General features: G+C 45.2%; 1 long non-coding RNA gene across 1 annotated transcript; it reads left to right on the top strand.

Moving 5' to 3' along the window:
* Positions 1-18912: 18912 nt before the first annotated feature.
* Positions 18913-57688, top strand: LOC120316462. Its single transcript, XR_005558968.1, has 2 exons — positions 18913-19041; positions 57100-57688. It is a non-coding gene; the product is annotated as an uncharacterized LOC120316462 (long non-coding RNA).
* The last annotated feature ends 6458 nt before the right edge of the window (positions 57689-64146 follow it).

Here is a 64146-nt window from a genome sequence, read left to right as displayed (position 1 = left end):
GTAAGGAAGAAAGTTACTGCTCCCTCCTTAAGTGTAAGAGTAGAAAATATCACTCTAGATTATGTTTTATTATTTAATTGAGAAATATCACAATATTAGGATTGATGTGAATTGTATCACTAATAGGATCCGGTCCGGTTGAAGTGATGACTGCTGCATTGTCTTGAGTTGTTTATGGTCTGAAATTTTAAGGTGCAAAATTGTTCTTCCAATGGATAGAATGTTTGTATAGGTTTAACTTCTTTTTTTCTTTTTTGTAAGGAAAAGAGAAAGGTATAAGGTGTTAAAACCACGTAGAAGGGTCTGCAAAACAGGGTACTTGAGGACAGCCCTTACCTCCAGTGTGAGCATTGAACTTAATGGGATGTACTTCAAAAAGCAGGGTTTTCCCCTCTATAGCCCTGTGGCCTTTTGAACCAGCCTGGCAAATTTTCTGCTTGGTTAGGCCTCTAGTTCTAATATCACACACCCCACCCCGCCTGATCCCTTCCTTCCCTTCTGATCCAATGTCCTTTAAGAGCTTGCTCTCTCTTTTTCTTTTTTCTTTTTCCATATTGTTGTGGTGGATGGCATTTCTTTGTGTGTGAATCTGAAGGGGGGCAGCTGGTGAACTCAGCCTCTTTTTCTAAGACCCTCCCCTTCTAAAAGATTTGCTGTTTTGGAGAAAGATTGGGGCTACTTTGGTGGTGTTTAGTAAAGGGAGCTGGTGCTTAGCATCATTTTCAGAAGCTAGGCTTTGTTGATGATCCGTGATGATCTGGTGCCCGTTTTTTTTGTTTTCTCGCCCATCTCCCCATGCAAAGTCCTCTTCTTGGCCTTCTTTAATTGAAGAAGGGAGAAGATCCCCCTGGACTTGGGGGGGGGCAACCCCACACAAAGGGTTCTCTTTCCCCCCCCCTCCCTTCCTTGTCTCCAAAGGCCTGCGAAGTAGCCTTGGAGGTTATAGATCCCCTGGGCATCACCTCTCCAAGGTCAGTTTTAAGGCCAGCTATTGGACTGAAAGTAGGGCCATGGCAGGCCAAATCTCTTCTCCAATTAGAACATCTCTTCTGCCTTCCGCTCCTGCCAATAAGAAGCTTCTAAGGTGGATCCACCTCTCTTTTGACCCACTCTGGAGAAAGGGCAGGCGGATAGGGCAGTTGAAGGAAAGTTTTCCTTAGCTTGCTGGCTGGCTTTGGGGCAAAAGCCAGGCACCCCCACCCCACCCCAGTGCCCACCCCCAAGAACTGACCCCGAACCCTGGAGAGTTGGGCAGAGATTCCTAAGGAGCTAGGGGTGGGGTGGGGGTTGAAATTGAGGGAAGCTTTTTTAAAAGGCTGACAAATAGGGGCAACCCTTTCTCTCCCCCAACCCATCCCTCAGGGCTCCTTTTGAACCGACCTTTGACGCCAAGGGGGAAATGAAGGCAGCAATTCTCCACTTGGGAAAGGAGGGAGACCAGAAGCAAAGGGTTAGAAGCAGCTTTAAACGGGATGCTTTAAAGCACTTCTATCCTCCTCCTCCTCCTCCTCCTCCTCCTCCTCCTCCATAGCATTGCTCAGGAAAAAGACCCCCTAATTTCTCACTCGTTCTTCCTCCCCAGACCCCCCCCCCATTCGGCTTCCCCCCTTCCCTTTGCCCCCCCCCAATAGTTCCCAGCATAAAGGAGGGGAGGGGGACGAGTCAAGAGACAGCTCGGCATCCCCTCCCGCTAAAGCGGAAGGGTCAGGGGAAGGGAGAAACCGGCTTAGCCGCCCACCCACCCACCCTCTCTCCCTGCGCGCCGCCTGGCGCTGAAGCGTTTCGAAGGCGCCTTCGCGGGCCACTTGACCCCCGTCAGCGTCCCTTCAGGAGCCGGCCTTGTGGGAGTCCCGAAGTGGAAAGCGATGGTGTGAACGCTCGGCCGGGGAAAGCGCCCCAACATGGCGTCTCCCGTCCCCCAAGGGCCTCGCCGAGAAAGAACCGACCGGAGGTCTGCTAAGGAAGCCGGCGGGAGAGCCGCTGCTCTGGCGAGGCCAAAAGCAAAGGTCAGCCTTCTCCCCCCACCCTTGCCCAACGGAGGCCGGGATCTTCCCCTTCCCCCGCGGGGGTGGGCAACACAGCAGGCCGTCTGCAGCCAACTCGGAGGCCAGGCCAGGCCCGGGCCAGGCCAGGCCAGTGAAGGCGGGATAGCGAGGCCTGGAAGCAGCTAAGGCGGCGGCGGCTGTTGCACGTTCGTTCGCTCGCTCGCTCGCCCCGGGTGGGAAAGGGGCCGGGGGCGTCCTTCTTCCCACCCTTCGGAGGGCTCACCCCGCGGCCAGAGAGCCGGCCTTTCCCCGTTTGGGAAGGCGCGCATAGCCCAAGCCACCAGCAACCCCACCCCGGGGGCCGAGCGGGTCGGTGGGGATGGTGGGAGGGAGGAAAGGGGGCTTAGGCTTTGGAGATGCCCTTCGCTCTTGGCTGGGACTTACTCTCCTGTATTGCTTCGGTTGTGTCGGGTATCTCCCCCCCCCGGGAAAGAAATTCCGGGCGAGGCTTTCTTTGCTCTGCTGAATCTCCAAAATCCAGGCTGAATTTGATGCGGTTTGGAGACCCTAAAACGTTCGGGATCTTGGTTTTTCTTACTACGGGCGGGCAGCGGGAGGAAAGAGGAAGCATCTGGCCGATAATTGGAAGGAAAGGGGTCTTTCTCTCCCTCCCCCCCCCACCCATCCACCGTTTCCAAATATTTAGCATCTTCTCTCTTTTAGGTTTCTGCGGGACGTGGGTGCCACCGCTGAAGCCTCTGGGCAGGCTTCGGCTTTTCGTAGCTTTCGATGGGAGGGCAAGAAGGATTGCCTTCAAGAGAGAGGGGGGCGAGAAGCTGGACCCTGGGCCTTGGGTGGTGGCTTTTTTAGGAGGGGAGGGTCAGGAACCCCGTTGCAAAGAAAGGGAGTTTTAGCTCAAGGCAGTGGTGTGCTTTAAAAAAAAAAAAAGCAGATGCCCAGACCAGGGTGGGGGGGGGATGATGGGTGGGTGGGGGATGATATCCCCGTCTCTGAAGGAAAGAGGCTCATTAGAAGGGTGTGAGACCTGTGTAGTCTCTTCAGAGAGAAGAATGAGGCTGGTCTCTCTCCCTCTTCCCCCTCTCACCCACCCACCCATACAATCCGCATTGTATCTTGTCTTGGTAGAATTGAACCCTTAGCAGCTCTTGGCGAAGTTGGTGGCCTCTTATTTAGGCTGAGATTTTGGACCAACTTACCTTACTTCCTCAGGGGCTGGGCTGCCCCCCCTCCTGCCCCACAAGATTACCCAAAACTGGGCAGCAGAACCAGCCCCCCCTCCATTTAAACCAGACAGTTCTCCTCAATTTTTTGTCTGTCCTCCCGCACCCCCCACCCCAACCGGGTCTCTTAAACCTCTCCCTGTGCAGATGTCCAGTGCAAGGCAGAAAAAACTCTGAGGCCTGATTTTTCCTCTCCCCCCCCCCTCCCCAAGAATCTTCTGCCCTGCAAACTTAAGGGTTGATCAAGTCGGCTGTTTTCTTTGGGGAGGGGGCTGGGGGGAAAAAGGTGATCACACCTTTTTTTCCCTTAGAGTTATTCTAGCAGAAGGCAGGCCGAGGGTGATCCGCCTAGACACCTTTGCCGTTGGAGGGAGAGATTTATTTAGAGATTTTCAAGCGGACAGGCTTGCTGGAAAGGGCGAGACCCTTAGCGGAAGATCTGTGTGACATTGGGGGGGAAGAGATAGCAAGTTGGGGGGGGATGCTCTTCCCTTCCCCATTTCCCCAAATACATGGAATAATGTGTGTGGGGGGGAAGCAGTTTTGAGATGGAGCGCTCTTGAATAAACAGCTTGCATCCTGATTGTAAATAACTTTCTGCTTAAGGAGGTGGCAAAGTCTGGACTGGCCCGCAACTTTCAGCCAAGGCCGGAGAGGCAGGCAGGCAGGCCTTGGGAACTTTGCAGGGGGACGGGTGTGTGTGTGTATGGGGGGGGGGAGCTTGGCTACGGAATGAGGCACGACCCAGTCTCTTCTTTAGAAGATCTCCCCTTAATACAAAACAGGTTTTTTTTTCTCCGTTGTCTATCATCCCGGCTCCTGGGGGGGGGGCGTTATAAATCCTTTGGCCCTTTTGATAAGGCGGTTGTCACAGTCCAGCCCAATTGTAAAACGGCCCCATTTAATACACCAGATGTGCCATTAAAATGTTATATATTTATATAGTGAGGGCGTGAAAGAACAGAATTCTCCCTCTTTTTGCCCCTTCTCCCCAGAATAATAATAATAATAATAATAATAAGTTTATAGTATTAATACAATGGAGAAATAGACTGCAGTACAAGGAACAATCTTCTTTAAGAAGATCCGGATTGAAGGAGGTTGAGTTCAGAGCAGGTATTTCAGAATTTGGGATGTAAAAAAGGGTATATGTGTGTGTTTCTGTGCTTGTGTACACACACACACACACACACACACCCACACACACACACACATATGAGTGTGATTGCCTGTGTGTATGTATGTGAATATATGTATGTTGGAGAAGTCACATATTTTCCGTCAAGGAAAGACGTTTTCAGCTGTAGTTACTTGAATATTATTATAGTAATATTATCTAATATTATATTACAGTATGAGTCTTAGGATTAAGCCTGTAAACCTATCAGTTTTTGTTCTGGGGCACAGATAATTATCCAAACAATGCTACTTAAATATCCCTTTAAGAGAAAAAAAATGTGCGTGGAGAAACAAGGTGATTTTAAGGTAACATCCAGCATTCAGAGGGAAGATCTCCAGCGGATTTACTGCGCAGGAGATACAACCTTGGGCAACCATGGTGGATCAAGTTAGCACCAATTTGGATCAAACTTGCCCCCCCCCATTCATTTTGGTTTACAGGGCAGGTGGGAAGGGTGGCTGAACTCCAATGAAGTGTCCTCCTCAGCTTTATTAGGCTTGGGCAGTGTACTAATGAGCCTCCCCCCCAAAAGACTGTCAGTCCTATTAATTTTATTTTATTTCTCTTCCCCTTCTTCTCTTACACAAACTTTGAAGGAGCAGATAGAAAGGCCTCTTTTAACAGAATGACATGGCAGGGGGTGGCCCTACAACCACAGGGGAAAAATCACCATCACCCACCCTCGTGTTTCTTTTAGGAATTAGAAACTTTGAACTGGAATCCCAAAGGTGCTTTTTCCAAAGGGCAACTGGACTTTCTTGTTTTTGTTTTAAAACGTCTCCCTTCTCATCCAAGAAGCTCTTTCAGTTTCTTCAGGACTTTCTTGGATTTACCAAGAGAGTCCAGTTGCCTTTTGGAAAAAGCGCCTTTGGGGCAACCAGGACTGGGATGACTGAGAATAATCTCCATAGACATTTTGAACTGGGATATTAGTTTCCTTGGCCTATATCTTCTTAAGTTAGGAGACATCCTAAGTAACCCTATTTTTGTTGTTGTTAATTGCGAAGTCGTTCCTCCGGGTCTTCCTGTCCTCTACCATCTTCTGGAGTCCATTTAAGTACACACCTCCTGCTTCAGTGACTCCATCCAGCCATCTCATTCTCTGTGGTCCCCTTCTTCTATTGCCCTCCATCTTTCCCAGCATCAGGCCCTTCTCCAGTGAGTCCTTCCTTCTCATTAGGTGGCCAAAGTATTTGAGTTTCAACTTCAGGATCTGGCCTTCTAAAGAGCAGTCGGGGTTGATCTCTTCTAGGACTGACCGGTCGCCTTGCAGTCCAAGTAACCCTATTAGTCTAAGACTTATTATCAATCGTTTCTGGCTCCTGATTCTGCCATCTCAATTAGATCCCTTCAGCCCTTTCCAAAACCAAAAAAAAAACGCCAGCCCCAGTGAAGAGAGGCAAAGAGGGGGATGTAGGATCGGATCTCTGGGGATTTTTTCTTCTTCCCTTGTGGACTGGAAGGATTTCCTGTGGATTGGGGCCCTGCCTATCTGACTCTGAAGCCACTTTCAACAGCATCTCAAGGCAAAATGGAAAGAGAATAAAACCAGTTGAACCAAAAGGCTTATTCCTCCCCCCCAACACCGCCCTATAACCCCACATAATAAACCCTGGGGGGAAATTGTGCTGCTCGTTTCTCCTTAGCTGTTTATTTTCTTGGGGAGGGGAAGTCTGAAATACGGGAATGAGGAAGGAAGGAAGGAAGAAAGAAGGAAAGAAAAAGAAAGAAAGAAAGAAAGAAAGAAAGAAAGAAAGAAAGAAAGAAAGAATCCCAGTTGCAGATTTCTGGAGTTCACTTTTGTATTGAATTCCTCCCTTGACTTCAGGCCGATCCCTGCGGTCCAAGCACCTTCCTGTTTACCTGTTTTCACATAACTTTGCTGCTGACCCTTAGGATTTTTATTTTTATTTTTTACTTGGAGGAGGAGGAGGCTAGAATTGGAGCTTAACAGCTGGGGGGGAGGGAGCTCCGCTGAGGCAGATCGAAGCCTCATCAGAGAAATAATCAAGATAAATGGAATTTCTCTGCAAAGGACTCACTTGCCGCTTTATAAAGGAGGCACCCAAGACTGCTGTCGGACTTGTGCAAAGGGGTCGCTGTGCAGTTCTTCCCTAATGTTGGGTCTCCTTTCTGGTCTCCCCAGAGCGGAGAAGAGTGTGGTTAACTGCTTCAACCAGGTCTGGTGAGGAGTGTAGGTCTGCTTCAACCAGGCCGGCTGGGGTTCTGCTTTTGGGGGGACCTCAAGCTTTAAAGGAGGGTTCCTACTTCTCTGTCTCAGCTCCTTCGCCTTTTCTGCGCACTAGTTGAACTTGTAACCCTGGAGAAGTCCGTCTCGCTCTCCTCACCTCCCTCTTTCCCCCCCCCTTTAATAAATGTCCATTAAAAACGCTTCAAAGGAAAGTGAGTATTTACTACCTCCGGTTTCTAAATGTTGCTACGGACCCACACAACACCCCGAGTCGCTTCCAAACAAGGGAAGGACCGAAGGGGAAGACACTTGGTCTACAAATAACCAACACTGCTTTGTCTGTGTTTCTACAGCAGAACCAAACTAAAATAGAATAATTAGAGTGAGACTGGAGGGGTTTAGTGTGAAATGAAATCAGCGGACCCCCACCTCTCCTTTTTTTGTTTTGTTTTAAGTACGCCTGAGAGTAAAGGTTTGAGCGTAAAGCTTTTCCTTTCAGATCTGCTGTTTCTAACATCGAATTAAGACTTGATAGAGCTTGGGATGTTTTCTACCTTGTCTGGCTGTCTCTTTCTCTCTCCCCCCACCCCCTTTTTTTTCTGGATCCGTCTTGTGATGCTTTTCCTTCACTTCCCAGGCTGCGGATTAACTAACCCCCTTCTTCACCGTTATTTTCCTTGTTGGATCTAAAAGAAGTCTTTTGCCCTTCCCCAAATCCTCAATTAAATCCTTTTGGGAATCCAGGTTGGAGATTGGCCTGATCCCGCTTTGATGTTCTTCAGCGCTGGATTTTTTACCACCCCTGAGGAACAACAGAGCCAAGAGATGCCGTAAGAGAGAGGTAAATCTCTTGCTGGAGTAGGACCGGCTGTTTCCTTGGGAAGAGGGTCTGGGAGGAGGATCACTCCTGTAGTGATCACTCCTGTAGTGGAGGACCCCAGAGGATCACTCCTCTGGGGTCCTCCACTACAAGCAAGGATCTTAGATCTTAGATTGGAGCCTTCCGCCTTAAGAGGGGGGATTGTAAAGCCCACTAGATCCCCTCCCGCAGCTTGGATCCTTCCTGTAAACCGTGGATAGTAGTGTCTGTCTATGAATGTTTGTGTGCCTGTATGTGTGTGTGATGGGCTGAGTATATAAAATATATTTATCCTCATCGTCATCTTTGTCAGGCCGCATAACTCTCCCCTCTTTTATATATCTCTACATTAATAATTCTTTTTCTCCAGAAATATCTCTACATTAATAATTCTTTTTCTCCAGAAATCTCTGCTCTTAAACTGAGAGTGTATCTCCACTCTTTAAAGTTCCCTACTGGACTGTTTGTGGGTTTCAAGCTTTTTTGAACTCAATCTTAAAAAAAAATAAATGCTTCCCTTGCTACTACTTTATCATGAGGTATTAAGCAAAATATCCTTTGCTTTGTATCATTTCTCTCCTCTGGAAGATTCCAAAATACTGTATCCACACACACCGCTTTTTAAATGGTAGATATTAGAAAGCCAGTTGGTGTAGTAGTTGAAGCACCCAGTTTGAGCCAGTCCTACTGTCCTAGTCCTAGGAAGAAGGCAATGTCAAATCACTTTCGGGAAATCTTGTCAACAAAACTGCAAGGTCTTGTCCAAACAGTCACCAAGAGTCAATGTTGACTGCAAAGTGGAAGGAAGGAATAAAGAAAAAGAAAGAAAGAAAGAAAGGGAGAGAAGAAAGAAAGAAAGAAAGAAAGAAAGAAAGAAAGAAAGAAAGAAAGAAAGAAAGAAAGAAGGGGGAAGCTTTGAACTTATCTTGCACTGGTTTGATATGGTCTCTCTTTCTCCTTTTAATTATAAAAGTAAGGCCTTGGATTCACAGTGGCTGCCTTTTACAATGCCCCCCTTCTCCTGGAGAAATTTCATTGAGTTGTCTCCTGTACTGTGGTTGTCAGTGATCTTTGTTCCTTGAAATAAAAGGCTTTTTAAATGGACTTCAGGCTCCCAGCTTGTTCGCTTCTTCCCAAAGGTTAGAAAATTCTGCCATCTACCAGCTATTCTAAGTACTGTCGCTCTCCGAGACCTCCGAAGACCTTGGAACCCACCCACCCCCCAGCTTCAATATATAGGCACTTCAAGGGACAGGGCAAGGGGGAGCTGAGAAAAGTGGATTGGGGGGGTGGGTGGGATCAGAGAGACTGGTTTGGATTAAAGGGGGGGGGAAATCAGATTTGTGTTATTCTGGTTTCAATAAAGGAGAAAGAGAGAGACCAAATAAAGGGGAAAAGGCTGGGGAGGTAGAAGAAAATCAATTGTTTCTAACAAAATATCCAGGTTGCTTCTAGCCACCACCTATCCACCATCTTTCTAACCAAATTTAGCTTTTTGAAGGGAGGGGGCAGGAGAGGAGAGAGAAAGTAATGTTAAGGGAGGAAGCTGGTTGACGTCAAGAGGACTAACCTCTTTGATTTGAGCGTGGCTGGTATTCTATTTGCGAGACCTTTACCTGCAAAGAGAAGGAGATTACTCACAGGTGCCAATTAATCACCTTAAATAAATGCTTCCCCTATGAAAGGTCACAGTTTGAAGGGGTGGTGCCCAGTGGCATCCCTGCCAATTCTGGTGCCTAGAACAAACTGACTTAGGATTGTTGCTACAGTGCTGAATTCTGCAAGAGATCTGGACGGAGCTTCTGTCTAGAGGTTCCCCAGATATCTCAGAGAAAGTCCTACAACTTCCTGCCTCTCCTCCTAATGAAACAACGGGGGGGGGGGGGATGTTAATCTAGGATGGGGTAAATAGTATGGACTCTTTTCCATGTTAATGGTCCAAACACATTCCTGGGCTTCTATTTAATTTTTCCTTTTTAAGTCTAAAGTAGACCTTCTGCTCTGCATTCCATTGAAGTTCTGGGACAACCACCAAATAGATCTCTCAGATTTGAAATCTGGCCATTCCTGATCTGGAACAGCATTTTGAAACAAGGCCATCTTTCTAACCTAGAGTTTATTTCTCCTTTCCCTTCTCATCTCCTAGCTGGGGTAGATGGCCTTCTCCTCAGCTGGTGGGGTTGGGTTAAATGCTGAAGCCTTGTGCCTCCAGAGACAAAAGCAGAACCACTTCAAAAAAACACACACACAAACAAGCTACGGTTGCCTTGCTTTTATCACCCGTGGACTTGGCTATACAGAAAGCAATTCTGTTATGCACACTGAACTGGATGCCACGTCCATCACTGAAGCTCATGGGAAGGACACGTATGCGAGAACAGTAGAAGGCGATGTCCTCCAGACAAAGATAAATGGATAGACAGACAGATCGATTTTCCTGGCCCTCAAGGATTGGATTTCAAGTAATTCAGGACCCACAATACCTACGCACTTGACTTAAGCATAATGTTGCTTTACTCTTCACAGGGGAAAAAAAAGATGAATATGCAGATACATTTCCAGTGGGCCAATGCCATTTATAAATGCTTGATTTTAGGGGAATTTAGGGCTGGGATATCCTGGAAATTTCCCACGGAATAGATCTTGGGTTATCTGACCTGCTTTCTTAGGTAGCAAGGTCTGAGGGAAGAGAAAGCTGAAGAATCAATCGATCCAACTGCAGGTCAGTGGGAAGAGAAAGATCTACCAGGGCTCATTGGCTTCTTTCGGATCCCTTTTCCAATGGGTCGACACTGACCAATGCAATTGCTTCTCAGGCTGCCCGCTCACCCTCCAGAGTTTAGCTACTCTACCTTATTTAATAGTTATGATCAGAACTTCACATTTAGGGTTCCTAAGAGTTCTCCCTTTCAGCTCCCTTGAAACCCCAGGTGTCCATCTGTCCAAAATAGGAACGCTTGTCTCTAGAATAAATTTGAGCTCCAGGAATTAAAAAATATATTTTTAAAACAAAAAACGGACTGAGTTGCTTGGTTTCAAAAGCCCCGTTTTGCAGCAGCTTCTGAGATCGCCTACGTAGGAAAATTCGGGCAAAATGGTTGTGGACCAGGGGATGCAGCTGGGCCTGGGTCATCGATTCCTGATGTTCGAGAAACGGGGCGAAAACCCAGGACTTTGGAAGAAGCAGGTTTTTAAGCTAGCCCACAACGGTTTCAGTTCTTTTTTTTTTTTTCTGCGGGTTTAACCCCAAGAAATTCCACCGTCCCTTTTCCTACAGCTTGGAAAAAAAACTGTGACCCAAATAAACTCCCGAGTCCTACCAAATCCTCAGCAACAAAACCATAACAAAAGAAAAGAAAAAGAAAAAAGGAAGGAACCCACGCTAGAGGAAACGGCGCGGGTGGGGCGGGGCAGGTGAGCTTTCCCTACAGAGTTCCTAGTTTTAAACCTCTTTCCTTCTGATTAAGAGGTAATGGATCCTAAAGGCATTTATTTAAGAAGAGCGAGAGGCGCGCGGCTCCATTTTTTATTGCCTTAATGCCGCTTAATAGGCCGCTGAACAGGGCCGGGATGCTTCGGAAATCTCTGCAGGGGGAGAAAAATAGACCTTGTAACACGATCGGGGTATGTATATGTATATATGTATATGCATCTTCTCGTTTGCTCCCACGCGTATTTATCTTTATATTTATTTTTATATGTTACTCACTGCTCCTTCTATCCTCGGGGCCTTGACGAGCCGAAGGATCTTGTGTGGGTAAATAATCGTGCGCTAAGTGGTCGGACACGCATATGTCCAGAAGGGTCTCTCAAGGCGGACAACAGGCCACGATCGATACCCCAGACTATAACACCGATCACGCCTCCCAACCAGCGTGGCAGACTATGGTTTATTCCTCCCCTCCTGCCTTCCACGTTACCCACTTAAAAACACACACACACACACAGCGAGGGAGGCGCACAAGGCTAGACGGGGTTATCGCGGGCGTTCCAGCGGACAGAAGGCGCGTACTCAGGTCGGATCCCGACGTTCCCTCGCCGACTTCCTCTTTGTGGCGCGTGTCCATCTCGCCCCTAGAATCGCGCGCAGCGGAGAGAATCTGCTCAGGAAACACACACACACATCCCACTACTCCACAGAGCTTGCATGTTCGCGGACCATCGTGATATCTCCCCCCCACACACACACTCTCTCTTTCCCAAACAGAAAAAAAGAAAGAAAAGAAACGACGATTCCTAGGTTACGACTTTCCAGGAAAGATTATGCCTTTATTTTATTCGGAAAGGGAGGACGTGCAGATGGGTTAGGGGCTCCGGTTGGACAGGGGCAAAGCTTCCAACCGACGGGGATCTGGAACTGGGGGGGGGACGGAATTGGCCGTCTCCAGCCCCGCCAGCAGGACCACCGGAGGGAGAAGCACCGGAGGGTGCGGGGGGGGGGCTGAGCGTCGCCTGCGCTTATTGATCCTCGAAATTAACCCCCCCCCTCTTTTTTTTTTACTCGTTCGCTTCTGCGCCTGACAGAGGCTTGGACCCCCCCCCCTCCCTCCGTCCCTCCGTCCCCCTCTCTCTCTCTCACACACACACACACACACAAACACACTCACACAGAGGCTCACGGGCGCGCGCCCGTTTTTCCCTCTCCCCTTTCTCCTCCCCTCTGGCGAACGCCCCCTCCCGCCTTGCATTAATTGTTCCACTGATATTTATTTATTTGGTCCCACTACCCGGCCGGCTAGCAGGATACGTTCCCCTCCTTTCCCCCCCTTCCCTTCCCCTTTCTTGACGTCTCACTTCGAAGACAAGCAGGCCCACGACCCCCCCCCTCCTCCTCAAACACGCGGCACGGGCGCGCGCGCGCACAGACCTACGCAAGGCGTCTCCTCTCTTCCATCACCCCCCCGCCCCCCCCGCCCGGAAGTGATATCCTAGCGATCTCAATTGCCCCGCCGAAAGACACATTTTCTCCGCTTTGCTTAACCCGGGTTCAAAAAAAAACAAAAAAAAAAAAACCAACCCACCCCACCCTCTCATTCCCTCCCCCCCCTTTCTCCATCCGCCGACCTCTCTCGAGACAAAAGGGAGAGGCGGCGCAGCGTTTTCACACGCTCCTCTCTGTGATGGTCCCCTCCGAGTGGGAGGCTGGGCAGAGAAGAGAGTCGGAAGAACAGCCTCGTGGGTGGGTGGGCGCCGGTGCTCAAGCCCGCGAGAGCGCCCGAGCATGCACGAGCTTGGGCTTGACAAGGGGGGGGGGACCCAGAAAGTGATAAGAAGCAGAGAGTTTAAGAAAAGCCTGGGACTTTGATATTTCGTTGTTTTCAAAAGATGTGGAGTCTCTCTCTCCCTCTCTCTCTCTCCCCTCCCCCCACTCCAGTGAAAATATAGGAAGCTGGGATTGTGGGTGAAGGGAGAGAAGATGATGTGTGTGGGGGGGGAGGGGTGTCGGTCGCAGAACAGTCACTTTCGTCCACTGCCATCCTTGAACTGGGCCTTCCTGTCGGAAGACGGAAAGGGCACCACCGGGAGCTCCTCTTGTCTGTGCGCTTCTCTCTTGCGGGTCCTGCTTCGTGTGATTTCCCATTCCGATCCCCCTCCAGGCTCTGACTGCGCCCTCCCACCTAACAAGCAGAAGGGTTAATGTTTGGTCCTTAGCGTTTCTACAAGAAGGTGCCACCCGCCTCTGCCCTTGCACACATAACTTGGGCTGCTAGACCTACAACTTTTTAAGGCACACACAGACAGAAACACACACCGCCGTTGCTGGCATTTTCGCCCCCGCCCCCCCCGCAGGGCTGCGTTCTTCAGTCGGCCCAGTATTACCAAATAAATAAACGCATTCAAAGCCGGGCCTTGCTTTCTCCTTTCCTGCTCCTTTTTTAATATTTAAAACTTCATCCCTTTCCTGAAGGAGTTTGCTTTCTCTCAGAGGCTGCCTCCCACGTCGTTTTCTCTCCTGGCTTTTCTTCCACGGGGGAACTTTCTCTGCCTTACCTGTCCCTTTCTCCACCCCCCCTCACTCCCACAGTGGCTTGATTAATCAATCTTTCCATTCACTGGTTCTAAAAACTGGAGTGGGGGGAGGGGAGGGGCGAGAGCACAGAGCTTGGTCAACACCAAAATGGCAAAGTTCAACTGGCGGGGGGGGGGAGAGAGAGCAGGAGGGGGAGGCAAAGGAGGGGGGGAGAAAGACCCTTGCAACCACTTACACCCCAGCCGGAGAGAGCTTTGTAGAAAGAAACAAAAGTGAAAAGAAGAAAAGAAGCAGTTGAGCTTCAAGTGTGAGAGTATGTTTGTGTGCGTGCGCGCGCGCGCGCGCGCGTGCGCGCGTGTGTCTGTCTGACCGTGAATCTGTGTGTGTGTCTCTTTCTCTCTCTCTCTGTGTGTGTGTGTGTGTGTGTGTGTGTGTGTGTGTTTTAAAGGCTCTTTTGAACTGCCTTTGTGCTGAGCTAGCAAAAAAAAAAAAGCCCTTTTGCTAATGCCAGTCACGGTTTAAGGAACTTTGAATTAACCTCTTATATCAAACGGATCTTTTCATTTGGAGACTAATAAATCTCAATCTGAGGGAACTACCTTTTGTAGAGCCGAGACGGGGGTTTTACGGAGGCAAAGCTCCGGGCCGGTTTATAAGAAAGAAGAGATAAAGTTTGCCTCTGTCCCTCAGGCCTCACCTCCCCCCCCCCCGCCTCCTCCTCCTCCTCCTCCACCAACTCAGCCAGCCACCACCAAGCTTTTGGAGAATAAGGGATACAGCACATACACACACACACACATATATGTATATATGCATATCCCTTCCCAATTGTATCTGGGGAGGGGGGAATGGGAGCGGTGCTTGGCCTCATTTTGGAAGTGGGGTTGTTTTTTTTTTGTTTTGTTTTTGAAAGAGATTGGAAAGGAATCCGGAGAAGTTGGACCTTTGCTCAAAAAGTAAGCAGATTTATTTTCCTCCTGTCTAGAAAGTTCAAAGCATGATTTATAGCTTTGTGCAACGGCAGTCACAACTAGGCATGTTTGGGGCTCCACTAGAGGGGTGGGGCTTAGCGAAGGTTTTGTGTGTGTGTGTGTGTGTCTGTGTGTCTGTGAAAAAAGGAAAGGAGGGAAGGGTGCAGAGATAAAAGCGCATTTCTCTCCAGTAACTCCAGAAAGCAGCTGATTCCTCTTCCGAACCAGAGACCAGACTATGGGGGGGGGGGGGGCGGGCGGGGCAGAGGAAGAGAATAAAGGAAGATGGAGATAGACATTTTTTTTTTTAAGAGAACTGAATTCTACATAAAACGAGGATTGTTGGGAGCAATATGTTGACATTGCAAACCGCTTGAAGGAGGCTGTAAAGCACTGGGGAGCCAGATCTGAGTCTAAGGGCTATTGCCATTTTCTGCCAAGGGTCTATCCCCCTCTCCCTCAAAATGCATATATAGAAATAAGTGCAGATTTTGATTTAAATGTGCATATATGCCCGCACAGCCACACACCCAGTGCATCAACGGCCTGTGTGACATGGGTGTACTGTTTGTGTATTGATAGAGCAGACACAGACTTACAGTTATGCCAAAAGGACAAACGTTGTTTACTTCTGGTTTATACACAAGAGCGTGTATATCCCTCTTTGGTTTCCCACGTGAGTGACACGCACACAAATAATTTCGGACCACATGCAGACGTCTGTGTGTTCAAGCAGGCACAGACATCCTGCACGCTCTGGATAACTTCCCCAAACAGCCATCCATCTTCTTTCTCTTTTGAAGACGGGATAGGATGTCTTCTTTCTTCCGCTAACCCTCCATTCACTCCTTTCTGCTCCCGTCTTTCTTGTTCTTTCAAGAGTTTTGTCCTCCCCCCCCCAATGCCTTGAGCGTGTCGCCTTGCGAGAGAGTTATTAATTACTCTTACAAGGAGAGCGGTTCTTAACTAATAACAAAGTTGTAAATTGTCACCTTCTCGCCAATATTTCTCATTTGTCAGTCTTGATTGACTTGATTAATATTCTACCGGTGGAACTGATTTTCCGAAGCCCGGGTTACGTAACCAAGCTGACTTGGAGTTTTGGTTTATTTATTTTTTTGGTTTTTTTTTTTTTTTGTCTCCATCTTGTTGGATTTCATTTGTAACCGAAGCTTCGGCCCGGAGCGGTTCGGGGTCGGTCGAACCAAACTTGATCTGGACTTTTGGCGTCCTAAAAAGCTCATATAGGCAACTGGGGGAATACAAGCCACAGCTTTTCCAAAGCCCCCTTCAATGGTCCGAATCTAATAAAGGAGAATATCTGTAGCTCAGGGTTGATTGACAGGGGGGCTCTTGGGTGCTCTCCGAGCTGGCTTGTTTTCTTGCAGACATTTCATGACCCAAACTAGGTAACATCATCAGGGCTGGTGAAGAGTGCGGTTTGCTGTCAGTTTATCCTCTAGCTGTCTAGCGTGTAGCATTGGTGTTTTACCTACTTTGGGTCATGAAACGTCTGCAAGAAAACAGGCCAGCTCAGAGAGCACCAAGGACCCACCTCATAATTCCTACCCTTTGTCCCTCTTTCAGGTTGGGAATTTGAACCGTTGAGCCTCTCAGCTTGGCGAACGGAACCGCAGGTAGTTTGAGTCGATCGGGCTTCCTTCTGCATAAGAAAAGCCGAAACTGCTTGAATTCACGATTTTTACTTACTTATTTATTTATTTAAAAAAGGAAGCTTCGGCTGAGTGGGGGACTCTGAGTGCGGAAGTGGGGTTCAAAGGGAAAGTGTCAGGCGGGGTGATGTCTCTAATTAATGGAGGTGGTGGAGGAGGAGGAGGAGGTGGAGGAGGAGGGAGAAAAGGAAGCGGCACGAGCAAACCAGAGCGATTTCTCGGCTTGCGCCTTTGCAAGCGCGTCGCCTCCTTTCCTTCCCCAAGGCGCTTGGCTAGCCCCGCAGGCAGGGCAGCGACAGAGGCCCTGGGGAGGGGAGGGGAGGGGGAGGAGGGGAGCTGCCCAGAGACACGCCTCCCCTCGGCCAAATGGCTCGGACAGCCTGGCGACCCCGCCGCCACCGGGGCAGGTGCCAAGGTTCGCGCCTGTCGCCGCCGCCTCTCCCCGCCCCAGGTCGCGCGCCGGTGCGAGGCTCTGCGCGCCGGGTTGCCTGGGGGAAGCGCTCCGCTACCGCCCTCGCCCCCGCGGCCGCCCCCGCATGCTCTCCCTTGCAACCCATTAATATCTGTTTCCTTCCAACGCCACTTGAGTTTTCTCATCTTAATTATATTAAGTGGAGCAGCAGGCAGGAGCGGGGAGGGCCGAGCGCGCCGCGCGGCAGTGGCCGCCTCGCCAGCCCCTCGGTGGCTGATGTCTCTCGCGGCGCCTCTGTTGATGCGCCCAGGTTCAGCCTGGGCTTCCCCCGAGGAATCGGGAGACCGAAGAGGAGCGAGAGGGTGGGGGGTGGGGGGCGAGGGGCGGCGGAGGGGAGACTTGGAAAGCTTCTCCTTCCTGCGGTTAAAAATGTCACTCTTAAAATTCTGCAATGGGTTTCGAACTTTTTTTCCTTCCTCGCCGTCTGTTTGCTTTCAATGAAATGTAATTCTTCCACTCCCTCAATCTATCTTCCTTTTATACTTATTTCTCTAGTAAATCAATATTCCTTCCTTCCTTCCTTCCTTCCTTCCTTCCTTCCTTCCTTCCTTCCTTCCTTCCTTCCTTCCTCTCCCTCACCCGCTCAGCCCCCCATTCTCTCTTTCACGGAAACAAGCCACAAAACCACCATTAAGCCTGCATATACTATTGGCTCTTATCAGTCCAGCTTTGGTTCAGGGGTGCTTTTAAAATAGGAGAGAAAATAAAGACATTCGGGGCTTGCAAACGTTTAGAACTGCTACAGACGAAGAGCTGGCCATAGTAAGATAGTTTTAAGCTCCTGGATTTAAAGCGCAAGATTAAACAGGAGTTCTTGAATCCCGTTGGAATCAGTAAAGCTTTCAAGTGCTTCTCGCGGTTGGTTGGTGCTAATATGGATCATCGTGCTAAGAAGGGCCTGTCATAAAATCTACCAAGGATGGAAAGTAAGGTAATGATTCTCCCCAGCTCAGGCCAGGCCAGGTGTCTGAAGTTGTCAGAAAAGAAAAAGAAAGAAAGAAAGAAAGAAAGAAAGAAAGAAAGAAAGAAAGAAAGAAAGAAAGAAAGAAAGAAAGAAAGAAAGAAAGAAAGAAAGAAAGAAAGAAAGAGAAAGAGGGAAAGAAAAAAAGAAAAAGAGAAAGAAAGAAAAGAGGGAAGGAAAAAAAGAAAGAAGAGAAAAAGAAAAAAGGGAAAGAAAAAAAGAAAAAAGAAAAAGAGAGAAAGAAAGAAAAGAGGGAAGGAAAGAAAAAAGAAAAGAGAGAAAGAGAAAAGAAAAGAAAGAGGGAAAGAAAGAAAGAAAGAAAAGAGAAAAAAGAAAGAAAAGAAAGAGGGAAAGAAAAAAGAAAAAAGAAAAAGAGAGAGAAAGAAAAGAGGGAAAGAAAGAAAGAAAAGAGAGGAAAAGAAAAAAGAAAGGGAAAGAAAGAAAAAAGAGAGAGAAAGAAAAGAAAAAGGGAAAGAAAGAAAGAAAAGAGGAAAAGAAAAAAAGAAAAGAGAGCGAGAAAGAAAGAAAGAAAGAAAGAAAGAAAGAAAGAAAGAAAGAAAGAAAGAAAGAAAGAAAGAAAGAAAGAAAGAAAGACAATCTCTTTGGACAAATGTTTCACTTTTCGGTAATCGCCCCTTTCCATCTCTCATTCCCCCAAAATACCGGCCACAGGCTGAGAAGTGGAGCCAGACCAGGTCGGGCCACATCCTCCCAGCCCTTCGGGTCAAGCAAAGAGTAAAAGCCCCAGCCTTTTGGAAAACCGGCTGCTGGACGTCCCCTCAGTGAGCGCCTGGGAAATACTCAGGAATATGACGTCGGTGGGGTAATTAATCTTTGACAAGAAAGCGGGGGGGGGGAGAAGAGAAGGAAGGAAGGAAGGAGGGAGGGAAGAAGGAAGGCAGGAGAAAACAGGGGAGGCAAGAAGAGGAGAAAAGAGAAAGAAAAAATTGTGACCTAAGCCGGCCTTGCTGAGGGTTTGATTCACTCGATGCTGAGCCGGACAGAGTTCAAGGGAGCCAGCCAGAGGCAGAGCCTCCCCCAAGGCTTTAAACAGTCTAGATTTTTGGGGGGAGGGGGGATCCTGGATCTCTAGGGTGAGCAGATCTTTATTTGGAGAAATCCTTAGATTATTAGGGGATCTTCGGGGTCCTGGCTGCGGGATGGAAGAGGCGGCGCGCCCCTGCGACCCACTCCCTCCCCTTTACGGCTCTTGAACCCCACGCGTGTGGAATGGAGGCCCCCCAGCCTGACTGCCACGCCTTCTTTCCGTAATCTGGACCCCCCCCACTCCCCAGTCCCCCCGCCTGCCCCCCCCCGGCACCTTCCCAGCTTTCCTGACGCGGCGCTTTCCCCTCCAAACGCCCCGCGCATCTCCTCGGCTGGAAATGCATGACGTCAGGGCGGAGTGGTCCGGCGGAACTTCCGCCCACGAGACTGTTCTCTCTTCTGCAACCCTCCCCGGCTCTCCGTGCGCCCTCGGCCGACCGCCTCCCTCAAGGGGGCTCTGGTGCCCGGTAGGAGTGGGAGAAAATGCCCGGTGAGTGGAAAAAGGTCGGGGGGAGGGGAGAGAGAATTGCTCTACCCCGCTCCCCCCGCCCCGCCATTGCCCCATTGCGGCCCTCAAAGAGGGGGGGAAAAAAAACCGTGTTAAAAATCTTTCTGCAGTTTGGCGCCACGGAAGGCGGGTTGGGACTACAGCACCCATCACACCCAGCCCGCAACCGTTAGGTTGTGAGGGTTGTAGTCCAGGACCGGTTGGGCCCACGCTCGCTTCTCCTTTCTGGTGGCCAGGGCGAGGCCTGTTGCGTTTTCTCGCGTCCCCGGAAGCGTTGGGGGTCGCCTTAAAGGCCATTCGGGAGGCGCACGTGTCCGAGAGGATTAGAACGTCGTTACAGACGTTACCTTTTTGCCCCCCTCCCCAAGTCGTTGGGAGCTTTCTTATCACACGCGCCCCTTCGCTGGAACGCGACAGCCTTTAGAATCAATCCCACGGAACTCATGGAGACTTATTTTTGAGATGAATATGGTAGAGAGAGAGGGAGGGAGGGAGAGAGAGAGACTTTCAGCCCCATGAATTGGCAGTACTAACTGCAGTTCATGGCAAAATGTGGTTCCGCATTGCCCAGTGTTGCTGTTCACTTGTATGGACCTTGTGCCTAACATGGCCAGCAGCTCCAGTTCCATTTGGAGAGGAGAGGGAATGGATGATTCCTGAGAAATATTGTCCCGGAAAGCTTTCATTTATAGATCAAATACAGAGTGGATAGGCTGGAGGCCATTAAGAGGCCATATATGTTGAAATATACGTGTGTGTGTGTGTGTGTGTGTGTGTGTGTGTATGCGCGCACACGCTCGCGTGCCCGTGCATGTGTAATCCTTCTCCCCCCCCCCCAATCTATTATCCTGCTAGTTTTGGTACACTGCAGAATTGTAAACCCATTTACAAGTCGCTGGGCTGGCTAAGGATGATGCACTGAATCTATCACCCCTGTGCGGTGACTGACAGCAGGGCTGTGTCCAAGGCCAAGGGTCGGAGAAGACACCAGGAGATGAGAAGCTGTCTATTTCTGAAGGACAGAGAAAGGCTACCTGCTTCCAGGCCTACTGTTGTGTGGCCATAGAAATAGGAGGGGTGTGTTAAATGAAGAGCTGAGCAAAGAATCAAATAGTAAAATGATTATAGCAGCACTAACAAGAGACCCAACTGTGGTGCAAGCAAGCAAAGAGAGCACCAGTAATGATAGGCGCCTTGGGTGCACTCCCAAAACATCTGGAACACCACTGGAAGCCCAGTGGCACGGACAAAAAAAAATCCCCATTTTCTTGGAACAGCTGACACCTTGTGAGAATGGTACCCTTTGACACCATCAGACAAGAATATCTGCCCAGCTCAGATCTTTGGGAAGGACTTGAGAGGTGGATAAAAATGAGTAGCCAGCCTAAACATCTCACCATTTGGGTGTGACCAACCGTAATAATATATTCCAACACGGAATACAATTATTCCAATCCAGAAAGATGCAGGAACTGGGATTCTCCTTTAAATTGGAGCACAATTCATTTCTCCCAGACTCTTTGCTGAAGGACCCTTAGTCTCTGCTTTAGCTTTCCTGGCCAGCTTCACTTAACAGCTTGCCCCCCCCCATACACACACACACTCACCTCCTTCCCCAGTGGCATTGCTTAAGTTTTTTTTGGTGGGGGGGATCCGGTGAGAATGTCTTTGGTCTTGGGGTGGATGAAGGAGCAGGATTAGATAGACCACCTTCTCTCAATTCCACACTCACGCTTGCTGCTTTTCACACCCATGCTCTTGTAGTGGATGAGCCCTGGCAAACAATGTGCCCCCCCATTTTACCTTTCCAACCAAATGAATGGTCCCTTTGCTTGCTTGCTTGCTTATTTGTTTGTGTATTAAATTTCTACAGCACTTATCTGACTTAAATGACTCTGGGCAGTTTACAACCTGGGCTTCAGATGGCCACCTGTATGGCCTCATGAAAAGGAATGTGTGTATCGGTTTGTGTGGGTCTATTCTCCATGTCCCCCTCCAGTGCCATTTCCCCCCCCTTCCGCTGCTCCCTAATGAAGGGGGGATTACCTTTTAGTTCCTTACATTATTATTATTTAAGATTTAATCTTCAGTTCGATCCACAGTCTGGAACTGGTAAAAACTTAACAGTTCAAATCCTAACCAAGGATCTAAGAGCTCTGTTGTTGTTGTTGTTGTTGTTGTTGTTGTTGTTGTTGAATTTGATTCACAGTCTGGGACTGGTAGAAATTTAACAGTTCAAGTCCTAACCAAGGATCTAAGAGCTCTATTGTTGTTGTTGTTGTTGTTGTTGTTCTTGTTATTCAATTTGATTCACAGTCTGGGACTGGTAAAAACTTAACAGTTCAAGTCCTAACTATCCAAGGACCTAAGAGCTGTTAAAGTAATGTCTGAGTATATAGGCAGTTCTGAGTAGGGTGGTTTTTTTTTTTTTTTTGCAAAGTCAGGATACTCAGGTCTAATAAGTTCAAAATTTCCATGTATCTAGGCAGCCCTTTGGGTATTGCTCCAAGGGTCCTATTATCATTGGTACAGCCATTGATTTCTTCCTCCATAATCGCTCAACTTCAATTTGCAAATTATTATTACTGCTTCCATTTCATCCAGAACTCCAAGAAAGCATTATGAGTTGGTTGGAAATAATAATAATAATAATAATAATAATAATAATAATAATAATAATAATAATATAACTGTCTGCTATGAATTGTGTGTGTGAATATTTGAGTGAGTGAGGTGTCACGCTAATGGTCGATTTTTTTTCTGCCTCTCCCCCTGCCTCTGTGATCTGAGGGATGGCTTGATATATTCCGGATTAATGGTTAAATTTCAGGCTGCCTTTTGATGCAATCCTTCTCCCTTTCTCTCTCTCTCTCTCTCTCTCTCCCCCCCTTCCGCTTCTTCTTCTCTATCTTTCTCTCTAATCCAAGAATCATTAGCAACACCCTCTGGCTACATGTTTACCATCACTGAAACATTATGATTGGGTTGTAATACAAATTCCGCCCGGTTATTTTGCATCTTTGCGGCAAGAGACATAATCCTGATATTTCATATTTCTGGAAAGAGAAAGGGGAAGGGCAGGAAAGGAGACTAGGAAGAAAAAAGAAAAAAGGGGAGGATAAAAATTCCATTCTCTCCCTTCCTTTCTCTTCCTTTTTTATAAAATTGGGAAAATATTTAGGGAGGAAGGAAGGGCACCCCCTTTTCAGTTGATGTGATCAAAGCTTGTCTCTTCAATCCAGACTGTGTATTGAATCCTTTGTTATTAAGAAAAGTGGATCCTACACATTATCTAACACTCAAACTGACAAGGCAGAATCTTCCTTGCTCCACCCCCACCCTTTATCAAGGGGATCCACCTGTCACAGCTGTTCGGCTATATTGTTTTCAAATCAGATTCTGTTTATGCTGAGTCTCTCTTTTTCCCTTTCTTATACACCAACTCTTCCCATGGTTGGTAAATTAAAGATGGATAGCAATATAACATAACAAGGAAAGAAGAAGAAGAAGAAGAAGAAGAAGAAGAAGAAGAAGAAGAAGAAGAAGAAGAAGAAGAAGAAGAAGAAGAAGAAGAAGAAGAAGAAGAAGAAGAAGAAGAAGAAGAAGAAGAAGAATTGAAACACACAACAACAACAACAAGAACATCTATTGGACGTGGTGTACAAGGAATAATATTTCCTTGGTTCCCCAGATCCAAAATATAGTGTCCTGGCCTTGAATCAACAGCCTCCCAATTTATTTTAAGGACACCCTTCTAGTCACTTTATTGTATTGACTGGGGGGAGAAATCAATCCGAGAAATCAATAATCTCTTTGGCTAAACAAGGGAATAAATGTAGAAATATGTAAGGTTTGAGCTGGAGCTAACCAGAACCATGGTCCCCAAATTAGACCTTTAAAATATAGCCTCGGAAAACCTCTCCCCATTATACCTGGGACAAAATTCATATTATTTCTGGAAAGTCTGCTCTTTCATATTGGCCCCTTGTTCTTTACTACGACTCTTCCCTCCTACAAATGGTGTTTTCTGAATATTAAAAACAAACCCAGAGAAGCGACTCTGAATACTTTTTTCTATTTTATCCCACTAGCTTAAAAAAAAAAATTGTGGTCCTTAAATCTTTGAGGAGAGAAAATACTATTTAATTCGAGTGGATTTCAAAATGAAAAAAAAAAAGAGGGGAGGGAACGATAACACGACTCAGCCATGCCCTAAAACGCCTGGCTGGATTCTAGAGGCAGGATCCCCAAGACTTGGTGTAAAAAAATGGCAGGTTTTAGACGTTTTCCTCGCCCGGGGAGAGCTGAGACCACCTTGGGGGGCTTCAACTTTCAGAATTTAAAGCTGAGAGCGACTTCCTTTCCTCTTCTTTCTTTTCCTGGTTACGATTCGTCGCTGAGCCTTTTTTTCCCCCCTCCCTGGACGTAACTGGAGACTTTTCCTTTCGCTAAGGCTCCGCAGGGCGAGTTTAGTTACCTTCCATCTTGGAATTAAATACAAACGGCCAAGGAAACAAGCGAACGAAAGCTTGGGGAGGCTTTTAAATCCTAGGCGAGGTGTGAAAAGCGAGCTGTTACTGTAGAACTTGCATTCAAACCTCGCAGCTTAGGTTACCGCTGGCCCCTCTCGGCGAAACACGACACCCGGGCTGGGTGTCGCCTTTCCTGCCCACCCCTCCCTCTGGCTTGCCCACCCCTTCCTTTCCACTTTCTTCAAACGCCCACCCACCCGAACTGATACTACGGGAGATACCGAGGATGCTACAATGTCTCTTCAACTCCTAGTGAAAAGGGGCACTTTCAAGTGTCCCATTCTATTAACTCGCTTTGATTATGAAGAGAGCGAGGGAGCGGGCGGGCGGAGGGGGGGGAGGAGGAGAGGAGGGGAGGGAGGAGGAGAAAGGAGTGAGAGAAAGTGGGGAAATCCAAGCGCTGCTTTCCGCAGCCCCGTTTTTCGGGTTCCTGCAGGGGCGCTGCAGTTCGCTTTTCAGCGGCGAGGTGGCGCTCCAAGGTGACAGGTCTGGGCGAGAGCTGGTTAGCAACGGCTCGGGCGAGGGAAGTGTCAGGAGAGAGAGAGAGAGAGAGAGAGAGAGAGAGAGAGAGAGGCAATTGCACTGGGTAAAAAAAAAGAGGGGAGGGGAGAGCCTCCTTCTCCCTTGGCTTGGGAGGAATGGAGGGAAGGAAGGAAGGAAGGACGACAAGGAAATGAGAGGAAGGAAAGAGGAAGGAAAAGAGGAAGAAAGAAAAGAAAAGAGAGGGGAAGGAAGGAAGGAAATGAAGAAGAAAGAGAAGAAGAAAAAGAGGAAGGCAGAAAGGAAAAAGAGGAAGGGAGGAAGGGAAAGATAAGAATTGGTCTATGAGAGTTGGATAGTCTGTAAATTATACGTCTGTCTGTCCGTCCGTCTATCCATCTATCTAGTGGTGAAGAGAAAATATGGAAGGGTAAATACTGCAGCGCAGGGACAGGGAGAATTAGGTACCGGTAGAAGACCGAAAACAAGCTTTATTCACGAACACTTGGCGATTTTTTAGTATTCGAGCAACTTCACCCCAATCAATGTTCAGCCTTTGAAGAACGGGCACGGGCAGATTTTCTTTTTTAAAAAAATGAATAGATAAATCTGAACACCACGTGCGAATGTGACGGTTCTTTTATTCTTTAATTTTCATTATATTCTTTTAAAAATCGGAAGGATTTCTGGAATAAAGACAAGGCGCGCGCACGCGCACACACACACACACACACACACACACACACACGAAAGGAAAAACCCGTGGCATTACAGTTTTCCTTTAAAAAAAAGGAAAGGAAAAAGGAAAAAAAAAAAAAAAACAACGGCTGGTTTCATTTGTTATAATTCACCAGGCCTGGCCGAGCCGAGCCGGCGTAGATGCGCAGGGCGACTTCCTTCATTTCATTGCCTTGCTTCCCGCGAAGGCCTGTTTAAAATGGCTGATTCAACAAGCCGGCACCCAAAGCCGGTTTAACGCCAGACTTCCTTCCCCAATCTTTGCGCCCACCTATTTCTATTATTTTTTTATTTTTTAAAGGCAAGGAATGAGGATTTAGAAGCCAAAGGCTCTGTTCCGTTTGTTTCCCCGTCCCCCGGTGAGTTTTCTTATTAAAAATGATCAACCTTCCCCCTCCCCAAATGATTCCTAATCACCCCACAGCGACACCTCGCTCCCGACGGCCGTCTGGGGGGGGGGGGGTCGGCGCCTGCCTGCATTGAAGTCGGTGGGCAAGGGGTGTCCTGAGATCGGATCCTGCGCTTGGCTCTGGCTCAGGGTCGTCCTCCGAGAGCCGGAGCGCCTATTCGGCATTCGCCTCGGAGCCCCCCCCCCGGGGGGGGAGTTGAGCTGCAGGATGGATGGGGTTCCCTTTTGCCGGAGCCAGCCAGACGGCCGGCCGGCCGAGCCGGGCCTTGCCAAGGAGAAGAACTCAAAGAGAAACAGTTTCCCAATTTTTTTTTTCCCCCTCCTCAAGGCCCAACCGCGGCGTTTTATTGGTCCTCCGGGATGAAAAGCGAGAAACGCAAAAGAGGCTGTATCCCCAAAGGTGCGGCTGGAAAACTTCGGCGGGTGCAAATGAGCGAGGAGTGGGCCCTGCTAGCTTAACGGGTGCTAAACTACAAAGTTCGTATTCCTCCTCCTCCTCTTCCTCCTCTCCTCCATTCACTCCCTCCCCCGGGAAAGGTTCTGACAGACTCCGTAATCTCCGCCGCCCTGGGTGAGATTCGCCTTTTACCCCTTTTCCCTCGAATCCTAGTAATGAATCTAGGCCAGCAGCCACCACAACACTCCACGCGGGGCCTTTAAACCATATTTGCATCCTTCGATTCTTCATCAAAGGGGAGAAAGAGTTTTCGATTGGAAAGGTGGGGAAGGGGGTCTGGGAAGGGGCGAGGAATCCGCCTCCTGGACGGCGGCGACTCTGCAAAGGGATAATTGCAACAGGAAGGGACGATCGACCGCGTTCATGGAGAATAAAATATTATTTTGTGAATAATATGCAGCTTCGCCAAGGCCGCATTGGAGTCGAAGAGTGGCGTTGAAGCTGCACAAACTCCTTTCTGCGGTTCTTTGTAAGAGAGTAAACCATATATACATATATTCGACATGAGACGTCCAGTTTTTTAAAAAAGAAAATTAGCTTTCCCCCCCCTGCCCCTTCCTTATTTCCTGTCCAAACATCCCCTTTTTTTCCTACCTGCAAAGTTTATCTAATTAGAGAGGCATCGTCAGGAAACAGAATAATATTAAACGTTCAGGCCCTTCATTTAAGATCTTTAAAGATATAGAAGACTATTTGAATTCAGAGAATTAAAAATTGCTGCAAATTGAATCCTTTCTGAATATATATAGATATAGATATAAATATAGTGGGACTTTCTTTTGAGTAAATATGCAAAAGGAGGCTATCTTACATATTTCGCATCTACCCAACCAAATAGGCAGGCGGCTAGTCCAACTTCACGTTTTCAAATCCTCAATATAAAATCGGTATTTGTTTGTAGACAAAGAAGTAGGAAAAACTGTTGTTAACCGTTTGCCCACAAAGAAATTTTTGGGGTTCCCCCAGTAGTGCATTTATGTGCACCCCTTTCCCTCATGGATAAACATAAGTATATAGACCGGATCCCATCATCACCTCCATTTCTCTTAATTAACTGGATGCCCATTGTCGGTTGGTGCTTTCAATGCTTGCATTTCTCTTCTGCTTCAGATAAGTTTTGGTTTAGAGGCAGCAGCACCAGCCTGCTTGAAAAATCCAATTTGCCACTTATGTGTGTGTGTGTGTGTGTGTGTGTGTAATTCCTCTAAAATAGCGTTTTTCTATCATTTGCAACTGAATTCCTGTTGCAAGAAGTTTGGGTGAGACCGGAAACCAAACAGCTCATAAAACTGGTCCAAAATTGGGAAAATTCTCCATTTGCTAGTCCTTTTCTCCATAACGGTTGGACTAGAAAAGTGAGGTATACAGCTAATCCGGGTGCCTTTCTAGGACGTGCCATTACAAACCCCATCATCCCCAGCCGGAATAAATGGAGGTCTGTCATTTTTTAAGAAGATAGCCGTCTGGGGCCAGAGTGGCATTTTTTAGTTTCTAACTAAAGGAACTTGGAGAGGACCAAAAGCCTGTCCTGAAGTTAGTCTTTGATCTTCTTTTCCGGCTTTAGTTCCGGGTGGTTTAAATCTTAAGTAAAACTAGGCAACTGCTACAACGCTTCCCCCCACCCCCGAAAAAAAACAAAACCCGGAGGTAGGGTAAAGAAAAGAAAACATTAAAACAACCAGGAAAACAGAAACAATTAAGGAAATATAGGTAAAAATTATAGGAGAGCCCCCCCCCAAGGAAAAAGAAATGAAAAGAGAGGCAGTTTGTCTAGTGGGGAAAGCTAGGAACCAGGAGGTCGTGAGTTCTAGTCCCCCCCCCCTTAAGTAGGAAGCCAGCTGGGTGACTTTGGACCAATTAATTTCCCTCAGCCCAGCCCACTTTTTACAGAGTTGTTTGTTGTGGGAAAAATAAGAAGGGGAGGGGAATTAAGTATGTTCAGCACCTTGAGTTGTTTATAAAAAAGAATATAGGTGAAAGAAAAAAAAATTAAAAAAGAAGACAGACAGAACTATGTAGGGAAGAAGGGGGGGGGGGAGAATACTTGGCTGCTTAGAGAATATATGGGACGGGACCTGCGGGAGGGGGGACTGATCTCCTCCCTCCCTTTGCTGTAAATCCCCGACCCTAAGACGTCTCTTCTTCCCCGCCAGACGCTTCCGCCTTACAATATTCCTGCAGCCCCTTTTTGAGGGGTTTCAAATGCCCCACAGCTGCCCAGATTTTTCAGTTGACCCGTGACTTAGATTATCCCCCCCACACACACACACACCGCCCCCCCCAAAAGCTATTCTTGGCTGGGAGGGAATAGGTTTACCTGTCCGGGAACCGTAAAACCGGGGGTATAAGCCGGAACTCAAGGCGAGGTTATTCGCCCGGCGACCTGCGTCTCTTTGCTGAAAATGTGGAATCTTTTCAGCTGCACCCAAGAGTTCACCCCGGCTGCAGGAAAACGAACGAGAATTCTCTTAAATCGAAGCCAGCGCCAGCGCCAGGATTACTCTTTCAAGGGCCGGTTAGTCAAGAACGCTTTGGGTTGACTGATCTGCCGACTGAAGCTGGCTTTCCTAAAGTGTTAAAACGGTTTGACTTTTTCCCGAAAGAATTTGGGAAAGGCAACTTGTTAATTCAGCCTTAGTTTGGTGGCTTTCAAATTAGGCGGAAAGATTCTATCTGAAGGGGGAATCTCTGTGTGCGGTTCTCCTGTTTTATGGAAGAAACGCCGAATACGATTTTTTTTCCCCCTCCCCTACGTAGGACGCTTCGGTTTCACCAGGATCCTGCGGACTAGCCGCCGAAAATGTTAAAAACCATGGACGCTTTTTAGGGAGGAAAAACAAAAACTGAGGATCGCACTTTTCAAAAGCGAGTCCTTTTCCTGCACAATATACAGCCCGGGCATCTCCACCTGTCCCCACTCCGAGATATCTCGGAAGAGCGACTGCCCGACTTCAGAGGGACTTGGAGGTTTTGTTTTTTGTTTTTTGTCAGTTCAACACAAAATTGGAGGGAGGCAAATTGGGGCGTTTTTGAATAGCCGGTTTATAGAACAGGGCAGCCAAACGGCCACGCGCGGGGAATAAAGTCGCCGACTTTTGGGGGGGGGGAGAAAAGTGATGGAAAGTGGCGTCCCCGTGGCGCGTCCACAATTAAGGAAGTAACATTTTAGGGCCTGGAGGAGGAGAAGAAGAAGGAATGCGTGAAAAGGGGAAGAAAAAACAGGAGGAGAAGTGATGGAGAATGGAAAGGGAAGGAGTGGAAGGGAAAGGAAAAAGAACAAGAAGGAAGGAGAACAAGAAGAAGGGAGAAAGAGAAGGAAAAGGGGAAAGGAGAAGAACAAAGGAGAAAGAAAGAAGGAGAAGAAAGAATACAAGAAAAAGGGAAGAAAAAAGAGAAGGAGAAGTGATGGCGAATGGAAGGAGAAGGAGTGGGAGGGAAAGAAGAAAGAACAAGAAGGAAGGAGAACAAGAAGAGAAGGGAGAAAGAGAAGGAAAAGAAGAAAGAAGAAGAACAAAGGAGAAAGAAAGGAAGAGGAGGAGGAGGAGGAGAAAGAATACACGAAAAAGGGAAGAAAAAAGAGAAGGAGAAGTGATGGAGAATGGAAGGGGAAGGAGGAGAAGGGGAAGGAGAAGGGAGAAAGAGAAAGAAAAGGAGAAAAACAAAGGAGAAAGAGAAGGAGAAGAAGGAAGGAGAATAAAAAAAAAGGAGAAAGAAGGAGAAGGAGGAGAAAGAAACAGAAGAGTCTTCACACTCCACTCCCAAACGCTGAAAAAGGCTTTTGGCTGATCTTCTGGAACTAATAGGCCGTCAAGTATCATCAAAGGGACCCGGAGTTCTAAGGAGAAGGAGGGAACGTGTGTATGTTTTTGCGTATCATCAAAGGGACCCGGAGTTCTAAGGAGAAGGAGGGAACGTGTGTATGTTTTTGCGTGCGCGCACGCCACCTCTGTCCCCCCCAAAAAAGGGGAGGGGGGAAAGCCCATAGCCCTGCGCGAGGCTTATTCTGAATTCTTGTCGCAGAGCGTCCCTCGCTCCCTCCCCCCCTCCCCTCCCCTCCCCCCCCAAGACTTGATAGAGAAAACTTTCCCAAAGTGGGCGACCGATCGATCCCCTCTTTCTTCCCTCTCCCCGCCAGTACGGCGGGTTCTTTGAGACGCTGTCAAACTGCATTAGAAGAGACCCCCTCAGCCTGGCCGTCCCGAGGTGCTTTGAAAAGCTTCAGTGGGGGCCGGGGGGGCGGCAAGAGAAAGGGAAAACTGATTAGGGACGCACACGCACACACACCCCGGTTAAAATGCCCTGCAAGCAGAATGTGGACGGAGGGTGGCGATTCCACGAGGCCGCGGAAGGGCAAAAAAGTTGCTTGTTCCCGGTAGCCCGGCGGGACTTGCGTGGCTCTCCTGAATGGGCTCTTTGGCGGGTTAATTCCTAAAAAAGAGGGTTTACGTTTGGGCCAGCAGGGTTGTGGGCCAGAGAAGAGGCAAGGACTGTGGCTTTATTTATTTTGACTTATCCACCATATTAATAATAGCTTGGATCAGGAGCAATATGTCTTCTTGCTTGCTTGCTTTTTCTCTTGCTTTTTCTTCTTCTCTTTCTTTCTTGCTTTTTCTTGCTTTTTCTCTTTCTTTTTTCTTCCTTTCTTTCTCTTTTTCTTTCTTTCCTTCATCATTGCTGAATAATAGGTAGCACTGAACTCTCAATGCGACCCTCATCATTTCCAAGTTTCAAGAGCTCCAAAACAGACCGGGGCCTTGGAGAGCCTTAAGAAATAAAACTAAATTAGAGGCTGCCTCTCAGAAACCTGGTTTGGCACGCCAGCCCTAGCCTTTGGTAGTAAAGCGGTACATAAAACCCTTTTCTAAATCAAACCAATCAATCAGTCTGTCAATCAATCAATCAATCAGATAAATACATTCATGTTGGTCTTTCAAATGGTTCAGAACAAAATTCTGGTAAGGGGGAATCCTTCAAGGTTTCTGGACAATGCCTGGGCTGGCATCCCCCTAAGCCCTTGGTCTTGTTAGGAATTTGGATGCAAGATACATCTACAACTCTTCTGTCAATCAGGAGCTGGTTCCAGTGAAAGCAGGGGACTTGCTCCGAGCACTGTGTTTCTGCTGAACCAAAACCAGTGACTTTCCACCAGAGGTTCAGCCAACACAGCATTTTAGGCACACAAATGAAGGTGCTTAGATAACATCTCCATTGCCCCAAAATTAAATGGGTACCTGGTTTGCTAGGCGGGATGAATGAATGTGCAGAATGTGACTCCTGCTGGACCCATGTGGTCCACACTTTCCCACTGGCCAGCTGGTGGGGTTGGTGGAGCTGAAAGGCAGGGACTGGCCCAAATTCACCCAGAGGCTTCCTCACTGCAGCACCTTCCAGCCTTACCCAACCAGGTTGTCTGAAACATTCGTTATGAAGGTGGATGAACTCTGGTCAATGGGGGGCAGGTGCGGCAAAACTCTCAGGTACAATAACTTCTCAGTGAAGAAATGGCCCCCTGTGGACTTTTTTTTACAAGAATGGAGACCAAGCAGAAAGAACCCATCTGAATTCCGAAGGAAGCCTGCAACCTGGTGAAGATTCCACCTGTTCCATTGATGGGAAGTGATGGTGGAGGGAACGGACTTTATCCCGGGACTTTTAAAAACTTTTATTCAGACTTTCTGGAGCTCAGAGCTCTCATCATCATCATCATCATCATCATCATCTAAAATTCCATTGAACTGAACTCTTGGCAGATTAATGGACATATATCCATGGCAGGATTACAGAAATAGCTTGCTAGTGTCTTCCTCCCTCCCTCCCTCTTTTTCAGCACCAAGGGGTAGAAGAGCCTAATCCATCAAGGCTTTCACGGAACATTTCTCCTACCCCACCTTAAGAGAAGTGTTCCTAGCAGGACATCACTACTAGTTTTCGACAGAGAAACTACCTTTGGTGGTTCACAGTTGTGGGGGGGAGAGAGGGGAGAGAGGGAGGGAGGGAGGAGGAAGAAAGGGAGAGATGGAGGAAAGGAGGGAGGGAGGAGAGAGATGGAGGGAGGGCGAGAAAGAGAGAGATTGAGGGAGGGAGGGAGGGAGGGAGGGGGAGAAAAAGGGAGGAAGGGAGGAGAGAGGGAGGGAAGGGGGAGAGAGATGGAGGAAGGAGAAAGAGAGATGGAGAAAGAGAGGGATAGATAGAGAGATGGCGAGAGGGAAAGGGGAAAGAGAGAGAGATGGAGGGAGGGAGGGAGGGAGACCGCCCTCCTAAGACACCCCAGGAAGACTCCTGGGGGCTTTTTGACATTTCCCTCCGTGCGCAGCAGATGCTTCCACCGAGGCTGTTTTAAGAGATAATTAGATTATAGGAAGAGAAAAGTCTGATTGATTCGCGAGGAACCCTCCGGGAAGACGGCGGCGAGGGGAGCAGAGGGGCCGGGGTGGGGAGGTGGGGGGGGGAACACCTTTCATCTCTAGCATTCCGCTGCCTCATTGTCTCGCGAGGCATTCCGAGATGTCCCCCCCCCCTCGGCAGCAAAGCAGGAGCCGCGACAAACGGGGCTGCCTGGATTCCCGGGGGTCGGGGGGGGGCCGAGGGTTACCTGTCGCCCTCTCCCCCTCCGCACACCCGATCTGTTTGATCCTGGGGGAAGAACCTTCGAGGCAGAATTGCTCCTTTTCCTCCCGAGTAGCCACGCCTGCTTCTCCAGATGGGTGGGACTTCAATTCCCGAAAGCCCCAGGCACGCCGGGGCCAATGGCAAGGGCTTGTGGGAGATGTAGTCCGCTACATCTGGAGAACGGCAGGCTGCCCATCTCTTCCTTAGCTCAACTCCAGAGATTTCAGCCATTTTCTTTAGGCTCCAGGATCACCATCGGCAATTGGAAGCCTTGAATAATCCACTCTCCCAAGAGGGTCCCAGGAGTAGAAAATGCTTTTCCGTCGGAACTTCAGCAACTCCAGAGGTTGGTGCTTTGAGTTCCACAGTCACCCAAGTCTGCTGTAGAGTTTCCAGTCAGGTACATTTCCTCAAGCCTGAAATGTGGCGGCTTCTTCTTCTTCTTCTTCTTCTTCTTCTTCTTCTTCTTCTTCTTCTTCTTCTTCTTCTTCTTCTTCTTCTTCTTCTTCTTCTTCTTCTTCTTATTCTTCTTCTTCTTCTTCTTCTTCGTCTTCTTCTTCTTCTTCTTCTTCTTCTTCTTCTTCTTCTTCTTCTTCTTCTTCTTCTTCTTCTTCTTCTTCTTCTTCTTCTTCTTCTTCTTCTTCTTCTTCTTCTTCTTCTTCTTCTTCTTCTTCTTCTGAAAATAAACATATACACACAATCCACGGATTATATACAAAACGTCTATGGGGGTACAAGCAGTGGCATCATAACCGGATGTCCGGTTCAGCTATCCAAGAGATGGTCTCTGGCAAGTTGCTTCTTGCAGGTCTCCTGGAGAACCATTGCGAGCAATTGTGGGCCACACTGCACAACATCTCTTCTTGTTGTTGTTAGTTGCGAAGTCGTGTCCGACCCATTGTGACCCCATGGACAACGTTCCTCCAGGCCTTCCTGTCCTCTACCATCTTCTGGAGTCCATTGAAGCTCACGCCTGCTGCTTCAGTGACTCCCTCCAGCCACCTCCTTCTCTGTCATCCCCTTCTATTGCCCTCAATCTTTCCCAGCATCAGGCTCTTCTCCAGTGAGTCCTTCCTTCTCATTAGGTGGCTAAAGTATTTGAGTTTCAACTTCAGGATCTGGCCTTCTCAAGAGCAGTCGGGGTTGATCTCCTCTAGAACTGACTGGTTTGATCTCCTTGCAGTCCAGGGGACTTGCAGGAATCTTCTCCAGCACCATAGTTCAAAGGCCTCCATTCTTTGGCGCTCAGCCTTTCTTAGGGTCCAACTTTCACAGCCATACATTGCAACTGGGGAAACCATGGCCTTGACTATACATACTTTTGTTGGCAGGGTGACATCTGTGCTTTTTAGTATGCTGTCTAGGGGAAGCTAGCACAAAGTATATGTCTTTCATGATACACAGCAGATAAGGTCTCAGGTTTAATCTACAGGCTTGTGACTTCTTATGGAAATCTCGAAGGCCTGAAATTCAGTTCTGTCATCTCAACATATGTCCCCTTTTATCAATCATCAAACCAACAATCAAACTTACCCATGCCACCCCTTCTGTGTAAAAGTATTCCCACCCCATTTGGAAAAGAAGGCCCGGAAATGGGGGTCCCTTCGTGCCCAAAGAGCAGATAAGGCTAAAACGAAAAACTAACCTTTTCTTTCTTTCATTCTGAGATTAAAAACAGCAAACTCACGTTAGACAGCGGTCAAGATAAAAGCACCGCATGGCAGCAAAGTGAGATGGAGAACTCAGGAAATGCACCTCTCTATTAATTAATATTCAGTGCAACAGTGACATGTACTTGCCAGTGATCTGTGCTATTATTTCCCCTCTGCTACTCTTTCTCCTCCTTTAAAGAGTTCCTTCCTCCACCCCACCTCACCCCCTTTTAAAAGAAGATGGCTCAGGCCATCTTGCCTGTCTGCAGGCGGAGTGGACCTAGCGAAAAAGAGAGCCAGCTGTGGATGGATTTAGGCAAGGATGGGATAATGGGACCAGGCTGACTTCAAAGATTGGGCTGCTGCACCAGGGCTGCAGTATCCTGGGTGACCAACAGGTGGCAGCGAAGGTTCTTTTCATCTCTTGCCTGCCATCTGGTGGCTGCCCAGGGTACCGCAGCCCAGATCTGATAAAGCTTTTTTTTCAGAGCTCACTGGCTGGAATCTGTCTTACCAAAGAGAAACATCTTAATTACAGAATAGTAACGCTTGGGGTAAAGCAGTGGGGGAAAGGGTGATGAAAGGGGGGAGTGAAAGCTTTCACTTTTCTTTTCTTCTTCTTTTTTGTTAAGGCCCCTCTGTGCATCTTAATCACATTTTGCTGGTGGCAGCCTTTCCCCTCCCCTTCTCTCCCCCACCCCCGGGGGGCCCACACCAATCCTCTGAACTTTATATCTATATGTAAACACCCTGTCAGTTGGGCAGTAATCTCTTCTGGGATTTCTTATTTTGGGGTGGGAGAGACTCATTCTCCTTGAGTTCTAGATTAAGCAGAATAGTTTTCTCTATCGCTGAATGGACTGAGGCTTCTTGGAATATAATGTGTCAATTGTGGATGGTTTCTGACCCATAAAATGTGAGGGTGACTATCCTGGCTTTGGTATGTAATTATGCAAAACACACTCCATAAAGCCTTGCCATCCGATCTAATGACAATCCCTGAGGTCTATTGCCTTTTTTTCCTTCTTAAAAAAAAGTTGTATGTATATAAATATATATATATATATATATGTATGTGTGTGTTTGTGTGTGTGTGTATGTATATATATGTGTGTGTGTGTGTATACACACACACACACACACACACACACACACACACAGGGCTGGAAGGGGTAGAAAAGGCAGCTTCGGAGGGAGACTTAACATTTGTGGAAGGTTGATTTTTTAAAACATTCTGTTCCAGAAGGATAAAACAATGTAAACTATATATATATATATATATATATATATATATATATATATATATATATACACATACCTACATGAAAATACTGTTGGAGAATCTGGAGAAAATTATGAGGCTGTTTGCTTATTGATTAGCTGGAAGGGGAAAGTGAAAGAGAGGGAAGGATAACAGGAAGCAAAGAAGAGAGAGGGAGGGAAAGAGGGAGGGAGGGAGGGAGAGAATGTGATGTCAAGAAGAGAAAATTATGAAAAATGGACTCACGGCTGTCTGTGAAACACACATTCAGCAAGTGTGGGGAGATGATGTTATAGAAATGTGTGGGGAAAAGGGAGGAAAGCAGAAATGTTAAAGATGAATACTAATTGATAGAAGTTAGGGCATCATTAATACCTTTATACAGTAATGCCTTGCTGATGGACGGGTTCTCCTTTGATGTAGATACATTTTATGAACCACATCTTTGTTACTTTCCCTCAAGAGTTTTACCTGAGAGGTTAGGATCAAAGTGACAGCAAAGGCGTCAGTTCTTCAGGTCTGATAGCCAGTGATTTTTTTTTTAAATCCATTTGAGGAAGAAGAAAGCCATTTAATAATAATGATGATTTTAAAAAAGAGAGGAAGAACGAACCGGCTTGGGAACCATCTCCATTGGATCGAGAAAGCCAGTTTGTTTGATGAAATAGAATGAAAGAATTGGAATAAAAATTTTAAAAGCTAAGAAAATAAGAGGGTTGGACTGTTGGGGTAGGGAGAAGGAAGGGAATTGGTGGCATCATCCAAACAAATGTAAACACTACAGCCTACAGAGGTGGCCGGGCACTCTTCCTGCTCCCTCGTTTGTTTCCAAAGCAAACAGTCTTTTTAAGAAATGAAAGACTCTCGCAAGGAGAGAATTTACACGGCTTTCCTTGGGATTGTCACACTAGCAGAAGAGGCATCTACAAAGGCCAGCCTGATTTTTAGAAAGCTATTTTGTTATACAGCCCGGCCTCAAATAAAAGGTAAAATAATTTTTTAAAACTCAACATGAAATAAAGGAAGAAAGAACGGATAAATAGAGCAAGCTTCCCCCCCTCCCTCTCTCCCTCCCTCTCTCCCTCCCTCCCTCCCTCCCTTCCTTCCTTCCTTCCTTCCTTCCTTCCTTCCTTCCTTCCTTCCTTCCTTCCTTCCTTCCCAACCAACTATAATAATAGCAATAATATCTGCCTCTCCCGGTTCTTGGGAAGAATTTGATAATATTCCTTCCTTCCTTCCTTCCTTCCTTCCTTCCTTCCTTCCTTCCTTCCTTCCCAACCAGCTATAATAATAGCAATAATATCTGCCTTTCCCAGGTTCTTGGAAAGGATTTGATAATATTCCTCTATTTCTTCCTTCCTTCCCTCTTCCTTCCTTCTCTATTCCTTCCTTCCTTCCTTCCTTCCTTCCTTCCTTCCTTCCTTCCTTCCTTCCTTCCTTCCTACCTACCTACCTACCTACCTACCTACCTACCTACCTCATATAAGGGGCATGGTCACATAATTTCTGATTTCTCCCTTTGTGAATAAATCCCCGGAGCTGAGCGGCTCTCTGAGAGAAGCTGTGGAGCGTCCCTCTGTCCCCCCTCCACTACATGAAAGTCTGCTAACTTGAGGCCGAGGGGGATCCGCGGAAAGTGAGCGTATCTGGGCCAGAACAGAGGTTTTGAGGAGGGGCGGCTCTCTGCTACGAATCTAAACCCGCGGCTCCGGTCTTGCCGACCTGTTCAGGCGGCTGGAAGCGCGCGAGGCTTTCTCTCCCGGTGCAGAGCAAGGGCAGTAAAGTGGGGGGGGGGGAATCCCCCAGAAGGTTAGGCAATTTCGATGCAAAAATGTCTCTTTCTTTCCTTGCTCTGCCCCTATCCCACTCCCCCCCAAAAACCCCAATGGTCCCTGGAATGGAAGGGAGGTGTTGCGGTTTGTGCGTGTGTATAACTTAAAGGAAATTTAGGAATCCTTTTTCAAGAACGCGTGAGGAAAAAAAAGGGTGGTCAGGAAAAATGGGGGTATTTCCAAGGCAAAGATAAAGGAAAAAGAGAGAGGCGGGTTGGGATGAGTCTGGAAAAACTCTTGGATCAAGAACTGAGCACCGGTCGATTTTTTTCTCTCCTCTCCCCTCCCCTCTCCCCTTGTCCCCCTCCTTTCTTCCCCACAACAAATCATTTCCAAATTATGAAGATTGATTGCTTTTCTATGGGCCTGTCTTTAAACAAATACCCAGAATTGATTTTCTTCGGTATGTTTTGTTTTTGTTTTTAATTGCACAAGACCGTGGATGTTTAACAGAGGTAGTGAGCTTATTGGGGGGGAGGCTCGGAAGAGCCCTAAAAACGAATGCCAGAAACTTTTTTTCCTTGGATAGAATGAAATGAATGAAATAATTCAGACTACTGAATTATATCTTTCTCCTTCCTTCCTTCCTTCCTTCCTTCCTTCCTTCCTTCCTTCCTTCCTTCCTTCCTTCCTTCCTTCCTTCCTGGAAAATGATTCCTAAAGTTCACGTATGAAGTACCCAGGCATGGGCCTTTCTCAAAAGCATGGAATAAAGTCAATCAAATCGGGTGTAAATTTACGTTCAACCAATCACTTTATGTTATTTTGCTAATTTTTAAACGCTTCGGGTTGTTTAAAGTCACTGTTAGAATATGAGAGAGTTCCGGATGAATAGCAATGATTGCTACTGAGCACAAATAATTTGGAGAAATTAGCAAGGTGCCCATCATTATTATTCTGCTTATATCCATAATTAATTCAATACTTCAGGCAGCAAACCCCATTGCAATTATGAGGGGGGTGGAGAGTCTATAAAATTCTAAAACTTGTTAAGATAAATAAAGATTTTTTTTTTAAGTATTCACTGGTACTATGAATGATATCTTTGGACAGCAATGGAACAAAGGTTGGGGGGGGGAATCTGTTGCTCTTTAGAAGCACCCAGCAATCAACATCTGCCTTATAATTGCCTATAAGTGAATATCCAGAATATTTAAAGAACTTTTGCTGGCTTAAAATTCTCCCTTGCAAGAAATGAAGTACATAATTTCTGAATTTTTATAGTTGGATCTTCCTCTTCTCTCTATGTGAACGAATGGGTTAATAAAGAAATATTAGCTTAGCCTTCCTTCCTTCCTTCCTTCCTTCCTTCCTTCCTTCCTTCCTTCCTTCCTTCCTTCCCAATCATACTTCCTTTTAAACCACTTTTGTCCCAAGGAGCTCAGCCTGGTGTGGCCACCTACTCCCCACCTGCCTCTCCCTCTTATAAATATTTTAACTCGCCCAAAGATTCAATTTCAAGTTGCCTGTTGCAGATATTTTAAAAGAGTCCCGTTTCAAAGCTTTCCATCTCTCCATCCCTCCCCCCTCCCTGCCCCCCTCCTTTCCCACCCACGAGTAAGATACCTTTGCTAGAGTGACATCTTTTGTAATTAGCAGTTAAGAAAATGTGTTTGGGCACCTTCCCCTCCTCCCCCCCCCATCGCCTCCCTCCATTCCCTCCCCCCCCCTATCTTCTGCCATCAAAAGTAACCAGATAATTAGCAAATAACCCACAATTAAGTACGTCTTCCACCTTGCCCAAATGAGGATTGACGTTTTAACAAGCACGTATTTCACGGGAGACGGGAAATAAATAAGTGAAGTGGGATGCGGGGCGCGGGAGGAGGGGCCGAAAACAAAGAGCAGGTAGGGAAGAGAAGAAGAAACTTGGAAAGTTTGGGGCCAGATCCGAGGGAAGGGTGGGATGCTGACCCTTCAGAAGGAAAGGTTTATCCTCTGTTCAACTCAGGGTGGCTTACTCCCTCGTAGGTGTATTGCTAGAGATTGGAGAAGGGCAAGTGAAAACTTTGGAGTAATCTACTGGCCTGGGGTTCAAATGCCTTTTGAAAGAATGGGTCTTAAGACATGGTTTCCTTTACCCAATCAGAACAGAGCTGGAAGGGACCTTGGAGGTCTTCTAGTCCAACTCCCTACTCTCAATTAGGAGACCCTATACCATTTCAGACAAGTGGCTGTCCAGTCTCTTCTTAAAAACCTCCAGTGAGGGAGCACCCACAACTTCTGGAGGCAAGCTGTTCCACTGGTTAATTGTCCTCATTGTTAGAAAGTTTCTCCTTAATTCCTTAATTCCAGGTTGCTTGTCTCCAATAGTTTCTGCCCCACTTATCCCTCTCCAAACCCCCAAACTTTTGTCTCTGCCCCCCAAGACTCTCAGTGTTCCTACTAAGTGACTGTTGCGCTGACTTTGAAATACACCTGCCTGCCTGAGAGGCAGGGATGATGGGCTCTTGGCTTCACAGAAACAGACAGGGGCATTCAAGAAGACCTTGCAAAGGGAGGCAGAAAAGATGTTACAGGACCCTTTTTCTAACCAGGTGGAGGTGCTTTGATTGATTGACTGTCTACCTGCCATCAAGTAGCTGTTGACCCTTAGCGACCACACAGAGAGAGATTCTCCCTGAAGGTCTGTCTCTAACCTGACCCTTCAATTCTTCTGAGTCTGATGCTCTTTGGGGCCCCTTTTATTTCCAGGGGAGGATAGGAAGGAGAAGGTGGCGGCCGAGGGTTCAGTTGGACTCAAAAGGGCTGGGCTCCAGCAGAATTAGGCCTTCAGGTTTTAAGAGCGTCCAGCTGCAAAGTAAGGAATCCCAGGGGACTTTTGAAAAAGGCACAAGAAAAGGAGTGGTGTTGGTGCTGGTGTGCGTGTAACGAAGGGCAATGGAAAGGAAAGGAATTATTTTAGAAAGTCATGAAATTTCAGAAGATTCTCGCCACAGGGACTGATATTTTACTTATTACTTTGATCCTTTGTGTCATGTATTTTAGCACCTTGAGGGAAATCTCGGCCTGGGATGACTAAACTGACCAACGGAATGCTTAACTTGATTGGAGAAAAATGACAAGAAGAAAACGTTGGGGAAGAGGGAATAAATTCACCAAGTGATCTGGCATTTGCGAAGTAGCCTAAATGGAAGGCTGTCCCTATTTCTCCCAATTCTTTGAGTGACTCCCTCCCCACCCCAACACTTTGGGAAGCAAAAAAACAAAACAAAAGGTAAGAAAGAAGCTGGAGACGAAGAGAAGAAAGTTGAAGAATCAAGAGTGCCCAAATGAAATAGAAATCAAAGTTGAGAGGGTCACCAACTGCCTGTTTTTCATCATCACCCCCCACTCCCGTTTCACTGCAATCAACCAAAGTTAAGGCTACCGTTAATTTCACATGGAAAGCATTAGATTTCAAACTGGAGAGGAGAACACTCAAAGCAACTAGATGGACAACTGGTGATGCACCTAGGTGGGAAATTTGATTTGGGCTGAGCTGAGTTTTTGCCCTTCCTTCCTCCCTTCCTTCCTTCCTTCCTTCCTTCCTTCCTTCCTTCCTTCCTTCCTTCCTTCCTCCCTCCCTCCCTCCCTCCCTCCCTCCCTCCCTTCCAAAATATTTCAGATTTCTTTTTTACTTCCCCATCATGAGCTTCTACTCATTGTGAATGTCCCCTTCTTGATTTAAAGAGAGAGTGGAACATGCCACAGAGGCATTTTTGAAATATGGTATTATTTTATTTTATATTTTGGTGGGAACTATGGTGTCAATGCCATGCTAGACTGCCAAAACCAGGGAAAAGGGGGGGGGGCACAATTTCAATTTGCATTTTCTGGTGGGACCATCCTCCCCCCCTCTTGCTTTCTCATCAAAATAGCATTCTGGTCAATAAAATTGGATAAGCAGATGGCTAAGGGAAGGGTGGGGGAGAAAATCTTCATCAAATTAAAATGGTTGGAGACCACCCCCAGCCTTCCTCAAATTGAATTGCAATTAATCCTAAGAAATTTAAGACTGTATTTTGTATTTCTGCCAGGAAATAAAACAGGAGTTGTGCGTATAAGTGAAATACATTACTTTGATGTTTTGCAACAATGCAGATTCCTAGTTATTGATGAAAAATGGTATTTCTGCATTTAGGTTGTTTGAAAGTTTTCAGAGGAAGTGTGAAGTGAAGGAACTCTTGTTCTTTCACAAAGTTAATGGCCATTATTTCTTAATTTTGGCGGAATAGTGTCTATTTATAGGTTCTTTATCGTTTATTTTACAATTCTCTGTTCTATGTGTTCAGATTTTTTTTTCTTAATGGGAACGATCAATGCATTTACTCATTCTTAGTGAGACTGATAGATGCAATAATAAGGAGATGGAAGGAAAGAGAAGGATGAACAACAGCAAGGTGGATGTTTCAGTGAAGTGATAATGCTTGCATCATTTGAAGATCAGGCTGGGGACAAACTGTCCTGGAGAAAAATTTTGTATGTAGACACTAAGGTTACTCAATCAAATGTGTGAAACCTTGCTCAGATAAGAGAAAGAAGGGATCAAAATAAGAATTCATATAGAAAGAGGGAGTAGAACTTGGAAGTTTGAATAGAACACACAATCACAGATACACAAAGAGAAACGCAGACCCCTTTGTACAATCCTCTTATACTTGCTTTATTTTTTTCAAAGCTTGATGTTCTACTCAGTAACAATTTCACAATCAACTTCCATTGATTTATTTTTGAAGGATTTCAGAAGAATGTCTTTTAAAGAACAAATAAAATATATAGGAGGAAAATTCTCTCTCTCTCTCTCTCTCTCTCTCTCCTTAAAACTTTCTTCCTATAGAAAAGGAACAAAGATACTTTCTTTCCTAGTTAAGGACCTCTGCTGGGGAATTTTCCTGCTTTTATTCCTAGACAAATAAAGACCACTTTCAGGTCACATCAGACAGCAGCAGTACAATTTTCCCTAATAATTGTGCAAGAGAAAAATAAATACTTAGGAGGTTTTAATGATTTTATTTATTTATTACATTGATAGAGCCCTCCATCCCACACAAAGCGACTCTAATAATTGTAGATAGTTTATTTTGAATGCATTATACATTGTCCAGGTTTTCATTTTTTTTTAAAAAAAATATGGGTTAATTCCATAGCCTAGTTAAGCAAGCATACTGGATGAACATAACCAGATGTCAGGTGCATAGGTCAGGTGTCCCTGTGATAAATTAAAAATAATTTTAGTAGCAGCAGCAGTAGATATAATGTGAATGCTCTCTCTATATTCATAATTGAACCATAAGAGAGATTTATTTATTTTATTATTAACCATAATTTTACATATTAGACACATCTCATCTTACTTAGCATTTGCAATTCAGCTAAAATGTTTTTGGGAAAGTTGCTTTTCAGCTTTTCATGCAGAGCTCAGCCAGTATTTATACACACTGCATGGATTAAGACATTACATTAGATCAGAACATGGCTTATGTTTTCAGCACAACACTTTGTGTGAAGACCACAGTTGTGTTTTTCAAACACGAGTTTGGAGTCCTGTATTGTTTTATTTGTACTCCTCAAACAGTGATGCATTTTTTTTTTATTTTGTTTTTTTGCCCTTTCTAATTTGGATTCTAGTTTGGATTCTTCTTCTTCCAGTTCTAGTTCTAGATCTGGTTCTTTTTAATTGAAACTGTATTTGTCTGCCCTAGTTTTATTATTGCTTTGATATCACAGAATTGATAATCCATTACATGTTTTCAGCACTACACTTTGTGTGAACATCACAGTTGTGTTTTTTTAAACAGGAGCTTGGAGTTCTGTATTGTGTTATTTGTACTCTTCACAGTGATACCCCCCTTTGGGGGGGAGTTCTCTCTTTCTGATTCTACTTAAGGTTCTAGTTTTAATTCTAGTTCTAGATCTGGTTCTTTTTAATTGAAACTGTATTTGTCCGCCCTACTTTTATTAACACTTCTTTATTACAGAATTGACAATCCATTATAAGTGTGTTCCCAAACATTACAAGCAATTTCTAAAAGACGGAAAATAAGGGCGGAAAATAAGGTATAAAGAGACACCTCTGAAACTCATTCTCAGATGCCAAGCCTTACGGAGTGAAATTTACATGATCTTTGTCACACTCTCAGTTTAGCTTGATATCATTTCTTGCCAACTTTTCAATACACTGAAGTTTAGCTATCCTATCTGTCTTGAAATTCATTAACCTGTGGCCAAAAATATAAGAAAGACAGAGGGAGAGAGAGAGGTAGGTATAGTGTGAGTTATAAGCTCTATTCTTTTTCAGCTTTTGATCAGTAGTCGGGATATAAAATGTGTCATATTTACCTTTGCCTAAATTGCTGTTGTCACTTCTCTGAAAAGACAGAGTAATGCATTACTATGAAAAGGAGCCGGGAAAGAATAACAGAATTACAGAGATAGAAGGGACCATGGAGGTCTGCTAGTCCAACTCCCTGCTCAGGCAGGAGACCATATACAATTCCAGACAAGTGGCTGTCCAGTCTCTTCTCAAAAGCCTCCAGTGATGGAGCACCCACAACTTCTGAAGGCAACCCATTCCACTGGTTAACTGTTCTTACTATCAGGGAAATTCTCCTTAGTTCTAGGTTGGTCCTCTTTTTGACTAGTTTCCATTCATTGTTTTGGAGAATAGGTTGACTCCCCCTCTTCTCTGTGACAGCCTCTCAAATATTGGAAGACTGCAATCATGTCACTCCTAGTCCTTCTTGTCACTAGAACTAGACATACCCAATTTCTGCAATCGTTCCTCATATATTTTAGCCTCCAGCTTATTTTGTTGGTAGAGAATATAGTTTCTTACTTAAAAGTAGTTGAGCATCCCCACTAGGCACTCAACTGACCAAGGAATGTGTTATAGCAAAGTTTTATATCGTTGCAAGTGTATTTGGAAGACACACTAATGGAGTGCACCAGCTAGAGGTCATCTGGAAGAGGATTCTGTTCTCTCACTACTAGTAATGGCAAAAATCACTTTGATGGTTAAGGAAGAACACCTTAAGCAGTTAAATAATAATAATTTAAAAGAACCAATAGTTTTAAACAGAAAAGAAAACCACGTCTCCCAGCTTTCTCGCAATCTAAATTCAGACTTTAAGCCTACTGGAAATAAAGAACTAGTAATTTTCTAGGATGATTTTGTTGCCTTTATAAGCCACATCTCCTACAGAGAGTCAAGCAATGGGAAAATGTTTATTCTTACTTAGACCTGTGAAACAGGTTGGTCCAGCAAATCAGCAGTGATTAACTCAGCTACCTTGTGAGTTTCATGGCTCCTTAATCAGCTGCAAAAATACTTGATTTTGTTTGAGGAGATACTTTGCTGTAACTCTGCTGTGAACCAGGTACAGGTACCATTCAAAGTTAACCATGGCAGTGAAAAAAGAGTTATGACTGTTTTTCACACTTATGACCATTACAGCATCCCCATGGTCACGTGATCAAAATTCAGACATTTGGCAACTGACTCATATTTACGACAGTTGCACTGTCCCGGAGTCATGTGATCCCCTTTTGTAAACCTTCTGACGGGCAAAGTCAACTGGAAGCCGGACTAACAACTGTGCTACTAACTTCACAACTGCAGTGATTCGCTTAACACGGGGGCCAGAAAAGTTGTAAAATGGGGCAAAACTCACTTAACAAATGTCTCACTTAGCAACATAAGTTTGTGGTTGTAAGTTGAGGGCTACCAGGATAGGTACTTGGCTTTTACACAGCTGGAAGACATAGATGTTGTCGAAGATACTGGATACAGATACAGATACAGATGGAGACATGTAAATCTATTGCTAAACCAGAAAGGAAGCACTGAAAAGGCTAAGTAATCCCATAGCAGAAATCCTCAACCAGAATCAAAACAAATAACAGGTGCTGAAGAGATTAGAATGACATTTCACGAGAGCGTTTGGATGGCGATGATGAGAAAATTCCCAAAGCCAAACTTGCAGCGTCCAAGTGAGTGGATAGATTTGTTCCTCCTGTCATCAAAACCATCCATTCTTTTCTTTCTTCTTTTTTAAAAATTGCAGAGAGATACCAAAAGCCAACAAAAAGAATACAAAAACAAATCAAACCAACTGAGAAAAGAAGAGAGGCATTAAAATGTATCCTGGGAGTTGTAAAACCTCTCTGCTCTTTAAAAATAGAGCATTAAGCCATGATCTCACATAATAATTGGGAGTTGAAGTCCACAAGTCATAAAAGGGCCAAGTTTGAAGACCCCTGTTCTACAGCCTCAAATCTAAAGCGAACCAAACGTGAAGAGTTTGATAAGGAGTTTTCCTGGAGTTTGGGTCTTCTGCCCATGTTTCAACTTAGGTAACAAAAACCGCGAGGCCTTATGCCAGTGACCTTTCTCTCCTTATTTTGATACAGGTTTTGATTTAAACTGATGGAAGACTATTTTCACAGTGGCACTACCCAGGTCTTTGTCGAGATATCACAGTCATCAGTTCTGTCAGCAGTATTACTGAGTTCTTTTTCTCCCTTTGAAATTTACTCTGATAAATGTAGCAACAGAAAAAGCCGTGGGGGAAAAAAATGGACTTCTTCTTTGGAGAGACCTTGTTTCTTTGACAGAGTGATTGATGTCACTGAACGTATAAAAATTTAAAACCACTCTTATATGTTTCACGCAAAGGATTGACAATGTGTCTATTCATTGCACACCTGCTAAATCCACGCAATATTCTTTTCTAACTAGACATTTTAGATGAAAGGTTGGGTTAGTGATGCATTAGCTGTTCTTTTTTATTTTTTTCAATTTTCATTTGTTTAAATGTTTTTATTGTGCCTTTGTGCCTTCCAGTCTCACTTTTGCAACATTTAACAATAGCCACTTTCTTCTTGTGTGAAATTCAGCAATAATTTCTTTAAACATGGCTGAATTAAATACACCACAAGTGACTCACAATTTAAGGCATAATCCATGGCATATAAATTCTACTGAGTTAGTTCAATTTAATTTATAACAATACCCTAAACTGTAATATGGCTTAATGTGTAACATGATATCAACTCACGTATCTAAACAAGTATATTGCAATGAGGACACATTAAAAAAAAAAAAAAACAACAACACAAAGAGACCACAATTCTCAAGCCAGACTGGGAAAAGTAAAAAAAGGAGTCCCTGTAGATTTTTACTCCATTAGTCTTTTTCAGCTATGGGGATGGTGCTCATTTCTGTTTCAGCGCTGTCCGAAGACATTTCCACAGTCATGGGATCAGCATGAAGTCACGGAGTGCTGTTACCCTCATACTGAAGTGGTACCTATTTATCTACTTGCATTTGCATGCTTTCAAACTGTTAGATGGGCAGAAGCTGAGGTGAGGATGGGAGCTCACACCCTCATGTGGTGCTCAGGTCTTGAACTTGGGCTGCTGGCTTTCTAGTCAGCAAGTCCAATGTCTTAATCATCAGATAGAAAACAGAATGCAAAAGACACCTAATGTTTTTCAGATGTTTTGGACCAACATTCATATCTAAGCCAGCACAATGGTTAGTGATGAGAACAGTAGCCCAAAATATCTGAATGGCCAAGATGGTGCATTCTTGAGTTAGAATATTACTGTGTTTCCCTGGAAATAAGACCGGGTTGTATATATTATTTTTTGCTCCAAAAGACGCATTAGGGCTTATTTTCTGGTTAGGGCTTATATTTGGGGAAATATTTTACTGAATGTGTCCATCCGGCTGATGATCTTAACTGGGCCTTATTTTGGGGCTTATATTACAAGCGTCTTGCAAAATCATGCTAGGGCTTATTTTCCGGTTGGGTCTTATTTTCGGAGAAAGATGGTACTTAGGAATCAAATGTGAGGTCCTTGGTTCTCTCATCAGGTCTAGCACTGATGATGTCACCTAATTTGGTAATAAAACATCTATATGAAAACCACAAACTAGCATAAATGTTTACATATGCTTGGTAAGCTAGAAAAGGGTGGAATAGATAACATCACCACCAGATGGATCTGTAGCTGGCTGACAAAGTATACTCAATGAATAGTCCACAATAGTACTACATCCACATGGAGAGAAGTAAGCAGCGGGATACCACGAGGTTCCATCTTAGGCCCAGTACTCCTCAACATCTTTATAAATGACTTAGAAGAGGGAATTGAAGGGGAATTTATCAAATTTGCGGATGACACCAAACTGGCAGGAGTAGCCAACACTCCAGAAGACAAACTCAGGATCCAAAAATAGTTTGACAAACTTGAACAATGTGGAGAAAAGTTTTACATTTTGGCAGGAAAAATCAAAGGTACAAGTACAGGACAAGAAACAATGGATAGAAACTGACCAAAGAGAGAAGCAACCTGGAATTAAGGAGAAACTTCCTGACAGTGAAGACAATCAAGCAGTGGAACAGAAGTTGCTTTCAGAAATCGTGGGCACTCCATCACTGGAGATTTTTAAGAAGAGACAAGACAGTCACTTGTCTGAGATGGCATAGGGTCTCCTGTTTGAGCAGGGGGCTGGACTAGAAGACCTCCAAGGTCCCTTTCAGCTCCTATTCTATTCTATTCTATTCTATTCTATTCTATTCCTATTCTATTCTATTCTAGGATAAAAAGTGAGGAGAAAGGTTCACACAAACTTTCTATCTACAACCATTCAGTCTTAAATCAACCCTATGAAATTTAAATAGTCTATGAAGTTTAAAGGGTCTCCTGATTGAGCAGAGCGTTGAAGACCTTCAAGGTCTCTTCCAGCCCTATTATTCTATGTTCTATAAAGTTGGGAATTTCAAGGGCTGTTGCAAATATTTTCTCATGAGACATTGGTGATAATCATTTATTTAAGTGCTTAATCTGCCCAGGACTATAGACACAATGGATCTCAAATTCTTAATGCTCAGAAGAACGCAGGCTGAAAAGCAAATGTTGGACCACAGAATGAAGTCTCCCTTTCCAAAGCTCCATTAGTTTTCCTTTATTACCTGACACGGCACCTGATCCTTCAATCATCTCTAGTGCCTCCCAAGTAACTCTAGCTTCCCAATTCAAAGAGCTCCTTGAATACACCCCCTTGATCTTGCAAATGTATTTTCTCCCTCCATAAGCAGTTCCAGTTCAGCTCCGTTTAATAACACTTCACATCTATGCAGGCAAATTTCCTCTTCAAAAAGGCTGTATATCAGTGCTGATTAATGTTTCAGAATACACACAGTTACAGAAAATGGGACCTGTTGTTTGTGTGATAAGGGCACTTCACAACACCACCAAAGGACGGAGAAGTGCTGGGTTCACAACTCTTCAGCCTCTCCCTTCAAGCTTCTGTGGGTCCATCAGGCACTGCAAAGTAACCCTCGGTTGCATAGGGAATCACTGACTTTTGGTGCCTGTTAACGAATCGCCATCTAAGGAGAGAGAACAGGTTGATAACATGCCGTTATAATTCCATAAGAAAATCCTAAAGCTTTTACTGCTCTTCATCAAGGGGATAGAGTTATTAGCTGGAATTGGATCTCTTTCTGATATACCATATGTTGAAGAGCTGTGCTTCTAAAGAGTGTTTCTTACTTAATCTTTACTGTATTTTTTTTAAAAAAAATAATCTCTTTTTCCTACAGCCACAGATATCCTCACTTGGAATTAACATTTTCTGAGCGAACAGAATTCTCAGGGCAATGGAAAAGCTGTAGAAAGCTGAAATGGAAACCAGTTGGTTTAACGGGAAAGGAGGCTTTAGGATTGCGAATGATCCTGTTCTGGATGATGCTGTACTCTAGTTTGCCAGATGGCCACAGCAACGAGAAAGCATGCTAGCACATTTATGCTTTTCAGTCAGCTGCAGCTGTTCCTCAGTCAGCCATGCCTGAGTTATCCCCTATCTTAATGTAGCTGTAACCTAACTTGACTGGAGGGTTGAAGGTAGAACATAGAAACATATGGATGGATGGGACCACTGAGGTCTTCTGGTCCAATCCCTTGCCCAAGGCAGAAGACCTTAGACCATTCCTATCTATTGATTATCCCCATCTAGAAGTTTTAGTTAATATAATCATATTCATTGTGAAGGATGGTTATAGGAGCTGGGTATGTCAAGTCTAATGAAGAGAAGGACCAGGGGTGACATGATAGCAGTCTTCCAATATTTGAGAGGCTGTCACAGAGAGGATGGGGCCAACCTATTCTCCAAAGCACCTGAGGGCAAGGCAAGAAGTAATGGTTGGACACTTGTCAAAGAGATATGAACCTAGAATTAAGGAGAAATTTCCTGACAGTGAGAACAATTAAACGGCTTGCTTCCAGAAGCTCTTGTCAGAAGAGATTGGACAGACATTTGTCCATAATAGTTTAGGATCTCCTGCTCAGACCAGGGGCTGGACTAGAACAGGGGTCCCCAATGTCCATTCAATGGACCGGCATTGGTCTACGGCATGCCATAAACCAGTCTGTGCAAATAAGTGAAGCCACATCTACAGGAGGCAAGCAGCATGAAACCATGTCCCCCTCCAGTCCACAAAAAAACCCTCTCTCTATGGAACTGGTCCCTGATGCCCAAAAGGTTGTGGGCCACTGGACTAGGAGAACTCCAAGATCCCTTCCAACTCTGTTGTTCTACATTCTGTATAAAATGCTTCATTCAGTTACTCCAGCTGCATGGAACTGGGAATTGTGTTGCGCACTGGAGCTGTGCATTGGATGCCAACTGCTTTACCATTTAAGATAAAAAAACAACAATCATGGATGGATGATCTGAAGGACAGCCTGGAGATCCTTTGGTTGAAATCTGGGATGGCTATGCCACAGCTTTTTCAACTGATGAATATTTTGAGAGTTCTGTGGGATCAGAGTAGCACAAGTTGTTTTTGAAAACTTTGGAAAGCTATTACACGATACCCTGTAATTATGGTCAAGCCCTTTTCCTCAACCAGACCTCTGATATGCTATACATGTCTATTCTCTATTCTTTTCAAGCTTTTTGTCATGGTTCCGACTAATGAAACACTTCAAAGAATTTCCAGGCATGTTTATCCTAAAGTCTTTATTAACTGTGTAACAAATTGATGGCACATCATGGATGTTTATGCCAGAATCTGAATTTCTCTTGCTTGCGTCTAACTTTTCTTTCTAAACCCCTCCCTTATTTTGCAGTCATAAGTCACATCTTCCAATTAGCCCGGAGAGCAAAGATTCACTTCCGTTCCTTTTTCCTGGGCTTTCCTTATGAATCTCCTCCCTCACTTTGTCATCTGAATTAACTCTAAAAATACCAGACACTCTGTATATCTTGTCAAAGCAATAATATCATATATTAACAGCGTTGACACTTTTGTTCAACCATTTTGGAAAAACTGTATTTTTTTTTTAAATCCCCAAGAATCCAGAAATTGGAGACTTCTTCATCCACCTTGGGTCAAGTATTCCAATGGCCATCCCATTTTGGGAGCAGAACAATATGTCTCTGTTGGACATTTCATCTGGTCTGTCGTGTTCAATTCACAGATGGCTTTGTAGTTCCAAATCAGGGCAGAAGTGGTAGAATATGGGACTGAAAGCTGCTATGATTGGCTTGACAGCTTCAGTCATCTAGAAGTAATGCAGAATGCAATTTATATTTATACTCTCTGACCTTTTGCTCGGAGAGGTAACTATCTAATGATGGGCCGTGGTAGCAAGAAATGAGAGAGGTCTCAGGCATCTGGAATTTGTCTTCTTTCATTCTTGCCCTCCCAGCAACACTTTCCTTTTCAACAATTCAATAACAGTCAAAACCAAATGAAACCTGAAGATTCATTTGGTTAGGCGTAACAATTATTTTATCATCAGCAGACATGGGCTTTGCGCTTAAACCTTCCTCCCCTTTATTCCTCTTTCCCCCAAATAATTGACTTGTTCTTCTTAATTAAAAAAAAAATGCTCTCCCTCAAAGTCTAAAATATTTGTCTCTACAGACTAGACAATGGAAACAAACCTCTGATCCTAAACTGGAAACAGCAGACAAGTAGGTAGTTGTGGAAGTGGAGAAACTGAACATACCTTAACAGTGGTTGCATGATGCTTGTTTCAAGCATCTTACAGTTAAGATATCCTCATGTTAAGCTCAAATTCTGGTGACTGTAACCATATTATCTTCTTGACAGTGTTAGAATCGTAGCTTTTCGCTGCTGTCAGCCTCTCGAGGTAGGTGAGTTCAGGCAACAGAAACTACAAATACTGGAACTCAGTTTTATTATTATTATAGAATACTGTATAATAACAGAATTTGGAAAACCATCCAGACTTTCCTTCTGTACCTTCTCATGCTGATAGAAGGAGATAAGCTGCTCAAAAGAAACTGACTTAATGGAACAGGAGACGGAGCTCCATTTCAGACAAATGGACAGCTGCTTGTCTGGAATCGTATAGGGTCTCCTGCTTGAGCAGGGGGTTGGACTAGAAGACCTCCAGGGTCCCTTCCAACTCTTCTGTTATTCTGTTATTCAAATCTTTTGGGATTGCACCCAAGGCATATATTACTAATGGCACTACCTTTGCTTTCTTTTGCCATAGTCTATTTGTATTATTATCGTTGCGATTATTGTTTAATACAAAACTTAAAAAAATAAAAATAAAACCAGATGGGGAAGAGACATCCAGATAAACGCTCCTCCTTAGATTGCTTCCCTGGTCTAAATGTAGAGGAACACTATATTAAAGAGAGAGAGAGAAGGGGAAAAAAAAGAGAGAATCAAATGGAAAACCCTTCACGAAATAGCAGTCAGCAATATGTCGATGGAACAATTTCTTTCCTCCCCCCCTTCCCATACCGAGTGGATGCCTGCTGATGGAGGTTATCATGATGATCGTTGCAGTACTGTTATTATTATCATCAAGATCCTTCTCTTTCGCCCCCTCCTCCCGTCTCCCTCCCGTGTCTCAACGGGCATTAGCACATGCTTCTTAATTTTTATATTCATGGACAAGACGAAATAGCTCTTCCGTGTGTGCCTATCAAGGCCAAACTAAGCAATGAATTGGAATTTCTTCCAGCGGGATTAATCTGCCCCTCCCTTCAGCTGCCCTGAAAATCTTTGGCCATGTGCTTGTAACATCATCTAACCACCATCAGCGCCAAGTTCCTGCTGGCTGTAACTGTCATTAAAGCGCCTGGCAGGGCGAATGAAAAATGACAGCGGAACTCAGTGGCTCCCAACGTTGACCTTGTATATTATTAGACTGACCTCCCTCTTTGGGTAGGACCATAGGAAGGGAGGGGAGAAAAGGCCTCATTTGATATCATCACAGTGCAAAGGCTGAGACTGAATCGGAGGGGGCTGGGGAAGGGGAAAAAAAAGATAAGGAAAGCCCGAGTCAAATTTATGCAAAACTAAATGGGTTTCTAATATTTAAGCAGAAGGGAGGGCCTTTGAGGATTAGCCTTTGAAAAGAGAAAATAATAATATTAAGGTGGGACATGGAGCTGCATCAAGCAATGACAAATATTATTTTTTTTTAATGATTTGTTTTCTCCTGATTCGTGGGAAGAGCAGGGCCTATGGGGTTTGAAGCAAACCCGGACTTTCTCTCAGATATGAAATGCCACACAGCTCCCTCAAATCCATGTGGCTGGGTTCTGTGGCAAGGCTGTGATTAAAGGCATGACAGATGGGATCTGTAGCTAATTCGGCTGGCACAGAGGTGCCACATTGAACCAATGTAGGTTGAAGCCAACGCTAAAATCTGTATAAAAGAGTACACTTTTTAATAAATGCATTTTATTTATTGGCGTATTGATTTGTTAGATTTTTACCCTGCCTTTATCACTTTATAAGTAACTCAAAGCTGCAAACATACTTAATACTTCTTCCTCTTACTACTTTTTGTGCATGAAGTTGCCAAGATAATTTGCTTATTTTTGGACCACCCTAAATTTGTTGCTACATGAGGGCATGAGGATCCAGTCTTCTCTCACATATACAAAATGCTGGCCTCATTAGCAAAGACTCCTAATGTGAACAAGGTAGAAGAATCTGAAGATCACAGTCTAGTAAGTCTTATTGTAGAGGTAGTAGTTGCTTAGGATCATAGTGTAACTGTAGTCACAGGAGCAGTTGCAGATATATTTTGAGCAAACCCGCCTCAAATAAAATCAGACAGACAGGTGCAGTGTGGAAATGAAATGAATATAAAGATCCCAAAATGAAAGTCAACAATAATAACAGCGGCAATAATATTTGAGAGGCAAGAAACTGGCTACAGAGGGAATTAAAGGCATGCTAAAGAAAGATAAGAATATTTCAGTGGAGCTGGGCAATTTCTGTCTTTCTTCAGTGCAAAAGAGGAAGGACAGACAAAGGGGCCATAACTGTCATTCTTGGGATGTAAATCCGAAGAACTAAGTCAAGCCTTAGTGACTGAGAAATGAAATGTATTGATAGAAATGACCAGGTTTCATGTTATCCATTTAAGAGTCTTAAAGAACTCTGGTGTAAAATTATAATTGTGTATCATAAATATTAAACATGCCCTTCAGCTTAGCTTCTGTACTAGGAGACTACAAAATCAATCTGAATAATCAAATCTAATTGGATTCCTTTAAGTTGATTGGATGATTTGGAAAGCTTTTGGGTTTTACTTTACTGTTTTCTGAGCCAATTCAGAAAATTAAATAGATCCCAAAATGAAGCCCCAAATAGAAATGTCGAACGGAGTTGCCTTAGTTTTCCGAACTGATTTGAATCAGATTGATTATTTGAATATAACTGGCAATTCAGTCTGATCAGAATACATCCCAGGGTATCAAAAGGTTGTTTTTTTTTTTTGAGAAAGTCCTTGAGCAAAATGTTTGAGGAAGCACCCAAAACTTTGAGGATTAGATGAGGTTCTGGTCCTCCGTTTATATACTCTAGTCTGGGTTAAGACAAGTGAAGGATTCTTTTGCTTCCCAGGTAAATAAATTCCTGGAAAACTTGCCAATTCTTGGCCCTGGACATATCCTACCTTCTCTTCTGCATGAGCTTGGGAAATTAGCTGTCACCTTATACTAAAGATGAGCTGTTTTTTTTTTCTTTCCTTTTTTGTTAGACTGCTGGTGAAACTGTGAATTAATTCATTATATTAGTAGTGAGTAAAATTGACTAGAATTGAAACTTAGGATATCTATTTTTGGATTTTTGAATCCTCTGCCCATGCTTACATGAACTCTTCCAAGCTCAAGAGGAGGCACACTAAAGTCCCTATAGTGTTTTTTAGTACACAGAAAATAGAATAACAGAGTTGGAAGGGGGCTTGGAGGTCTTCTAGTCCAACCCTGTGCCCTGTAGCATTTCTGACAAATGGCTGCCCAATCTCTTCTTGAAAACCTCCAGTGATGGAGCAATCAATCTTCCAGAGACAAGCCATTCTCCCTATCAGGAAATTTCTCCTTAGTTCTAGGTTGGATTTCTCTTTGGTAAATTTCTACCCATTACTTCTTGTCCTGCCCTCAAGAGCTTTGGAGAATCAGTTGACCCCTTCTTCTCTGTGGGAGCCCCTCAAGTATGGGAAGATAGCTCTCAGGTCACCCCTAAGCCTCCTCTTTGTTAGACTAAATAAGGCTAGTTCTCTCAGTCGTTCATCATAAGGATTATCCTTCAGGCCCCCCTATCATCTTTGTTGCTCTTCTCCTCACTCTTTCTAGGGTCTCAACATCTTTTTTTTTTTGTATGAAGCAACTTATTTTCTGGGTCCCTCATAGAGGTGATGGACATGTTGAAACCCTTGAAAGAGGCACTTTCAAACTGAGGTTTCCCTGGAAGCAAAACGACACTTCCTTTTTCGTCTGCCATTGTTGGTCCCTTTGCCAAGATGTGAACAATTGAAGTTCTTTTCCTTTCCTTTCCTTTCCTTTTTTTTTAAGAGAACGAATCTCAGAACATGGCCTCCCTAGCAGCTTCTTTGGTTGAAGCATTGATCTGATGTACTCTTTGGGCTAACTCCCGGCCTGAAGGAGAAGCATTTTATTATGAGTTATGACAAACTGCAGAGAAACAGGGAGAAGACTCAATAAGGAGGATCAGTAAGCTGGAGAGCGAGAGAGGCCGGGGTTGTGAGGGGGGAGGGAGAGAAAAAACCGCTCTTGATGGCTTTGAAGGCAGAGTGTAGATGACTTGAAATGATAGGTGTTAGTAGAAAGCTTGATATAATCAACAGGAGGGGAGATTTCAAACATGGCAGAGCGTTCTGGGAGCTGACGATAGAATATAACTTGCCAGTTGGGGGTGTCCTTTTCTCCCCTCTCGAATCAGATCACATCGCCTGAACAGGCTTCAGTGTTAATGTGTCGTCCCCTCTCCATAAGGGAGTGAATTGTATGATTACAGAAGAGCTCTACAACTCTTTGTTGCTCTCTTCCCGAAAGTGGAGATATTAGGAATGAAGAGGATTTTCCTCCCAAGGCTAGCATCTCTGCTGTGTGTGCAGCAGCAATCATCGCAAACACTGAAATAGGCCGTTTTTCTCCAGAGATCATATTCTTCTTAAAGATACACGGCGAGCAGATCTGTCAGGAGGCCTGGGCAGCCTGCCAAGATCTGAAAATCATTCTGGTGTTTGTGGAGGGACTCCAATACCTGCTCCATTTGATATTCTTCTCACTTGCAAATTACATTTTTCAAGGTAGACCCTTCCCCCCCCCCAGTACCAACAGCGGGAGAAATAAGAAGCTGTCAAAGAGAAAAGGAGGGTGGATCTATTCTCCAAAGCACCGGAGGGCAGGACAAGAAATAACAGGTGGAAGTTCATTAAAAACAGACCCAACCTAGAACGAAGGAGAAATTCTCCTGACAGTGAGAACAATTAATCAGTGGGACAGCTTGGCTTTCTCTGTTGAGGGTGCTCCATCAATGGAGGTGCTTCAAGAAGAAACTGGACATCCATTCATCCGGAATGGTATAAGTTTTCCTGCTTGAACAAGGGGTTGGACTAGAAGACCTCCAAGGTCCCTTCCAACCCAATTATTCTATGTTCTGTAGTATGTTCTAAAATAAAAATCTTTTTTGGGTGCCAAAATCTCACTGATGCTATAGTGATTGTTACCTTTTTTTCTCTCTGACATTTTAATTAACTTCTTTTTAAAAAAAGTGACTGCTTTCTTTTTTTCCATTTTTTTAAAAAAATCCTTGTATACATTAACTAGGCATTTTCTTTTAAACAAGATGGAACATGCTTTTAATTACAGCCAGCAGTGATCTTAATCATTAGGGTTTTTTTTCCCCTGAATTCTGAAGGAATTGCAGAAGGAATGGCCTATGAAGGTGCAGTGTGTAAATGTATAATGGGAATGAACTTGGGAGACTGGGCCCAAAAATCTTGCCTAGAGAATGGTCAAACGCCGGGGAAATTAGAAGGTCCAGGTAGTTCAAATGGGTCTAAAGATTTATTGTAAGCTTAAGCTCTCTACAAGAATCTGAACTAGTGGTAGATAAGTGTTAGTGGAATTCAAGGTGGGCTGGACTTAAATCTCTTGTGGGCATGAAGGGATTCGAGACTGATGACGCCTTTGACCCCTCCCTCCCTCGGGCTCAGTCTGGTCATCTCCTACAAAAAAGGTCAGATAAGAGACAGCATAGCACTCAGCTGGATAATGGGTGAGGCAAGAGTCTGGGGAAGAGATATTCCCTAGTGTCAGGTACAAGAAATCAGGAACTGGAGGTTGTTCAAATGAGTACAAATTTATTGCATGCTTTCACTCTACAAGAATCTGAACTACTAACAACCAAGGCAAAATGGAATTCAAGGAGGGCTGGAGTTAGGTCTCTTGTGAGCATGAAGGGACTTAAGACGATATGCTTGACTGCTCCCTTGGGCTCAGCCTGGTCATTTCTCAGGGTATAAAGGACATAGGGGCAGAGGTGGATTGGCAAAATTCTATTAATGCAACCTTACAAGAATATAGAATGAGGTCATCTGATCATGCTTCCTGGCTGGTCCATCTGGTAAGGTTGACAGAATCCTTTGGTAAGTCACAGTCTTTTCAAGAACCTTGAAAAGGAAAAAAATTAGCTTTGTCTGGAGATCAAAACTTGGCTCATGTCATTGATGAACACGTACGTAATTTTCTGTGCATCTTCTTTTGCATAGGGGCAATTCACGCTATGCGTACAGGGGCAGCACATCCTGAGAAAAAGATTACTCTGCGTATGACAAGAAGCGTCGGTTCTCATAAAACGGTTAATTCTCCCAAGAATACGCACAAGTTTCTCAATCCTTCCAAATTCCAACCACTTGGAAATGTCAACCGAACATACATGTTGACCCGAACAGAGACAAGATCTTTGGCAACTACACCAGCCTGGAACAATCCCTGCTTTATTTGCCCAGGAAAATGGCGTCCTGCACATTCTTCAACAGAGACTAAAGACATTCTTCTTAGAATCCAGGAATGCCTTTGTGAAGTCATGAACTTTTTCAGCCTTTGGTGCCAAAAGAAAGAATTCAAACCAGCATCCTGATACAAACCACTCAGCGCTGAATATTCTTACTGTATATTCACAACAGTGAACATTGGTACTTTAATTAGGCTTGCTGATATGCTGTCATTTCAGTGTTCGTGTATAATTCTTTAAAGCCCAACTAATATTGTTCTTTTTTCATTATATGTCTCCTTTTTCTCCTAGCCCTAGAAATAAACATCCTTGAACAATGAAATAAATCACAGAGTACAAATGAACTGTTGTTCCCCAGTCTCTCTCTCTCTCTCTCTCTCTCTCTCTCTCTCTTGACCTACCTTTACTTAGGTGTAAACTACAGGGAAGAGGCAGACAAAGCAAAGGATCAGAGCCAAAATTTGGGTGGAGACCCTCAAACGCTCTACTCTTGTTTTTTGTCCTTTCTTTTTTTGTCTCCCAAGCCATAGAAGCAGATTATTTTCTTACTCAGTCTCTTCCAAGCAAGCTTTGAATCAGTCTGAAGGTTGCATGAAATTTATCTCAGAACTGTGGACAAAGCCTATTTCCATCCGTTGTTAAGTGAGTTTTGTGCCCCGTTTTACGATCTTTCTTGCCAAAGTTGTTAAATTAAATCACTGCAGAAATGATTAAGTTAGTAACACGGTTATAAAGTGAATCCGGCTTCTGACTTTGCTTGTCCGAAGGTTGCAAAAGGCAATCCCCATGACCCAGGGACACGGCCACCGTCATAAATACGAGCCAATCAATCAGAACAGAGCTGGTTTCCAAGTGTCTGGATTTCGATCAAGGGACGATGGAAACACCACAACAGTCCTACGTGGGACAAACAGTCCTAAGTCACTTTTTTCACTGCTGTTGTAACTTCAAATGGTCACGAAATGAACTGTTGTAAGTGAAGGACTACCTGCATTAGATGAGGGTATCCATTGATTCTATGATACATTTGCATGCTTGTGCACCAGTGAACGGAGGAAACTCTAACCGGTCCAGAGAGATCTGCGTGTTTAGCTCTAGTCTTATACTGAGCATTATCCAGTCTGCATTTTTAAAATTTTCATCAATTTCCATACTTCCTATTAATTTTTTTTTAAAAAAAATACAGAGGTGCATGTCTATGGAGATTCTCAGTCATCAGGTCATGGTTGTCCCAAAAGTGCTTTTTCAAGAGGCAACTGGACCTTCTTGTTTTTTCTCTTTGAAGACGTTTCGCTTCTCATCCAAGAAGCTTCTTCAGCTCTGACTGGATGATGGGGAATGGAAGGATTTATATAATAATAATAATAATGATGATGATGATGATGTTGGAAGGGGCCTTGGAGGTCATCTAGTCCAACCCCCTGCTGAGGCAGGAAACCCTATACCATTTTGGACAAATGGCTGTCCAGTCTCTTCTTAAAAACTTTCAGTGTTGGAGCATTCACCGCTTCTGGTGGCAGATTGTTTCACTGGTTGATTGTTCTAACTGTCAGGAATTTTCTGCCCTGTGCCCTGCCCCATCCTTGGGAGAGCAGTGTAACCCTCCATCCTGAAGCAGAACAGCCCAACATCTGAGGGATGTTTCTGAGCATGTGCAGAATAACTTCTCCTTCTGAACCTGAATGAGTTTCTGAGAAGACCCAAGGATGGGGCAGGACTCAGGGCAGAAAACATCCTGCAGCCAAGAAGGGTCCACACACCTTTGCACCACTCAGGTGACCCTGAGGACACAGGTAAAGCTCCAAATGGCCTCAAGGACTCTCTAAAAGGATGCAAATGACTAGCTCTCTGCAATCCTTCTATTCCCCACCATCCGGTCAGAGCTGAAGAAGCTTCTTGGATGAGAAGCGAAAGGTCTTCAAAGAAAAAGTCCAGTTGTCTCCTGAACAAGCACCTTTGGGACATGTAGATGTAAAATTCCCTTCCAGATAAGAACACTCAAGATTTGCAGGGGGCCCAATTTATCCCAAAGCAAGCGTGTGTTGTCTGTGTATCTGAATGGGCTGCAGTTGCCAAACAAACAGCCCCTAATTCATCACCTCTTCCTTTCCTTCCTTCCTTCTTCCTCTCTCCGTATCAGAATGAAAGCTCAAGGGGACGTATTAAGATTTTTGTGGAGAGAAAACCCTGCCAGTTCAGCCCTGAGTAATCCATCCAAATCTAACACATTCTTATTTTGATCTCAAAAAAAAAAAAAAAAAAAAAAATCATAGCAACAGTAGACATATACCTCGTGTGCTCAAATACGCTTGAATAAATCTAGGATGGGAACATACGTGGAAGAATGTGTATGTTTTAATAATTAATCTAATTGTTAGCATTGGAAAGCTCATTAGGCACAAGCGCATAAAAATTGAAACACACAAACGCGTGCACGCGCACGCAAACATACACACAAACACAGAACCTAAGCCTTTGACAGCTCTTTCGTGCAGGCCTTTTTATTCTCTCCCTTTTATCATCTTTTTCATTCCCCAATTGATGGGACCCTCAAGTTCTAGGCTTTGCTTCTGACTTTAAGGCAGAAAGTTTTTTGGGGGGGTGTCATTCAGAAAAGGATCTCCTAAGTTGTCTCCTCCTCTTCCTCCTCCTCCTCCTCCTCCTCCTCCTCCCACTCCTCCTCTTTTCTTTTCCCACAGAATGCTACCCAACCCATCCCCAAGGCCTTACACAGTCTATATGCCTCTTCAGGTGACAGCCCTAGGCTGGTCTTACCTAAGAAGAGTTTGACCTCCTAAGTGTTTGGATGGGAGACCACCAGGAAATTTTTAGGGCTTTACACTGGATGGTGAAGTTGAAATTTTTTCCCCCCTGTTGCTGTAAAGAAAGTCACCAGGAGTCAAGAATCAAGACAAAGGAGATTTTACTTTCATCTTTTTAAAAGACCAAAAATCTAGCCAGGGACTAATGATGATTTAAAATCTTTGCTCTTTCCCAAACTGAATGTATGTTCTGACTTATGTATTGGGCTCTGCCTTTTGCTTTCTGGGTTGTTTCCTAGGCTGAGTGACGGCTGATTTAATCATGGTTGCTTGAGCAAAAGCAAAACAAGGAACCCACAGTCTGGTTTACAAATAAAAATAGCTGGATTTTTCCAACAATGTGCTAAGCCAAATCCAAATAAAAATCAACTGGCTGCATGGGATCTCTATGCTTAACCAGCTACCTGAAAGGCACGGAAGCCCCATTTACAAACTTTGTGAAGCATGATTAATTTTAACCTTGAATGATCTAAGCTGCCCACTGTTTAGGATTCTGAAACTCAGTTTGCACAGTCCGGTGACTGAATTAACCCAGGTGTAAAACAACATGTGGAAAGTATCCAAAACCAAATTCAAGGCAGAAAGAAAACCCCTCCCCAAGTAACTACGGTTAACACTAACCGGTTTCAGCATGGGGCAGGAATGTCAGTTAATTAGCTGCAAGGGAACCGACCAGGTTAAACTGTTGTACAACCCATGAATCACTGTGCAAGATGTGGCTCGTTGGGGGTCCAGCAATCGGAGTGGGGGGGGGGAATTTAACCCTTACCTTTCCCATGGGGGTGAGAGCCCAACCCGAATCACACAAGGTTTCTTTAGGGGGTGAGAGCAGAGATTAAACCTTGATCCTGTAGGGTGAAGCCAGCCAGCCAGCTATCCCAGCAAAGGAATGAGTCTGGAACACCTCCTCTTCAAACCGATCTAAATGCTTTGGTCAACCAAATGCTCTGATAATGGGAGGGGGGGTGCGATTGGAGACAGCCCCCCCTTCCAGGATCCTTTCATTATCTCTCTCTAATTGGGGCTGAAGCAGAGAGGGAGGTGTGGTGGGGGGAGAGGCTGGGTGTCAGAAAAGCAGCTGACCGGTGGGGTTGACAAGGACGGGCTGAGAGGGTGACATCTGAAAAGGGAAAGAAGGCTGGGGGGGGGGCAGCTGGGGGGGGGAGGTCGGAGTCCAATGGAAGGCAGGCCCAAGGGTGCAGGGCTGTTGCTAAGAGACGGGATGCTGGCGAAGTTCTCTCTGCAGCGTTACCCTGACCTTATGCAAATGGGGGGCTGCCAGGGCTTTGTTAGGGGGGGGTGAGGCTTCCACCCGCCATGTCACCCATACCTGGCATCCAGCCTTTTCTTCTGGTGTCCTCTAAACCATCCTCAGCAGGTGAGAGGGCGAGGTGAGAGGGGGGTGGGTGGGAGATGCCTTTTCCGGAAGGGCCACTGTTCGTCACATAACAATTCCCCTCTCCAATACAAAGATATACTGCTCTTAAGCATGGCGGCTTCTCTGAGAGAACACTACTAACAACTCTTGGCAAACTTCACTCTTTTTGAAGCCTTTGCCTAATGACTGTTAATATCTATCTCAAGCAAATTTTCATCAGACAAAATCTCCGTCCACTTGAGTCTTGTGTGAACCTATAGGGGACAAAGACCTGGATGGTTGGTTTCAGTAAATCGGGGCTGATGTCCCATTTCTTTGTAGAGTATCTCATTACTTTCCTTGCTGAATTTCACCAAAAGTCAGCCAGAAAAACTCACTGTACTTAATTTCCCTCCCCACAACCACCCCACAACCCAACCAGCCAACTTGGACAGCAGGCTGGGTTCCTGAAGTCTTTGGAAAGCTAACCCTAAAAGCTCTACCTATATCACTCGGAGTCTGATCCGGCTTGTGGGCTTTTTTTTTTTTCGGGAAAAGTCTCGCAGCAGTTCTCTAAGTTATAGGCGAAATCTCTGCCTCCTGCCTTAAGGCCTCCACTCCAGGGCTGCTTGGGCAGGTGTAAGAGCGGAACATCGGCCCCTCGCGAAGGACCCTCGGCCAAAGGAAGCGGCGATTCCTCCCTCCCTCCCTCCCTCTCGCCCCGGTCTCCCTCGGAGGCAGATGGGAATCAAGTGGCGGGGAGTGAAAGGGCTCCGCCGCCCCGGGGGCCGCCCGGCCGTCGTCTGCGGGGTCGGGGGCGCTGGGCGAGGCCAGGCGAGGGCAAAGCTCCAGACGGCCGGCCCTGTTTGCAAGCGGCGATTGAATTTCGCCCGGCAAAGTTCACCGTCTCCAACGCGAAAGCGTCTCCGATGAAATATTAATCGCCGGAGGGAGCCACGCGGGTTGCGGAGGGGGCGAGACGGAGGACCGTCCCCAAGCGAATAAATACCGCAGCCACCGCGTAAATCCCACCGCCACGTCTCCACTCTCTAGGGCGGGCCGCTCTTGGGCTCGTTGTCTTTCCCTTGCTCGGCTTTTTTTCCTATTTCTTCCTTACTAGGTCGTCCGAATTCGAGGAAAGAAAGAAAGAAAGAAAGAAAGAGAGAGAGAGAGAGAGAGAGAGAGAGAGAGAGAGAGAGAGAGAGAGAGAGAGAGAGAGAGAGAGAGAAAGAAAGAAAGAAAGAAAGAAAGAAAGAAAGAAAGAAAGAAAGAAAAGAAAGGGTGGGTTTTTTTCTGGTCTTTCAGCCGTCCCGTTCGGGGGCTCAGAGCACGTGGGAACGTGCTATCAAGACTCGAACAAAAAGGGGGGCTTTCAGAGCGGGCCGTCAAGCGCTGTTGGAGCCAACTTGGGGGGAGGGCAGCGGGTTGGGGAACAGTTGGGGTAACGTTTGCGGAAGAGCTGCGGCTATTGATTCAGTGTAGGCTAAAAGATGCGCAACTGGTTCCCGTCAAACTTCAAATCTGAGGTTACGCAGAGAGCTTCTGCACTGGAGACAAATTCCGTGTGTGTCCAATCACAGTTCTTCCAATAAAGCATTCTATTCTATTCTATTCTATTCTATTCTATTCTATTCTATTCTATTCTATTCTATTCTATTCTAGTTCCTGCATTGCCGGCATAACATTTTACTTCCTAGGATACTCCCCCCCTCCCAAAAAAGTCAGATTCCATTATTCATTATTTTATTTTCCTCTTTTTTTGCCCTTAGAATTCCCTATTCTCCAGTCCTGGGAACTCTCCAACCCTCACCCCACTTTTCCACAGTGGCAGGGATTAGTCCTGGCAATTGGGGTGTGGTACCTCTACTCCAAGGCCGCAGACTAAGACCCTGAAAACATCAGCCCCCCCCCAAAAAAAACCCAGCCTCTCAGACAAAACCTGATTTCACGCGGTTATTTCTAGTACGTGTGGTCGGGGGGGGGGGGAAATCGTCTAAGGGGTATTCGTATATCCCACTCTATTAAATTTTGGGATGGAACTGGAATTCGGTTTATACTGGCGTGCACATTAAATCGAATTTATTTTCCTTCTCGCCTCCTTTGCAACTTTGGAGGGGTTCGGCCCACTTTTGGGGGTGTCTCCCTCCCCGCAGGTCACTCCTAAGCCCGATACTCCGCCAAGATGGTGGGGGGGATTCGAAAGAGTTGCTCATGGCAACTCTCTCACACTTTGTTTCTCACTCTCTTTTACACCATCTCTCAATCTACTTCCTTCCTTCCTTCCTTGATTCATTCATTCATTCATTCATTCCTCCCTCTTCTTTCTTTCTTTCTTTCTTTCTTTCTTTTTTCTTTTTCTTTCTTTCTTTCCTCCCTCCCTCTCTCACACTTTGTTTCTCACTCTCTTTTACACCATCTCTCAATCTACTTCCTTTCTTGATTCATTCATTCATTCCTCCCTCTTCTTTCTTTTCTTTCTTTTTTCTTTTTCTTTCTTTCTTTCCTCCCTCCCTCTCTCACACTTAGTTTCTCACTCTCTTTTACACCTCTCAGTCTACTTCCTTCCTTCCTTCCTTCCTTCCTTCCCAACCAACTATAATAATAGCAATAATATCTGCCTCTC

The sequence above is a fragment of the Crotalus tigris genome, unplaced genomic scaffold, assembly GCF_016545835.1.
Source record: "Crotalus tigris isolate CLP2741 ecotype Arizona unplaced genomic scaffold, ASM1654583v1 scf7180000019364.2947544272:3078424, whole genome shotgun sequence".
Classification (NCBI taxonomy): Eukaryota; Metazoa; Chordata; class Lepidosauria; order Squamata; family Viperidae; genus Crotalus; species Crotalus tigris.
Note: the sequence above shows the minus strand (reverse complement) of the source record. Positions and strands in the feature narration are given on the sequence as shown.